The sequence below is a fragment of the Populus nigra genome, chromosome 17, assembly GCF_951802175.1.
Source record: "Populus nigra chromosome 17, ddPopNigr1.1, whole genome shotgun sequence".
NCBI lineage: Eukaryota > Viridiplantae > Streptophyta > Magnoliopsida > Malpighiales > Salicaceae > Populus > Populus nigra.
The window spans coordinates 9,429,938-9,497,728 of record NC_084868.1 but is presented as its reverse complement, the minus strand read 5'-3'; the positions used below and the strand labels follow the sequence as shown (position 1 = coordinate 9,497,728).

The following is a 67,791-nucleotide window of genomic DNA, read 5'->3' as shown; positions in this document are numbered from 1 at the left end:
TGAGACGCTGTTTTGGAATGACAAATATGCCACTTTCCTTCCTTCCCTGGCAGTTTTTTTTTTTTTCCTTTACTGTCTTCTGCCTTGTAACTACCATGGCTTTTGAATTCTGAATCTTGATGGAGGGAGGAGGGAATTCTTTACTCTTTTTTTATCCTGTTAAAAAATTACAAGTGCACGTTATTTACTAAGGATTGATTATATTATAGTTTAAACTAAAAGAAATTAAAAGAGTTGTTATTTTACTGTTCACAAAACTATTTATTTCTACAGTATTTTTATTTTTTTAAAATATTTATTTATTTTTATATTTTAACATTTACTTTATTGGATATTAAATTTTATAATTTATTGTGATTTGTTTTATACGTGGTTAGCTATGTCTCAAAACCCGTGTCATAGTTTTGACGGGTTGACTTGAGTTTTTTTTTAATTGATTTTTTTTTTAATTTTATCATTTAATATTGGGTTGATTGAGAATTAGACTATATGATTACTTTGATTTGCTTTTTATGAAGTTATTTCGGTCTCATAACTCAAGTCACGGGTTTAGCGAGTTAACATAGTTGACTCGAGTTTTTTTTATTTTTTTAATTGGTATTTTTTTCCATCATTCAACATCGGGTTGATTATGAACTATACTTCATAATTTATTTTTGTTTGCTTTCTATGAGGTTATTTCGGTTTTATGACTCGGGTAACGTGTTTTGTAGGTTAAATTGAGTAGACTAAGGTCGTTTTATTGTGTCTTGTTTTTAAATTATTATTTTTTTCATTTTTAACTTTCAATAATAGGTTTATTGAAAATTAGGTTTCATCATTTGTTTTAATTTATTTTATATGAGGTTATCACAGTCTCATGATTTTAGTTGCGAGTTTAAACATGTTAAATCGAGTTAACTCATATCATTTTTTTTTATTTACTTTCTATGAGATTATTATGATGAAGATCATCAATTTGACAGGTTAACTCAAGTCAATTTTTTTTTTAATTTCATCTTTTAACATTTGATTGATTTGAAATTAGATTTCATTTTTTTTCTTTTTTTAAAATTATCTCAGTTTCATTACTCATGTCACGAGTTTAACAAGTTAACTTGGGTTGAATTATGTTTTTTTGATCTTTTTTTTAATTTCATCATTCAATATTGGGACTGCTTATCCTGAGTCGCAAATTAACTCATGTTTTTTTTTAATCCTTTTTTAATTTATTTTTTTTTCTCAATTTATCCTTCAATATTTGGTTAATTTGGAATTAGATTTTACTTTTTTTTTGCTTTTAATGAGGTTATCTCGGTCTCATTACCTCGGTCACGAGTTTGACTTAATCTCGGTTGATTCAATTTTTTTATATCTTTTTTTTATCAATTTTTTTCAATTTTGTCCTTCAATATTAGATTGATTGAGAATTGAGTTCATAATTTGTTTTGATTTTTTTTTCTATGGGATTATCTCAGTCACATGACTCAGGTTGCAACTTAGACATGTTAACTTAAGTTGTTTGTTTTTTATCTCATCTTTTAATTGATTTTTTTTTAATTTTATTCTTCAATGTTGGTTTAACTGGGGTTATCCCAGTCTTATAATTCGGGTCATGGATTTGATATGTTAACCGGGTTGATCCAGATCGATCCAATATATTTTCATCTTAATGTTAAAAAAAAACATGTCGTCTTAAATTTTTTTTTTAGTTAAATTACATTTTTAACAATTTTCTAGGTTGTCTTTGGACCCGTTAAGTTAACCGAGTCAACCCCCACATAGTTTAAATTTTTTTTCTACTAGAAAACATATTAGTAACACCTAGATAATTTTTATGTTAAGAAAATTAATCAGACCTTTAATATAACATGGATAATAATATAATAAAAAGGCTAAACATATAATGAATTTTCATTGTTGTAATAGATGATGAGACATCTAAAATTTTGTATAATCAAAGTGCATTTTTTATCCACATGCAATTTTTTATATATATTTCATTGTACATTTGTGTCATGGATGATAGATTTATATAACTAATACACAAGAATTATAATTAGTAGTTAAACTCTTATTGGCACATTTATAGGTGTTTGAAAGTGCTTATGTTTTTATTTTTGGATGTTTTTTAAAAATATTTTAAATTTAAAAAATATTAAATTAATATTTTTTAGTGTTTTCTGATAGTTTTGAGTACTAGTGTTACAAATAAATAAAAAATATAAAAAAATTTATTTTAATATATTCTCAAGCAAAAAATTACTTTGAAAAGTATCGTACACCATAATTTCAAATTCACAGGTATTCTATGCAAATAACACACATGTTAAACTTTGTAACACAATATCCTTAATTAGGTAACTTGCATGTAACACACAGTTATACACATCTGAATAATTGTAGCTTGCTGTATATAGCAACAAAGTAGGGAACTTGGGTTCAAAAACAAGATAAAAAAGAGAAAAGAAAGTTGGTGAGTTTATGTTGAAAAAAAAAAAGGAAAACGAAAAGGTAATTTGGTGGCTAAAACCATAATTACAATGGCAATCCTAATTAAAGTTGCATGCCAAACTAGATCATTAGTGTGTTTTTAGTAAATTTAATATAGTGTTTTTTAAAAAAATATTTTTTTATTTAAAAATACATTAAAAAATAATTTTTTTAGTTTTTTTTATTTTTATATCGGCACATCAAAATTATTGAAAAATACTAAAAAACATTAATTTTTTATTTTTTAGTGTTTTTTTATATTTAATATTTTTTCAAGTAAAATATACTAAAAAGTAAAAAAGCTATCTCACCCTAAAACACTCACTAAAGAGTGTGTTTATTTTTTTTTTAGTTCAGCCCATTTTAAAAAATTATCTCTTAAACTATTTTTTGTATCGATAAATATCAAATTAATGCTTTAATTATTTTGATGTGCTGAAGTTAAAAATATTTGGACGCAAACATCGAGTTACTAAACATACACTAAACATAATGCTACTCGTATAAGAAATTCTATTTTGGAACCAACCTATTTCGCTTCTAATTCGTGATCTGGGACATTTGTGCTAGCTAGTGTCCTTTCTTTCGATTCTTGATGTTGGAATATTTGGAGTTTTTCCAGGTCTCTTGCTCCTAAAATCATCCCTTGGAAACTTGGAAATTTTCCCAAGTTACTGTACCTGCCTCCATCCCCTTTCTCTTAAATTAATTTTGAGGGATAGCTCAATTAGTTAGGTTTTAAATTTGCTCTTCAATAATCACGAGTTTGAATCCTCTTAGAGCTACTGAAAGCTTATATAATCGTTAATTTCAGGGTCTATGTGATTAGTCGAGGTACATGCAAACTGGCCTGGACACCCAGTTTAATACAAAAAACATATATCACCAAATTATTTCATCAATTAAATTAATTGTCACTAGTCAAAATGGCTTCTTTTCTTTGAAAAAAAAAGAGACTATAGAGAAAAAAAAGAAAAAAGAAAAGGCTTCTTCTCGAATCGAATTAGCTGGGTGCCACCATGAAGATTTCAATAGCTTACGTCCCCCCTTATAAAACAACCAATCACCATTAAACTCTCATCTAAACATGATTAGCACGTCTCTGAATAATTATACTACTTCTTAAGCCCGTAATCAAGGCGAATTATGTTATGACGTTACTTTCTTTTTCGTTGTTTTGAAATTTTTAATGAAAATTGCAAGGAATGGTCATAACTAATTTTTCAATAATTCAGGTTCCTTTGGTTTTGTAAAAAAATATTTTTTATGGTGACGAGATATTTTCCTAGAAACATTTGTGAAAATATTTTTTATTAAAAATATTTTTTTTTAAAAATGAATTATTTTTTATTGTTTAGATGTATTAAGAGAAAAACATATATTATTTTTCATTCATGATTTTTGAATGATGGTAATAGACCAGATACATTGCAGTATTTATAATAAAAATAGTGGTAGTTATTATGATAATAATGTCAATAATAATTATGGTTGTAGTACTAATAACAATGATATAATAATTATTTTAATAATAAGTTTGTTATGGTGACCGCGATAATAATAATTGTTGTTATAGTGATAATAATATTTTAAAAATATATAAAATAATGATAAAATTATGGTTAACTTGATAATAAGATGGAGATAATGGTGAAAAGTGATAGTGAAATAATGATAAAATAATTATTATATTAGTAACAAGATGGTAGTTATAGTAGTGGTGGATGACTATAATGTAGTGGTGGTGATGGTGTTTGACGAATATTATGAGTTTAATTAAAACTATTTTCATAAAATATAATTTTCACAAATAAAAAGGAATCTTAATATTAAAAAAATCTATGTATCCAATATTTATTTTACATTAATTAATAAAATGTAAATGAGTTGGACCTCAACTAGCATTAGTGTGCAGTCTCTCTTTAGAATGTAGATAAGTTTTATATTTTGTATTTTTTTTTATTATGTGACATGAGAAAAGGGCATTATGGTAATATAGAATCATTAGATAGCAAGGTGCTTCGAGTGAGCAGAAGCCGAAGACAATGATTGAAGACAACAGAGGAAACTGTTTAACAACGTGAGGTGTGAGAGAACTCTCATTGAATGTAGGTCCCACTCTCTTACAGAGTCACAGCCCACAGGTGGGTGTGTCCCCTCGATGACGTGGCACGACCAAGCAACATGATTGGTGTCACGTTGGAGCCCAACAAACATTAAAATGCACCCCACTTACACCACGTACACCAACCGCTAGCGAGCTGTCACAACGTGCGTTGAGGATTACTGGTTTCCTGCTGATGATGAGAAGATATGGGCCGTTGGATTAACAATTCAATCATTTACCACATTTTGGGACCCACTGATTTTCTTGGAGATTTGTAGTCTAGTTTATTACATGATTTTGTGGGTGGTACGTTGCATTCTTGGAGCAAGGCTGGCCTGCTGCCTTCGGCGCTTTTGTTCTTTTCTGTTTTTATTTTTTAATGTGGTTAAGGTTAATTTTTAAAATACTTTTTAATTAAAAATGTATTAAAATAATATTTTTTATTTTTAAAATATATTTTTAATATTAAAATATCAAAATAATTTAAAAATATAAAAAAAATTAATTTAAAATTCAAAAGTATAGTTACGTTGCAATGCCAAAACAACCTTCATAAAAATTAAATAATGCCATGAAAGTAATGAAATAAGGCGTGATATTCTATTAATAATTTTTTGTGATTTATTTTTTAAAAAAATAAATAAATATAAATAGAAAAGATAAATTTCATTTAAAAATATTATCATAATTTTTAATGTGTCATTGATTTTATTTTTTTTCTCTTCTTTTTGTTTGTCTATCAATGTAAAATGAACTCCATAAAGTAACTAAAAAAGCACTAATTACACTCTAAATACTATAAAATCTTTCAGTTTACCCTTTGCAGTAGTGAATTTATGCCACCAGTAGTGAATTTATCGATTATAATTCAATTGTTATTAAATATTAGGAGTTTAACTTAGATTACACCATACGTAAAGATGATCAAAGTTATTCTACTCTCTGTTTTTTTTTTTATTATTATTATCGAAAAGTAATTTGTTGAAATGTTGATTTAGAGCCTGACTAATAAAAAACATAATTTTTTAATATTATTTCAAAATTTATTTTTAAAAAATACTCAAAACTTGGATTCATCCCCTAATTATGAACTCGTCTAAACCATGACAAAATTCCTGGCCTGGTTAATTTCCGGTCTGAGTCTTGTATATATGATTAATCCTTGCTATAGCTAGCTCTGAGTACTATTATTGGCATTTATGGACTTTGTAGTAAAAAAAACTATTTTTTATGGTCTGATTTATTTTCTATGTGGAGGCGTGAGTAATTTGTTTAAAAACAAATAGAAGAAAATCTTTAAAAAAAAATAAAAATGTATCCATGTCTTTGTACAACATGTAATGGATTCATGTGCGAATGTTGAGGATTGTGATTAACTGAGATTGAGAGGATTCATGCATGTTGGTGTGTGAACATATAGTATGATCCTCCAATAATGCTCATGTATCGTATTAATTGCGACTGTCCTTATGTTATGATCATATTTGGGTCATTGGTGAGCTTCTGTAGCATGAAAAAATCTCAACTATCATTTTCGAGGAATTTGTTTATTTTTATATTTAAAAAGTATTTTTAAGTTTTTTTTGTTTGTTTTAAGTTAATTTTTTTATATAATTTTGGATCGTTTCGATATACTGATACAGAAAATATATTTTTTAAAAATAAAAAATATTATTTCAATGTATTTCAAAGTGAAAAACACTTAAAAAACAACTGATACCACAATTTTAAACACTATCTAATTAATGTAACATATATATATATATGGAATACCAAATGGCTACCAATAATAATAGTAAACAATATATAAATGAACCATCTAAGCGGTGATCCAGTGGTAAGGGCTTGGGACCAAAAAGTTTGCTCCCTCTGTGATCTTAGGTTCGAACCCTTTGGTTACTCATATGATGGCCACTGAAGACTTATATGGTCGTTAACTTCAGGACCCGTGGAATTAGTCGAGGTACGCGCAAACTGACCCGGACACTTACATTAAACTAAAAAAAAAACAATATACAAATGCAAAATCAAATTGGAATTTAAGGTAGTAATTCCTTAAATGCAATACCAAATTGGAATATAATCAAGGGAGGATAAATTCTAAAGTGTTTATCTTAAACTCGAAGAATTAGCAACTTTAAGGAGAGAAATTATCACATGAAATGGATTTCCATAGGTTAAGCAGCACACTAATCATTATAAATGAAATTCATCATTATTTATTATCACAAAAGAGAATCATTATACAATCGTTAATTGCAACGTTGAGCGCCAGCACACAGCATGGGGTCGCCCTAGAATTCTTCTCTTATCTCCGAAAAGCAAGATATATAATTTGAATGATATTCTTTTATTTCTAGAGATTTGCACCAAATAATTCATTTGACACATTCAAACTTCTATACCTTCTTCCCCCCAGCTGGCAAATTGACACTGTACTGGAAGTTCAAACTAGGTCTAAACATTTTTCTTTGCTTTAGCCCCCCCTTAATTGAGGAGGTAGAGGCTAAAGACTTGGATTAGGGAGCTTCCCCGATCGATTAACTCAGCATTTCAATGAACTTTTTGCTCCAAAAGTACTAAAATAGTGTTGGGAAACGTGAATGGAATCACGTCTCTTAAAAATTTAAATTTATTTTAAATTGTTTTTTATATTGTTTTGGTATGTTAATATTAAAAATAATTTTTTAAAAATAAAAAAAATATTATTTTAATATATTTTTAAACGAGAAACATTTTAAATTATAATCCTTAATATATTTTCAGTCACGATACTCCTAAACATCTCTTGACGCAACCGGCGCCCTAGTTTTCCTCAGCTGAAAAGGAAAGGAAAAAGAAAAAGGGAGAAGAAAGACCGGTGATTTCTCCTTCCAGAAGCAATATCCCAGCTCATCGAACCTTCTATGAACATCGACAGCATTGGATCCGCAACCAGATAAATCCTCCAGCTCTTGGAAAAGACTAATCATTCCATGCATATTTCCACAACTTTATTCTCGAGAGGTTCTTGAATTATTTGATTTGATTTTATTTAGTGATGTGACATGTATTGTACTTTATTTATTTTTTTCGAAATAATTGAGCTCATAATCCATCCTAATCCTGATTTTATTTATTAAATACATATTACTATGACAAATGAAATTAAATGTGGTAATTACTCTTTGGAAGTTTTTTAATGCTTGCCTTGCATTTCAAAACACGCGTATGGACGTGCATGTATTATACCTTAAAGCTCAAGGTATTTTCGTGTCCATTTTCATAATGTAGAACCAAATCTATTTCCAGTCAAATCTTATGAAATTCACAGCTCAGTTGTATTATTAGGAATAATTACAAAAAAAACCTTTTAAGATTTGATCCTTTTTACACTTCTCAATATTTAATGATGTGTAAAAAATAAAACTTCAAAAATTAAGAAACAGTTATAGATCATAATATTTAATTTTGAAAGATAAAATATTTACTCAATTGTGTTTGTTATATTTGTTTATTAAAATAATTTTTTTATTCAAGCAAATGATAATAGAAATAGAGACACAAATTAAATTGATTGAATAAAATAAAAAAAAACAAAAAAACATAACACAAGGCTGCACATATTAAAAATATTTTTTCAAAATATTTTTTTTATTTTCAAAAATAAAGTCCATCCATAAAAAAATATATAGATGAATAAAAAATTCTTCAAATTTAAATGTATAACTAAAAAATAATTATCATTTAAAAGAGACTCTTTAAACAAAATGAAAAAGAGAAATGATATTAATTTAAATATAAATTAAATAAAAAACCATAAAAATTCATTAATGTTTAAAAAAATAGAAAAAAAAGGAGCAATGGTCAGCCTGCCTAGCCTATATTTTCAGAGCCCACACACGGGCCTGCCCTGGCAGGCTCGCACGACTGGGCCCTTAATTTTTTTTGTTTGTAATTTCGGCGGACGACATATCATCCGCCCTAATTTTTTTTTGAGAAAAAGAGATTAGACGACTCATCATCAAATGGAACCATTTGACACAAATATCGTCTGTTTTGATGGTTTAAATAGGTGTCAACAAAACGTTTTTCTCTCTACCACCGAAATCCGGTCACATCTCTCTCTCTCTCCTCTCTCAATCAGAGACTAAAAAATAACAAAAGTAAACTTTTATACCAAAATTAAATTGAAAAAACATTGAGGTATTGAAATTGTATAATTTGCATGATTTTTAAAGCTGAAGGACTAAAGTGTATCTTTTGCAAAACTTATAGCAAGCCACCCATGTTTGACATCTTTTTCATTTCGGTCCCTCTTCTTTCAATCATACCCTTTTATAAGAAATTAAAATCAATTGGTTTTCAATTAAGACTAAATCACTAGAAAAATAATAATTTAAAGATCAAATTAAAAAATAAAAAATTTTGCACAACCCATTTATAATAATATATAAGAGGATAAATAATGAAGTAAACTCACACCTTTTAAAGTTATATTTAATCGAAAAATAATTTATTTTCTGATTACGTTTTATGCCATACATTCTTAATCATCCCCATGACTTGATATTGATACCAACCTCTCAACTTTGTGGAGGAAAAAACACATTACTATGAAAATCATTGGTTTCTAACAGTACCATTATCCTTTCGTTCTCTGAATATTATCCTAACTAAATGGCCTCTTTGTTGGCCCAAATTCATCCCTTCTTGCAGTATTGGCAGTAATTATGTTCCGTACAATGTCAAGGAATAAAAAATTAGAAAATATGTTTCTTTAACGAGGTTTTTTTAAGTGTGTCAGTGATTATTTGTTAAAATATTTTTTATTTAAAAACAAATTAAAATAATATTTTTTATTTTTTTAAATTATTTTTAATATTAATTTGTTGCTCAGTGAAAATTATACTTCAAGGTTGCCTGTGCAGCTCTTTTACTGTGAGGACTTGGCCAACAACACTTACTTTTGGGGTCAAGAGGCTCCTATTGCATGTTAGCAATCGGATGATAGATGCACATATAGTAAAATGATAAAAAAAATATATTTCTCTTTAAATTTTTTAGAAATATTGGTCGAAACATAATTCGTAATCCCAGTTTGCATCTATATTGAATTGAAATGTACACTGCATACATCTGGTCATACACCTTTGAGTTTTAAAAATTTCCTTTCACATATCATACAGCTACAAGACGTGTGGTCTATTTTTCAATACAAATCTATCAAGTTAAATAAATTATTTATTTCCAGAAGAAAAACCTCACCACCATGTTAATAAACTGATAGTGCCTCCCTAAATCCAATGCCAAAATTATTACCCTGTAAACCATTCTTTCCCAGTTCAGTGTTGCCTTTTTGCATCATGGCCACAAATTCATTGAAATCTATGCGACCATCCTGTAAACACAAAGCAAACGCAAAATCAGTTGAACCTGCCATGTTTCCAAGCATTGAACCAGCAATATAGCACCCAGAAAGAAAAAATACAGTAACATCAAAATGTTTTTGGAGATTGGAATGGTTTCTACCATCAATGGAAACAGCTTCATAATAAAGAAGTGCTCACCTTATCTTGATCAACTTCTCGAATCATTTCTTCTAAGTGAACATCATCCATACCAAATTCGTTACAGGCTTGTTGGAGTTCATCTATAGTGATATAGCCACTGTTATCTTTGTCAAAATATGAGAAGGCTGCAAATAGATGATCTTCCTTTTCTACTTTGTTTAAATGTAATGTGGCAGCTATGAACTCCTTGTAATCTATTGTGCCACTGTTATCAACATCTGCCTGCAATTTTGAAACAAACATAGATGTCAAGATTTACAGAAGCAGCTGCATAAAACCAGAACTTCAACATTCCTTCTAATTCTTGCAAGACCGTATTGAATTTCCAAATGTGGAGGATTGAGTTCGATAGTGATTGATCCTTGAGGTATGCAAGGTCTAAGGTTAGACAAAAACATGCTCGCTGCTGATACATTTAGGGGGCATTTTGACAATGATATTCTGTCAGCAATTTGAACTAGCAAATGACACTTGTTGAGGTTGCAAGGCATAAACAAGCTATCAAAACCAATGACATAGAGACGTTATGACTAAGTGCCGCAGCAGTACTTCAATCATGTGAATAGAAGTTAAGAAATTGTAGGAGGGAGTCCCATAATTCAATTTTATGTCAAGGATTGACCGAGATTTTCATGCGTGTACTTCAGAATTCTTAGATAGTTTTGGATGATCTTACTGCTCGCAGTAGAGAATAAATCTCAGCCTCGGAGAGATTAGCACCGAATCTTCTCAGTCCCACTTTGAGTTCTTCGAAAGTAATCTGACCACTATTGTCTGTGTCTATCATCTTAAATATCTCTTTCAATCCAGCAATTTCTTCTTCAGACACGTTCTCAGCAATGATCTACAGAAAATAGACGTTAAGTCAAGAAGAGGAACATGCACTCTTCGTTTACAATAATATTACTCAATTTGTGAGTGAAGAAAACTTCGATTCCTTGAGGACAACTAAGTGTGGAATTCAACAAGTGAGGATATAATTGCCAGACTTACTCTAAGAGCCATTTTCTTAATCTTGTTCATTGCAGAAAACTGCTTCAAGGAACTTAAGACTGCAGGATCTAGAGGCTTGTCTGGAGCCACCCCGTCATCATGAACCCAAGGATGACCTGCAGGGAACCAAAATATGCGTTCAGCAGTGGCATATATAACAGAGCTTTAACATTATAGCAAATGAAAGCCCAAGAAAATATTTCTGCTGAGATGATAGTAGACAATAAATTGAATGAACATAAATGACAAGTTTAAACAGCTGATCACATGAATCAAAAGCCATCTTATCTAGAGGTGCCAAATTAGGCCTGGAACTGAAATGCGGTAACGAACCAGGTGAAAGTTCAGCTCAACCAGGTTATTCAATCTAAATAAATCACAAATGTTCAAGCTCATCGATATATTTCTATCTGAAAGCTAATTGCATGCAATTTGGCATCCTAACTAATAACTTTCAGCAATCTAGACTCATCATTGCTATGATATATGAAGTAAATATATGGTATACCTCATGCCATCTAATGCCAAGGGTCTTGACCAACTATGAATCCTATGAGTTCACAAGTCTCATATTTCAGTGATAAAATCTGGATGGAGGGAAGGAGACTAGTTGAACAAATGTATCACAACTTACAAAGAACTTCATGGGCAGTCAGTCTCTTCTTAGGGTCCCTGACAAGCATTCTCCTGACTAAATCTTTTGCGCTTGCAGAGATATTAGGCCAGGGATCTGATGTGAAATCCAGATCACCATGCAAAACCTCCTCAAATATATCATGCTCCTTTTCTATGTCATCATCAAAGAAAGCATAAGAACTGGAAGTCAAATTGCTGAAAATATGATGCATATATCCTAGAAGTAACAGACATTAGAAAACTCTTACCAGCCCAAAATGGAGGTACCCCACATAAGAGAATGTAAACTATCACTCCAGCACTCCAAACATCTGCTTCTGGACCATAGCGCTTGCGCAATACTTCAGGTGCAACATAGTATGGGCTTCCAACCACATCGTTAAAAATCTCCCCTGCAATATAGGACTGGCAATATTCAACTTGATATAGCAGATCATTTTAGATGAGATCCTCATGATTAATGCTATATATCATCACCAAAAAAAAAAATCTCTGTGCAGGAAAAAACATAGGGATTATCTGTTAAAAGGATCAGGATCTGGAGTCCTTTATAGTATTTATTATTCTAAGAATCTAGGTGGCAATAGATGGTATTCCAGTGTGCTTATTATGGACTTCATTTATTGTTCGTAGAACATGGGAAATATATTAATGCTCAACTTTTCCTCTAGTGTTTGAATGCATGACTTGTGGGAAACTCATGGAAATTAATGCAGTATGCATAATTGGAAGGTGATGATGCGAATAGTTAAGCAAGTGATATGATCTCAAAAGAAGGAAAGCTACTGAAAGTCAGAAACATACCAGGTTTGAAGAATACTGATAATCCAAAATCTATTGCCTTAAGAGGTGAATCCTCACTCTCGTTGACAAAGAGAAAGTTCTCAGGCTTGAGATCCCGATGCATGACCCCTAAGGAATGGCAGGCTTCTATAACCCCAACTATAGTCCTAGTGAGCTGAGCTGCTTTTCTTTCTGTATAATGTCCTCGCTTGATAATCCTATCAAAGAGCTCACCACCAGCGCATAATTCCATCACAACATGAACTGCCACTTCATCCTCGTAAGCTCCTTTGATAGAGACAACATTAGGGTGCCCTGCCAAGTGATGCATTATCTGAATTTCCCTCCTTACATCAACCACATCATCTGATGTTAATAACTTCCTTTTTGAGATCGACTTGCAGGCATACTCTTTTCCAGTTGCTTTCTCCGCACATAGAAAAATTGTCCCAAATTGGCCATGTCCAAGCTTCCTCCCCAAGTTGTAGTACTCCCTCAAATGACCGGTTCTTGTCTTCAACACTGAATCTACCTGAAGCCCTGCACTTGGTGTCCTCTTAACAAGAGGCTTGTTTGGTCTTGTGGGCACTGCTGGTTTTTTCTCTTCCTTGTCACTTGCTGGCTGGGCTGGCTTACTCTCCTCCTTAACCTTCATCACAATCTCTGATGGTTTAGTGGCCCCTTCCTTGGGCTTTGCCTGTAATGTTATATGTTCAGTCTCTCCCTTGACTATCTTCATTTGTTCTGGAGGTTTCCTTTGAGCATGGACAGGAAGTTCTTGCACTTTAGTAAAGGACAATCCTTCCCCATTTTCACTCTTACTATGATTGATCGAGCAATCCGTCGATCGAGACCAACGAATCGAAGAGGAAATTGTTTGAAAAAGACCATCCTTCGAAAACCTTGATCCAATACAATTACTATTCCCCATATTAAGTTCTCTATCATATAACAAAACCCCACTTCTTTACTCCCTGAAGTGTGTGTGATTTTGAAGTGAACAAGATCAAAATGACGCCTCAACTGATCACCAATAAACTCTTTCAATTACTAACTAATGATATCAACCCAAGAGAGTATTTCTTCTTCAAGCATAACCAAACGAGAAACACTTGACACGAAACCTTGATTCCACCAACTCCCTCTAACTCAAATGTATGCAAAACACAAGAGTAAACCCCAGAAAAAAAAAAAAAGCACCAGAGCCTACCTTGCAAAAACCCTGAACACTGCAATCTATATATACTATAACCTTGTCCCTCACAAATACAGTGGACAGTTTCTAGAATTTCACGTCCAATGAATGAATAGTATTTCATGAAAAACGATTCAATAAATAGGGTCATGAAAGCCCGCCATTAAGAAAAAGAGAGACGCCAGAGAAGCAGAAATTCAACAAGAAGACAGAGTCTATGTGCGTGTTGTGTGTTGGAAGATTGGTTTTACCAGGTCTTCACTAGCTTTGAGAAAGATGTTCGAGTTGACACACACATAAATATATATATTTATAGTAGTACATTGTTGAGGGTTCTTTCCCTCCATTATTTTTTTTGACAGAAATGGAGAGGAAGGTGTAAGGAAAGAAGGAAATACCGGTTTTCCTGTTTCAAAACCAGCATATAAAATAACGCGTTTGATGGGCTGGACTATGGTGTATGTAGCGTAGTGTATAGTTTGAGTTTGAGATGGTGGGTCCTTTGTGAAATTGACGGTTGAGATTGATATTTTTCTCTTTTTTTTTTTTTTTTTTTTTACTTCTTGGAAACTTTGGCGAAAGTGCTTCTTGTATTTGTACAGGGGCCTGTCCAGCTGGACATTCTGGATTTCTGGAAGGCCGGGTCGTCAAAGGACGCCACCCTCTTGCTCCGGTAAAGTCTACCTTGAATTTTTGTAAAAATTATCTAATTGAAGATTCTATTCAATTAAGATAATTTATTTTTTAATTTATATTTAATTATTGTAATTGATATTTTCAATTGTAAAAATCATTCAATTGATATTTTGTAAAATAATTTGTAATTAAAATTTTGCAATTAATTATTTTTTTATTGCTATTATTCTGGTCAAAGTAATAACAATTATTATTTGTGTTGAATTGTAAGATAATTTGTTTTTAATTAAATAAGTATTTTTATTTTACAAAATATATATTCAAACTTCCTTATATTGTGTCATTATGGTAACACTATTGTTACTTATACAAATAATATTATTATTTATATTAACGGAAGTACTATGTTTTTTTAATGATACTAGAAGCATGCCACTTGAAGATACCAAAAAAATTATATGTGAAAAACTTGATTTGAATTATAATGATGTTAAAATAGATATCACTATGAGATGTCTTGCTGGGAAACATCAGTATTTTTCAATATTGATTGCCTGTGATATGAATTTTAGAAATATGATGGAAATGTTCATTCAAAGTGGACCGAACATGATAGAGTTATATGCAAGTAGTCGACCTAAATTTAGTAGCTCATATAATGTGGAGCATGGAAATACTAATATATCTATAGTCATGTCTACTCATCCATTTAGGCAATTATTACATTCAGCTGGGGTTGATACATTTAAGGCATTGTAAGATAGGGTTACGAGAATTTGTGATAAAAATAGAATTAAAACTGTATATTGTGATCAACGTAGGTATGACTCCTCCGATCCTAGTGATAATAAATATGAAGGTGTCATGAGTTTGGTTGAAACATTAGATAATGATAATGATGAGGCCTCTTGTTTCAGAATTTGATCATGATATTAGAGTTGATGATGGTTTGTAATTATTGGTCTATTTATTATAAAAAAAATCACCTGGTAGTGGTGATTTGGTTGTTGGATAAAATCTCAGAATTAAAGATGATTTGGTGAATGTAATTAAACAATGACGCATTGCACATTCACTTGAATATCGTATTCAATTTCAAACCAAATATTTATTCAATTACAATGTGCTCATGCACCTCAATATCAAAAATACTTACGATGAGATACCATAAAATATTAGATTCCTTTAAATAGCAAAGTTAAAAGGTAAAAACATGTGTAATAACACACACACACACACACATATATAAACCATTATCAGCTTAATACTAAATTTATTGCATCAGCGATTGCAACTCTTATTCAAGATAACCTTGTTTATACAATTTCCAGCATACAAGAAGAAATTAAATTGCACGTCAAATTCAAAATGTTGTACTTGTTATAGGCTTTGAAAAAACCATTACATTTTATTTATGAATTAATAATTTTTATTTGCTTCATATTAGGTTGGACAAATTATTACATGATGGTAAACATGTTGTAGTTGATCTTCGTGATCTCGATAATGATGGATTTGCTCATTATTATACATATTCTTTGTTCGAAACATGTTGTGCTACACTTGACTTGTTATGAGAGTTATTAAACATAAATTATGTTGTCTTAGAGGATGAAACCATATATACGTGGAAGTTGTGTTATTGATGAAATTAGTCAATCTACTCGTCATCGCAGAAAACATAAATAGACTCAAATGTATTATTATATTGTGTATAATTATGTTGTGTTATTTTTTTAGTTAAGAGTTATTTTTATTTTTATTAGTTTTGTAATATTATTTTAGTTAATTATCATGTTATCATGTTGATTTTAAATTGTTAATTAACATGTAAACAAGTTGTTTAAAATTTCAAATCATCCATTAACAACTTAAAAAATACACATAAATAAAAATAATATTTAAAAAACACACATTTTATGTTAAAATATCGCACTTTCAATTATAAGTTTGAGATTTAATAATTTAAAATTTTGTTTGGGCTTTGATTATGATAATTTAAACTTTATTTTATTTAAAATTTAGAGTTATGGTACACACAATCTCTATTATCATTAGCGATTAATTAATATAAATACTAATGACAATAAGAATTGTTTACAAATATTATTACTTTTAACAGTTACTAAATAAAACAACGTTTCTCAATTGCAATTTTTTTTTTATCAAATTTCATAAAAGACCCTACTTCGACAAAATCAAACATTACAAACGTCATCTCTGGCTTGGTCTAGACCTGTTACGATAGCCCTCCCCCCTCCTCTCAACGTTTACAAGCAAGCAGCCATGATTATTACTTGATAATGGTTTAGAAAATAAGAAGAAAGGACAAACAATTGGTCACATCATAGGTTTGTTGCTTGACTTATCGGGAGGTCTTTCCACCATTAAAGCCCAGAAGAAGAAGTCAGTGCTCATCCAAATCGACGAGTTTTCGGTATCCACATTAGTTTTTTCCCATTGGCCAAAGCATGGATGCTGGTGTAATAATAAGCATTATGCAGTCATTAAAAATCTGTATAGGAGAAGACTGCACACGTTATTTCAGCAGCACAACCTCCACCATATTGATTTCAAACAAAACGTGCGAATGTCTCCAGTCAAAGACCCCATGATCAAAATTTTCTCCTAGCTTGATTTGATATCCCTCCAATACTCAACAAGGAGCAAGGTCGGAGGTGGAAGACTCCATGATCTCAAGAAAGATCAAGCACAGAGATCCAAACTCAGTAAATCAATAAGGAAACAAGTAGTAACCAGATGATGTCCAGATTTTCTACAAGGAAACAAATGCAAAAACAAAGCACATCTACAGATTGATTGATCATGATTGACTCTGGAAATCAGGATTATGCTGTATCATTAATAAAGCCTAATGGCAGATATGGATACACATATCATCCAGGGAAAAAAAGGGATTGCGTACACTCTCATAGACCCCAGGTGTGAAAGAGGAAACATATTCATGATGTGGGATGAAGAAGATGCAAGAACTAAGAAGAGTTCAGCACCATGCATTAATCACCTCAAAAGAGCATCAAGATTACATGGATATCAAACTTTTTATCCGCATTAATGAATTGCCTTTCCATTTTAAAAGCGAATAGTACTTGGCTACTACATATTCATATAAAAAGCAGATTAAGGACATATGTTAACTTTGGCAGTTACTGAACATTCTACTTTAAACATCTCTTGCCAAACCCGAAAGGTCAACATCTCCGGAGTTTGGATCCTTTGGTTTAGGAGAGGCTTCTGTCAGCGGATGGCCTTCGACAGGTATCCCTCGCCTTTTAGATGGCGAGGATGATGAATTCCCATTATGGAAGTCGCCAAAAACATCAAAGAAGTTGTTCTTCATCTCTTCAGCTGCTTCAAAGAAACGGTTGATGCCACCAAGGAAGTGACGTTCTATGTCTTGAATATCACCTCGAAGCCCGTGGAAGTCAAATGGTACATCCTCAAACTTTCCTGGATGGAGCAACCCTCTAACCACTTGCTCTGTGACATCATCTTCAGTATACTCTTTGTTAGATTTCAGCACTTCAACAGGCCTAATTGCAACAAGCAAAAAAGTGTCAAACCAGTACCTCGATGTGCTGGGTGAACTGAAATGTTTAGGCAGGTCAAGACACAGCAAGATATCGAACCATCAATTAAGACATATTATGTGTTACAAAACCTTTCAATCAGCAATTATACCCAGAAGAAAATGAAAACGTGACCATGAATCAAATAGTACCTATGCTAAGGTTATCAAACATTCTTAAGAGAAATGAATGTAATAGAAATCTAGACAAATTTCTATAACCTTTAACAGATGAGGTTATACCATCACCAAGAGCATTTTCAATGTATCTTGCCAAGTTAATGCACAATATGAGCAGCAAATTAAGAGAAGAGAAAAGAAAACAAACAAATAAATAAAGCAGATGCAGCTAGACTCGCGGTACTACAAATCTCTCAAACTTGGATCTCATTCATTAAAACAAAGGGTAATAATTCTAATTCCTAACCCACAACGTTTTCTGTTCTCAAAGACTATATAGTTCTGTTAAAAGAAAACCAAGTCACTTTTGTTCCATAACCCAATTTGTTTTAAGAGCCAAGCTTGAACCAAATTTTCAGATCCATTACTGGTTAAATCAGCTCAACCAAACCATCTAATATCATTGCCCAAGTCATTTTGTCTCTATTCACTTCCATATTGAGTTACAAACGAGGAAATCACATGTTTTTTTCAAAGCTTGCCCATTGTGTTTCTTATCTGTGACCTTCAACTTCTAGATTTTTCCAAACAGATTTTCAGTGAAAGCTACCTCTACAATCGCACAAATGCATTTGTTCCAAAATTTATCTCCTCTCTTGCGGCTCTTGTGTATCAGTTATCAAAAGCCTCACTGACTGCCCCATTTGCTTCACCAGCCATGTTTCATACCATAAAGCATCCCTGAACTAAAGCTACTTCTTAACATGAATCCTTAGATGGATAACTGTCTGTATAAGCATTTCATAAAATTCAGGTGTCTCTAACAGTTTCTTTGATTTTATTTTTCTGATGCCAGAATAACTAGGACACAAACAAATAAACATGTGCATTGGCCCTGGGATCATCTATATGGATCCTGAATTCAGTATATGCATATATGAACTATTATATTTCCCTACACAAATGTAAACCTTTTTTTAACAAGTCCTAAAGTTGTTCAAATACACACACAACGTGTTTCAAGGCAAGGCACTTCCTCCCATTGAATTTCCAAAATCAGCATCTAACGCTCTACCATTAAGCTAATTCTGCTAGCTACAGTAATGGGCCTTTACCACCAATTTCCCAAAACTTACACAATTCAAAGAAGTTGATTTAATCAGAATATGGGGCAAGAGGCATCAGTATTTCATATACATGATGTCGCGGATGCTCATTCCTCAAATACCACATCACATCTTCTCCAAGAAAAGACGCTAGTGGTTGAAATTGAAACCATACATTTAAAGCTAATAACATCCAAGACGTTGGGTATCTATTTTCAACTTTCAGTCAAATTCATGCATCTTTGGAGCTCATGAGTTTCTTTGAACTCTAAATTCAACTGCTCTCCCCATCAAAATCTTAACTTCCTAATAACTCGAGTGAAATAAATAAATTCAACAGCACCTTCTCATTTCTTGCAATCATGTTTATCATTCCCAAATTCTTCCAAAACACTCCAGACACCTTCCATGAACTAACACAACCCCCCTCATCTACCGCTTACCATCCACGTTAATGTGCAAATTGAAAACTCAGTAGAACCAAAATTCTTCAATTTCTGTATATTTAGGAAATTAAAAATTCATAACTCTTTAAGATAAAAAGAAAAAGAAAATTAAAACCTCTCCATCAATTATAGCAGACGAAATCAATCATAAAAATTAATCAATCGCCACAAATTTCCTTCGTTTTAATTTTATTTTTCTCAGGAAACAAACAGAGACCACAAAATAAATTAAAAAAAAATCTAAAACAACTTACTTTCCAAGGCAATCACGAAGGACCTCCTCGGTTTTCTCGCACTTTCTAACGAACTTTCCAGGCTCAACCTCCTCCGTCTTGCACTGCGACCTCACCACCGTCCTCGTGGAACATACCTCACCAGAAGATGAAGAGGAATAATTAGGCTTTTTTTGAAAGGAATCGTCCGACTCGTCGTCGTCTCTCCACACCCACCCCATTGTCTCTCACCTGCTGCTGCTTTTGACCTTCTTCGTGCACAATACAATCTTAGAAGATGAAGATTAGGTTTGTCAGGAGATTATTAGTATTAATCTGCTACGTTTCGTGTTTTGAGGAGGAGATTCTAGACTCTCTTGGCGACCACGGTGCTGCTTTGTCACTTCACATGCCTTCATTTTCTGACACGTATCACTCTGTCGTTTTTTTAGCTTATACGAGGGACATGTCATTTAAAATCCTCGGGACGAAACGACAAGTCGCTTCACTGAGCAATTCTTTCTTCTTTTTTCTCAGCAAGACATCTACCATCAGAACCCACATTTAATTTTCTTTTATCTTCAAATTAACTCGAATATCAATTAAAATTAAATTCTTCTTAAATCTTCATAAATATAATACATTTAGAAGAGTGATTTCTTTTAAGCACTAATTTCAAAATTTAAATTGAAAAATTAGAAAAACAAAAGACAAATCTTGGGTTAAAAAGCAAAAAGCATATTTTTGTGCTTGCTTATTAAAGCCCTTTTTTTTAGCAGCTAAACTTTGCTTACCTTTGCTGTTTAGCCCAAAGAAAACAGTTCTAAAATTAAGATTAATGGGAGCAATCCCATTGTTCATCAGATCTGATACAAGCTTGGAGGGCTTCTTCAGAGCTTCCTGCCCTACACAGGCAGCATAATCTTGAAATCAGGCGCTGGCCCTTTCTTTTCTACAGAATGGAAGACATTCCATGGAAGTTCTTGTTGCCTTTTTTTAGCTTCTAACTCAGCTTGTAGCTGCTCAACCTTCTTCCTCAACTCTTCTTCATTTTTTAGCCCTTCTACTTTTGTTCCCTGCAATATCAACCTTGTCCTACGACGCCCTAGCTTCTTGGTTTCTCATCGATGGGCCACTAACTGTCTTGTAACTTTACCACTCCAGGTATTTGTCATTGATTGCAGGGCCTTTTCCAGCTAGTTCTTGTTTCACCAAGACTCTTTTTAGCACATTTAGAGAGAACAGTCGTCTTTGGCCAATATAATGTTTGACGTTACAAAGTGATAGTAAATCCATGTCAACTAACATGTGATTATCACTTTCTTCACATACATGATATCCAATGATGAATCTATCTTCTAGATTAAAGAGAGTTTTGAATTTAACTATAAAATTATAATTTTAAAGGATTCCAGGGATCAACACCTACTATCATGGTTATTAAAAATTATATGATCTACAAGACTCTAAATAAAAAGACTAGTTATACAAGGGAAAGATGCAATGTATCCTATCTAAGATAAATCATATTGTTGATTTATTGTTAATCTAAATATTTGTTGGTCTCATATAAGGTTCGAGACAGATTTCTTTTTATGAGGAAATCTCTACCTTATCAGGTTAAATCATAATTATTCTAAGATCCTAATTTTATCATCATATTTACCCAGAGGGGAAAGTAGAGGGGCAAGCAGGAGCCCGAACCCCCCTCAAGACATTTTTTTTTATTAGGTTATTAAAGAATTACTTTGTGACATCAAATAATTAAGGTATTACTTTGGGTTATTATTGACTTTACTTTTGATTTTCTTTTAATTTACTCTTAACCTAGATGCAGGGGCTAAGTAGAGGGGCAAGCAGGGACCCGAGCCCTTCCTCAAGATATTTTTTTTATTGGGTTATTAAAGCATTACTTTGTGATATCAAATAATTAAAGCATTACTGTGGGTTATTATTGACTTTACTTTTGATTTCCTTTTAATTTATTCTTGACCTAGATGGAAAGAAAAAAAAATATTAAGGCATTACTTTGTGAAATAAAAAACAAAAGTATCAATTTACCCTAATATAAATCATGCATCCGATTAAACAAATAAATAAAAATACAAATTACGAGCAAAACTTTTCTATAAAAAGATTAAAGCAGAGCCACCAATTAATTTATCTTTCATCAAACAAAACAAGGTAACTTAAATTTAAAATCTATATTTGTTTTGTTTTGAGAAGTTTGTTTATAATTTGATAAGATTTTTTATATTTCTATCATTTTTGCTCCTTTTTTTTCTCAGATCTTCTAGTTGTACCAATTGTTTTTTGAATTCTTGTTATAGTGATTTTTTTTCTAATTAATTAGATATATTTTATTGGTTTTGTTTTGATTATGCTTGGATTTTTTTTATGTTTTGTTTTTAGCAGAGCCACCAAAATTATCAATTTTTTCTTACGATATATGTTTTGATTTTAGGTTGAACCATGAACAAAATAAGAAGAATTGATTTTTTTTTAAAAAAAAGAAAAAATATTGATAACTCACAGCCTAGTGAACCAACTCCAATGTGTAATGTTGAAGTTATGGTTGAGCAGCCCCAATATGCTTCACAAATGTTATTATATGTTTGTAGTAAGTTATTGGAATAAAACTAAATTATGCAGGTTTTGTTTTACAACTCATGTACAATAAATTAAAATAAATATTATATCTTATTATATTAATTTTGTCCTCCCCAAACAAATAATCCTAGCTCCGTCCCTGTATTTACTTCCTATTTAATAACTTTAATACATGAGGGTATATTTTATAGTGTACTTTTATACCCCAAGTATTAAAATCTATAACTAAATCATAACACTCCGAATATTAATTAAACAAAGTAATTGTTGTGGGATTTTTGATATTTTTGTTAAACTTTAATGGATGATTATAAATCGGTTACGATATTCATTTTATATTTTTAAAACATGATAAAAATGTTATTTTTTTTAGAAAAAAAATGCATGAGAAACATTTATAATTTTTTGCATATGCACGAAAACAAAACATATTTTTTGTAATTTTGAAATGAGGAAACTTTTGGATTTTTTAAAATTTCAGAGAAAACCGAGTATTTTTAATATTGGGTCCATATCTTACAGTGTAAGTTTACAATTCAATATTAAATCAAATTCTTGAAGAAAAACATATTTTTGTGTTTTTTGAAATAAGGGAATTTTTTTGAATTTCTTTTGAAATCTTAAAGAAAAATCAGGTATTTTTCATATCAGGTTCTTATCTTATAATATAACAATCCGATATTAGGCAAAATTGTTGGAAAAATATTTGAGGGACCCACAAATAATTTCAAAATGATCCTAGCCCTTTAATTTGTGCAATTTTAACCAATTTTGCCTTAAATTTCAGTTTTTATCCTTAATTAGGCCCTCAAATAAATGAATTGAATTTCGAAAGTTTTCCACATCGGTCCTTCAATAACTTCAATGGTGACCAATTTCAACTTATTTTTCAATATTTCTTCAATTAAACCCTAATTACATGTATTATTTTTTGACCAGTTGTAAATTAAATTCTTGCCTCATTGTAACTCAAAACCTTTTTCTTCAAAAAATTTTCTTTGAAATTGATTTTTTTTTTAAAAAAAAGAAACATACTTTCTTCTTCTTCTTGTTCTTCTTTTGGAAAATCTTGAGAGGGGATACAAATTTGGTTATGATTGCTATCTTTGCAAAACAATTATTGTTGGGATTTGAGAGCTGCAAATGCAATCATCTTCCTAGGAAGCAGCGGCGCAGCCTCCATAGATTAGCAATCATAAATGGGTCTTCTGCTTTAGGTTTGTTGTTGATATCATCAGTTTACGGGTGAGATATGGAATTGGATATCCTCTACAACTTGCTTTCCTTGTAAATTACCAAATAATCACAACAATATCTTCTGTTTTTCCCCCCCATCAACTTGCTTTCCTTATAAATTACATAGTCTTAATTGCTTTCTATATATATATATATATATCAATTACGTAATTTTATAATTTTGGCATTGTAAGTGATACTTAGGCATTAGTTAATAAAAATATAATAATTATTATATAAATAATTTGATTTTTTTTAGAGCGTATGATCAAGAATATATATAAAGTGTTATTGATTTATAAAGTTCGGGATGTAAATTATTATTTTTAAAATAATGGAGATAAAAAAAAAACAAACAACTAAATTATAATAATTTTTCTTTTTTCTTTTTTCTTTTCATCAACTTGCTTTTCTTAATTACATGGTCTTAGTTGTGTTCTGTAAAGCAATAGATTGCAACAGAAAAAAATAAAACTAGTATGGAAGGGAACACAACAGGCATAATTAATGCCATAATTAACATTATATTAGTGTAAAAAGTTTCCAGTTCAGTACAAAATTGAGATATCGAAACCCTTATAAAACGCGGAGACATGGAAATAGCCCGGCCACCTTATTTCTCTGGAACAAAAATAAAGAGTAGCCCTTCCGATATGAAAGCCGCCACCGTATTGGCAGTTGCCGTGATTCTCTTCATTTCAACCGGCTCAGGCCAAGTCGTGCCCATCGCTCCCTGGTATCATTTGCACATTCTCAACGGATTGAGCCCCGACAAAATCTTGCTCGTTCACTGCCAGTCTAAAAACAATGATCTTGGCGTCCATAATATTCCGGTGAACTCGGAATTTCATTGGAGTTTTAGAACGAATGCTTGGGGCACTACGCTTTTCTGGTGTTACTTAGCCCCGGATGACCACTCTCATGCAGACTTCAACGCGTTCCAGGATAAAGAAAAAATCACTGACAGTTGCGACGGTAATGGCAATTGTTGCTGGATTGCTAAAGATGATGGAGTTTATCTGAGGGATTTTCCGAAGAACAGTACTGATAATCTCAAATATCATTGGGTAGCGGGAACCTGATCATGGATTATTCTCCTGTTACTCTCTTTTTTTTTTATTGCTTCTGATAAATAATAAATAACAACGATGTTTTTAAAGCATTCTAAGTTATTTTTAGATGATGATAATCATCATGATTTATTCAGATTTATTCAAGATGAAGTTTATTTATCAAGCATAATCACAAGGATTCTATATCTCCCAGATTTATTGAACACGATGATTCTTATACAATAGATATATATGATCTTTTCGGCGGCTTTATTTGTTTAGATCAAATGATTTAGGGTTGTTTTGTTGCAAGTGTTGTCGAAAAATTAGATGATTAGACAAAAGTAAGCATAATTATTCGGTCTATATGTACACAAAATTTTAATAATGTAATTTTATATCTCAATTAAACTTGTAATTAATATTAAAATAACTTTTAGAATACATACTAAATATACGCAATCTTGCAAAGGAGACTTAAACAACAAAAAAAAGTAGCACGCAAATTGATAAATAATATATTAAATTTAAACTAAAACAAATTAATTATTGTGTTTACTTATTGAATCGATGAACAATTATTTGTTTTTAAAGATTTAATATTCCTTATTTGATGTAAATAAAAATTCAATAAGTTCAAAAGATTCTAACATCGTCATCTTATTTAAATGTATTTCTAAATAGGATCCAACAAAATCAAAGAAATATTCACTCAAGTATCTATCTACAATGACTGATCTTAATCTCTAGAATAAGAGGAAAAGAACAAAGATGAAATGAAACTTTAAAATAGAAAGCTAAGCTAAAAATTTAAGTGAAGAAGAAAGTTAAAATTTTATAGAATCTGTTCAAAAACTATACAAAAACTTAATCAGAAATACTCTTTTTTACCTTTTTTATAGATGTTTTTAGAATTAAAATTGATGTAAGATTAATTATGATAATTACAATAATTAATTTTATATCATCTTTGAGTATCCAACATAAAACTAGAATTAAACTTTATTTTTTAGCTTTAAATCTGATATTTTTTTAGCTAAGAAAACTGTCAAGGTTTTGAAAAACTCTTTGGGAAGCAACATATCAAGTTTTTATATTCATGTTCTGAAAAAAAATAATGGACTAGCTAAAAAAGCGAAGCCCAAAGAGGTTGGTAATAAAAAAATAATTCTTCTGTAGAAAAATTATTTATACAACAAACCTAAACTCACACTTAAATTGTGCGTGTATAAATGTGGTTTTTAGCATGTATAGATTAATTAGAATTTCGTATCATTAAAATTAAAATTAAAATTTAACTTCCTTTTAATTTGCTAATTCTATTTAATTTTGATTTTTTATTCTTTAATCTTTAACCTTTTGATTTGTTATAAGTTTTTTTCTTTTTTTATTTAATTTTAAAAGGTTTCTATATATTTTTGTTTTAAAGTTATAGTTTATGTTCTAAAATTGTTTTTCATACTTTAACAATTATTTGGTTAGTTATTGTTCTCATATATATTATTGTTTATATATATATATAAAAAGTTAGTGTAGTGAATAGATACATTATATAAAATTTTGTCTAAAAAAATTAAGTTTGAAACGGGATAATTTATAACCCCTCCAATCTTTTTTAAAAACTTACTTAGTAAAAAAATTATTCACACAGTACTATTTTTATATACAATACAGTTCACATATAAAATAATAATAATTAAACAAATCATAATAAATAAAATAGAATTCAACTTAGTAACCCAATAAAAAGAATTACAGTAGTCTAAATATTTTTATTGATAAAGTTAAACAAACATGTCATTAATATAGCAGTTTTGGCTTAGATTTGTATGAATCGCACATGGGCAATCGATCGTATGATACTAGGATTTGATTTCTTAAATGTATACCTTTGTTACAGTAGACTGCAAAAATCTTACTATTTGTTCGCTGGTTGTATTCCGATTCATCGGTGAAGAGCAAATACATATCTTGTTCTTGAAGTTGCCAGCAAGTCTAAATTAATATATATTTTTATTGATAAAGTTAAACATTATTAGAGATTTGCGGTGTTAAATTATTACTGTAAAACATTTATTGTGTGTTTGTTTTTATATTTTAAAAATATTTTAAAAAAGAATTAAAATTTTTTTATTTTAAATTAAAATTGTTTTGGTATTTTCAGATTATTTTATATGTATTGATTTTAAAAATAATTTTTAAAAAATAAAAAAAATATTATTTTAATATATATTTAAATGAAAAACACTTTAAAAAATAACCGCAACCACCCGAGCTAAATACATATTAATTAATTAATTAATGCGTAAAATTATTTGCCAATTACCACTTTCGGCTTATTTAGAAATATTCTTATATCAATTTTTGTATATGCAGATTAAATATAATTTTTAAGTAAGTTATTTATATCCAAACTGACAATGGATCATTCAGATTTTCAACCTTGGCAACATGATATCGGCCAAGATTCCCTGATACATTTAAGGAAAAGATAGCTTATAGTCTCGAGAAAGTGAGGAAAACCCACCTTCGCCGATCTACTCCCTTGACAGCCGTCAAAACATGTCGGAAAATGTTTTTTGGTTTAATTTCTGGTTCAGAAGAACATTGTTGACATGATTCCTATTGAAATTATGAGTGCCAGCGGCCCGATCATTACATCTTCCATGTAGTTTGGAATTCAACCCCAGCATTCTAACATGTAACTAGATCATGCAACAGCCGAATGACAACAACTTACTCCCTCTACTGCTAGTTTTTACATCAAACTCAAAATTCCCATCAATTACTACAAATTATTGGAACAACTCATTCATTAATATTTGGTGAAAAGAAAGGTGGAAATAAAAATCTCTATTGGTACATCTTTGCCAAAAATAAAAGATATATTGGTAAATGATTGGTATAAGATGTGATACAAATCAGCTGTGAACACAACAATATATTCTGTGATTACTAAATCTTCGTCCTCTTTGGTCATCTCAATTTTTTATTTCAGTGTATCATCTACTCATATCTGGAACCAAAACAGCAGTACCTATAACTTTTTTGCCGAGTAGACTTCTTCCCTTCATGAAAAAAATTTTCATGGATGCCATTTGCCTCAAGGCTCACTTGCTTGTTGCCTTGCGCGGTTATGTCCATTGTTTGTACCTCTGCTGTTCCATCATTCTTACTTTGAGAAGAATATAAAGGAACATGGTTAGTCTCATTAGGAACTGAAATATATTGGTCTGGTGATTCCGGTGTTATCTTGTTATGGTTTGTTTCCCTTGAGCATGCATGCCTGCAAAACAAGATCAGACCAGTAATGACATTAAACCAACAGTGGCATTATCTTAGAAGAGTAGAAGTAATAATTTGTCGTTTCCCTTAGATTCATTACTATGATGAGGACAGAAATATGGAGGCAGAAGTACCTGATGTCAAGACTGCTGGAGCTATTCCTGGACTCATGTGAATTCCTCTCTACAGGTCTTCCTTTATCAGATACTTCAGCAGAGACCCCAGCTTTCAGACAGACTCCACTGTCTTCTAAATGAGTTGGATCGATTTCAACATCCTTGTCAAGAGTTGGAGTTTCTTCATTTGTTTTGCTAGAGGAAGACCTGGTTAGAGAACTACTATATTCCCGGACCACAGAAATGGCCTTCTCTAGAGTTTCTAAGGCTCTCCCTACATCAGAACTGATACGCATATTCCTTGTACAGTTTTCAGGGCTCTTTAGAGCAATTTTATTGCTTGAAGGTTGACCTATAACTCTGCAATCCCTCGTTAAATGTCTGCTATTTTCATTTTTTTCTTCTTCAATCCCAATAAAAGTTTTCCTATCTGTAGCCAGGGCAATGTTTTGCAAACTTGCACTTCCATGGTCCTTGCAATGAACTCTCTGTTCCTCCCCCCTCATTCTATCCTTCAAGTGCCTACTTTCTGGATCATTTTCTTCCTTGATGTCACCAAAGGATTTGCTGTCCATAAGTGGTGCACTACAAGGAAAAGCTTTGCTTGCAGCATTCAGTTCCAAACCTCCCAAGTTTTCATCCTTAAAGCCCCTACTTTCTTCATTATTTTCTTCCTCAATCTCACTAAAGGATTTGTTTACTACAACTTCTGCATTCTCTGAAAAACCTTCAATTGCATCATTATCCCCATGAATATTCGGTTCAACATCTCCCAAGTTTTCTTCCACATCTTCAGTAGAATGCTCTTTCTGTAGAAGGGAAGCATCACTGTTATACACTTTCCCTTCCACAACCGAGTGCCTACTTTCTGGATCATTATCTTCCTTGATCTCACCGAAGGATTTGTTGTCCATAAGTGGTGCACCACAAGGAAAAGCTTTGCTTGCATTATTCAGTTCCAAACCTCCCAAGTTTTCATCCTTCAAGCCCCTACTTTCTTCATTATTTTCTTCCTCAATCTCACTTAAGGATTTGTTTACCACAACTTCTGCATTCTCTGAAAAATCTTTGATTGCATCATTATCCCCATGAATATTCAGTTCAACATCTCCCAAGTTTCCTTCCACATCTTCAGTAGAATGCTCTTTCCGTGGAATGGAAGCATCACTGTTATACACTTTCCCTTCCACAACCACATCAGCATTTTCAGTAGAATAAAGAGCCTCACGTATTCGAGCATACATTGGATCTTTCAAAGCCTTGCTGTAATCTTCATCATAGTTAGACACTGAAGCCACTGCCTGTAGTAGTTTGCAGATTGGATGTCAGAGAAATAGGTTGCACAGAAACCACAAAAGTTAGAATGCAAGGAGTTCTTCATTCTTCATGCATAACTCTCCCTATATAGAAACTATGGAGTCTGAAACTTCTCTAGATCCTACCATGACACTTAATTTTCATATTCCCTCCCATCTTCACCCCGGCTAAAAGATAGAAAACCCTGAGCCCAACTATTCCTATCACCTATTGAACCCAGAACTTCTCCCTGTAAAAGCGGTGATGATTATGAACGCAGAGTGCCAGTTTGTTACTGCAGAGAGCTTTTAAATAGCCAAATGAATTGGCCTCATTGTTGCATGCTGCGGAGTATACAGAAGAGAAACAGAGAAAAATATATAACCTTCTGATAAAGTCTGAAACCATTGCCGACGAGCTGCCTTGAGATAAAGTTAATGAGGGATGGAGGGGCAAAATCCAGCTTCAAATCCATATTTGCAATAGTCCTGCAAAATGTGACAGTTTTCATAAAATCCACAACAAAGGAACACATGCAAAGTAAAAGATAAAGCCTCAACCTGTCTACTTATGTAGCAGATGATACAGACTTGGATGACTTAATTTTAGTAGAGCCATGCAAAGGAATGCCAATGTTTATATGAAATTCAATTAGAAGTTTTTGTCTTTGAAATCATAAGACTTGTGCATATGTTTTGTGTATCAAAGAGGACTCACATGAAACATCCAACTAACTATAACTCACCGAAAATAACTTCTTTCTGAAGTAACTTTTTGTATGGCAAAGCCACCCATCACATCAATCCTTACCACGTCCTTTGCTTCAGGGATTCCATCTTTTGAAAACCCATGGGTAGTTTTATCAATGCCCTCCAAATCTGAGATCTGAAAGCAATATAATCCAAAACAATTATCTTCTAATTTAGAATTACATATCCAAAAACAAAGGTAAATAAGAAACTGCCTTTGATAAAATGATGAATTCAACCACTTCAAGTGACTACCGTGCTAGCGACAACAACAACCAGACCATCTTGGAGGTATTCAAACAACACATAGTGCACAACAGTCTCCCTGGCTGTCAGCGGCCATGTAACCTTCACCCTTTCTTCCAAAATTTGAGGGAAAATCAGAATTTTATGTTGCAGAGTTCACGCAAAAGGAATCAAACATGTTACTTTAAGTTCAAACAACTGGTGCAGTTTGTGAAGGACAAACCTCACTAAAGATATCTGTTCACCGATCCGGATCCTTTGCAAGCATTCACAAATGGTGATTCTAAATGGTGGGAAACTATACTGAGGCCACCTGAGAACACGAGATCACCAAATCATCAGTCCAAAGCAAAGCTTGAAATATAAATCTTGATTTCAACCATTTAATTCTTAATCCTTTGCGTTAGTGGTGCACCCTCCCTAATTACCCAACCAAAAGAATAGGAAGCAAAAAATCGAGAAACAAGCAAAAATCACAAGAACATGCAAGGATGTACAGACCCATATATCCTAGACATTTCTAGGGCGTGGCTGCCCGCAAAGATCTTTGTTCTTCTATCCCTAAAACTCCTCATCAATGCACTCATTGCTATACATCACATGTGACCATGCATTTCAGTCAACAATATTTAATAGGAGAAACAAGTTGACAAGGACAAGACAAACATGACAAGCAACAACCTCTTATTTTATACTCATGAAGCAAAGGTGTCAAACTTCGTAAGAAAAAAAATTCCTATTCTGTACGCATATGTACATATTGTCTTTAATGAAGTTGGAACCAGGGCCAAAATGTCAAATAAATTAAGAGCAATGACATTTACACAGATCCACCAACCTACACATTCCTGAAGACATTTCCAGAACTATCTCAATAGGATAAAATGCAACTTGTGGAAATTTAGATGAAGCTATTATAGAATTTCACAATCAAAATTAGAAGTCTCGACTCTCAAGCGATCTGATTTCCTTGGCATTTACTGGTAATCAGGCCACTTAAGGAAAACTATAATTAGCAGAGTGTTAAAATATAAGTTTTTCTGCAATTGCGATTTTTTTTCTTAAAAGAAAAGAAAAATGCAGTTTTTTTTTTTATCGAGTTAAGAAGCTGCAACAATAGTGCCATCAAAGCTAACAGAGGAATGAACAGAAGAAAGGTGTGTGTATGTTGTTTCACAGATCCATTAAGAGTGTCTCTGTATATATTATATGTTACACAATGAAGAAAGATACCAAGATAGAAGCAATTATTACCATTTTCTGTAGAGTGTTGCCTCCCAAGAGATGCATAAACCTGCAAGATGTTATTGTACTTGTTAAAGGAGTTTTCAATTTGTGCAGAATAATCGCCTTCATTTTGCTCATCCTTGAGGATAAAGCTCACAATTTATGAATAATTCACATAAACTTACAAGTATCGACGGTGCCATCAACATAGCCTTCGACAAGTAATGAATGAAAGGGAGTACCCTGAGGTCCTGGGCGATACATAACACGGAACTCTTCATGATCCTCTTTTATCTGTCAAGAGAAGTAAGTTCCAGTATATCAGTATCACTTTTCATGTATATATGAAATCCGCATCTTTTCTTGCTTTTTCTTTTTAAAAAAGAAGAAGTTCCTAGATAGAAAACAGAAATATTAGAAACCAGAACGTTTAGTTAGCTAAAAGGGCATACTTTCCATTCACCATGTGATGTCTCCCTATTTCTTGACACCTCACTTTCACTTACAGAAGCACTCCTCAACATGTCAAGAAAAGAGGACACATGGTTAGTCCTGTTTTCTATTAAATTGTCGCTGAATCCTGCAAATTCAGAATCCAAAATTTGAGTCTTTGACAAATTCAGCTAACCATCACAACTAGTAGCCCACAAAAGATAAGGATCTAATTAAATATCATCCCAGCTGTTGATTCTGAGAAATACTAGCCTTCAGTTTCAGCAGGTGAAGAGCGTGCAAGTTGATTCCTGATAAGGGTTTTAAGTGCATCAAGATTTGTCAACTCCGGGGATGCCAGGGTCTTGTCCAGCCTCTCTCTGAATTGAGAGATCTTTCCACTCTTCCCCATTTTGCATCTCCAAGAAAGAAAGAGGAGCCCTCTCTAAACTTTACAATTACTCATATACTTTTCAGTGATTTTGTTATCATCTCCTGGATTCAACAATACAAAAAATATGTTCAAACTTTGTTATAGACTTGTAGCAATAAAATATGCAGAAAAAAACAAGGTCCCTAAAAATCATTTGCATGGATAAGCAATACTATAAAGAGAATTTACATATTTTGGTTCCATAAATACTTAATCAAAAGAAATCATAATATCTTCATCTTATAACACAATAAATAATTAGAACCATTCACTCAGATAATGATTAGCACTAGGTTATGACTGGAAATGATTTCTCACAACTAATTAATCGAAGTTCGAAAAGAGTGCCTTTGACTCCTCTCAATATAATATCTAGCTGATACATTTATTACAAGAGTCTCAAAACAGTTGCATCAATTGCACAACCTTACTGAAAAGACACCAAATCTCACCAACCGATTCTAAAATTATCCAAACAAGTAAACAGCTATGTGAACCAAAATATTAACACATCTTAACAAGCAAAGCCAACAACCATGAGAGAAACCAATCAAAGAAATACGAACAAGCTCATAAAAACTTGTCCAAAACAGAAGGAAAGAATAAAATAACAAGAGCCCAGAAGAATAAATCGTGAAAACTAACCAAACTTCGAGTGATCACGTGAAAGCTCTCTGAGAACAACCCAGTTTCCCTTCAAGAACTCTGAACACGACCCTGAACTGAAAGAGCTGAAAATTCTTTTTCTTTTTGTTGGAAAAACAAAAGCACGGAATTCATAGATTGCAAAGTGCAAATCTCAAAAAAAAAAAAAAAAGATTGAGACAGAAGCTCCTGATGCCAAGACAGCAGAATCACGGAAACCACAGGGAAAGAAAAAGTTCTCTCTTTGTAATAAAACAAAAAAGTTTTGACTTAATGATTAAGTTGAGGAGTTATGTGTGGTGGGAACCACAAGTGATTTGTAGGCTGTAGCTAGCCTGGCTGCCCAAACTAGAAATTAATCCAATTCACAGAGCTCAATATTTTTCCCCGCCTTTTACAGGATTAGATGTGTCAAAAGGTTACGAAACAAGCTTTATTGTTCAATGAGATTTTTTTTCTTAATTTTTTAAATTTAAATACTGATATCAACACTCAAGAATTTGCATTAATCTATGTACAGGATATGTGCTTAAAATTTCATTAAAAAAAAATTAATTTTAATTAACACGTAAATTGATTTTAAAACACATCTAGTTATCGAAAAAACTAATCAAATATATCACTAGTAATAAAAAATGGGGATAAATTTTTTTTTTTTGTAAAAAAACATAGTGTTATCTATAAATTATGTGAGAAAAAATAACTTTGTTTTTGCAATCATATCTCATTAATTTTCATCTATTTGCTAGAGTGCGTGCATGAAATAATTATATAATCAATGAAGTTATTCTCTCTTATAAAAATAAAAAAAAATCAAAAAAATAAATAAAAAGCCTTATCAAAATTATTATCTAGGTTTTTTTTACAATTCGATCTCTCAATTTTTTTTTCAATTTGATACTTACATTTGGCTTTATAAAAAAACAAAAATAAAACTGTGAATGGCACAAAAGTCACCTCTTTATACTGGTAAATAGAAAAAATATGAAGGTCCACTATGAATACTCCTTTCCGTTTAGTATATTTGTTATACTATAAATATTATTTAGTTTGGATGACAATGTCACTTCAATTCAGTTGGAATAGAATATCAACTCATGCAAGATATCACAGAGAAGACAGTTCAGTGCGCACTATTATAAATTGTCATGATGCTTTGGAAGCTCTCATGTAATCCACAAGATATTTTATGGAGTATAAAGTTCAGCATCTTGAAAGACACCCCCACTCAGCAAAGAATCTTGATGCTCCTCCGCTGCAAGAACACTTGCCAGCCGGCAACTGCCTTGAAAGGAGGCCTGAATTGACAGGTAATAAAGACTGCCTTCTGAAGTTTTAAGGTGGGAAAGACACGCTCATCAGCCGTAAGTGGGTGGGAGCAGAAACGACAATAAGAGGAAGACAACAATTATTTTGGCTCGCAAAGTAGGTAGTAGAGTTTAGAGGAAGAAGACACTGAGTTTTAATGTGGGATGGGATGCCTGAATCGGAGAGCCCACCGTCGCTATTCAGCTTTTGTTAGAAGCCCCACTCAATGAATGAGTGGGATCAGCATGTCTACCTCTTGTTCGATATAATGTTAACACCAAGTAAATTGTTTTTACTGTTTACTGTTATAAGAAGGAAATTTCTCACAATGGGGAAGCAAACCGACAACAACCATCAAGCTAAGCCTTCTAAAAAAGTATGTAACAAGGTAGATGCATGCGTGCTGCTGCGGGCAATCTTTGGATAATATTATTAAACTTGGTCGAACATGACATATCAATGAAGGGACTTGCCGAACTAGCTTCGGAGTTGGGTCAGGTGTTAGGATAAACTAGATGGAAGTTGAATCAATATAACATAATCAACTTGATAAATGTTACTGTAACTTGATCGACCAAACTAAAAATAAATTTAATTTTAAAAAAAAAACTAAAAGCAAAATTCATTTATGTTTTTATATAAAAAATATTAAAATGATGATATTCTAAATTAATTTAAGTTAAATCAAGTTAACATGTTCATCTTATAATTTAGATTATAGCCCTAATGGTTTAATAATTGTCGCACCTTAAGAATATCAAAGATCAATCATAAAGAAGGTATCACCAGCACATGGTAGAGTGAATTGTCACCAAAAACCAGCCCACCTAAGAGCTTGTTTGGTAGTGTGGTTGCGGGTGCTTTTTAAATAACTTTTTTGTGCTAAAATGCATGTTAATGATTTTTTTTTATTTTTTAAAAATTATTTTTGACATCAGCACATCAAAACAATCCAAAACATACAAACCATATTACATTTTAGCAAAAAAATAAATATAATTTTTTTGGGAACGTGGGTTGAACCGCGTTCCCAAACGTTACCTAAATTACTCCTTTAAACTTAAATATGTTAAGAACCTCATTAAAAAAAAGACTATGTATACACTTCTTCAATTAAATATCAAGGAAAATTTTGTGTATACATGTCATCAAATTATCTTAATCTGAATCTAAATATTATCAATAATTGATTAAGCATCAATTAGTTGCCTTCCTCCATTCCTGAAATAAAAATCATTGTGGAAAGAATGAGTTTCCATGACAAGTAAGTAATCAAAATAAATAAACCCCAAACTAATATTATCAAACACAAGATTGGATTAGTAAATTTCATACTATTAAATAAATCATCAAGCCATGTCCATAACCCATCACAACATGAACATAACCCATCACACCACACCACCACATGCACAACCCATCACACCATGCAGGGGCGAAGATAGAGGAAGGTTGGCAGGGGCCCCGGCCCTTGCAAGGAAATTTATTTTTCAACTCCTTTTTAGTTTATTTTTATTATTTTTATCAAATACTGTATAAATTACAGTATTTTGACTCCTCTTAATTTTATGTTTTGGTTCCACCCCTGACACTATGTGTATGACCCATCATACCACATGCATATCCCATCGCACCATTTTCATAATAATATATGATGCAAACAAACATATTTCATAATAATTGCTCACAATCACATACTTTTTCCTCAGCTATGGCACATTATTGCATTCCTTTCATGTTTGTTCTAATCGATCTCTCTCTCTCTTTCTTGGGACATTGTTCCTTATTTCACGTGCACATATTTTTACTGAAATTCTCCTGCCTATTTTGTGCAAATTAGAAAAGCCACATTCATTTCTCTCCTTTTTTTCCCAATTTTTTCTTAATTAGCATGGTTTGGTTTTTTATTCTGCATTTTTTTGCACAGGTGCTTTGCTATATGCATGAACATTTAGACAATAATTGGCTCTTTAGTTTATATCGAGATGAAAACCTGAAGTGATCTTTTTTTCCTTTCGATCCATTATAAACAAGGCACTTTTTTTCTTCTCCTTTTCTCAATCAGAGAATTAAAAAAGGGAATTTCTTGGTAAATTGTTGCCCTTGCTTCAACCATGAATCTTAATTAATCAGACCATGCTTTTCTCCAAGGAAACAATGAGTTTTTCCTTTCCAGTGGAAAATGGGCGGTATCTGAAAGTGTTTCAGTAACAAATTTCTATTATAATATTCACAACCAAATCCTGAAAAAAAAAAAAACAATTATCTCAATTCAAATGTTTTAAAGGGAAGATAAGGTTTTAAAATACTTTCAATGATCCAAACATATAAAATCAAACTAGAAAAAAAATCTCTCTTAACTTGGATCTAGTTTTTTCAGGTAAGATAAAGGTTTTAAAAGACTTCAATGAGACTCCTCTCATCGAATGTAACTCGATGATATCAAGATCAAGTTATTTTGTTGGTGGAATATGGTCAACCAACAACTTTCTCTTTCATTTGCTATAATTCAATTACTTTTTTTCTCTTCTCTCAAATCTAGAAATTTTAATGTAAATAAAATAAAGTTTAGAATCAAATCGCATAATTTTCAATTAAAGAGACCAAAAGTGAATTTCGACAAAATTTTAAACCTAAAGAGCACTAACACCTTCTTTTTTTTTTAATAAAAGGCTTCTATTTGACTAAGAGCTTAATTTTGATCCCCTCATTTTTAACTTTTTACAAACAACTAAATTGAATTAATTTTTGTGAAATCAAGAACCAATTTAATATTGAGATATTTTTTTGAAACTATAATAACCCAAGAGAAAGCAACATGAATCAAACTATCAAGTCAAATCACTCATCAACGCAATGTAGAAGGACAAAATTAAAGGAAAAAAAACTCATGGTTGAATTAGAAAAAAGAAGAAGAAATAAAAGGTCAAAGACTTAAAAAAAAAAGTTTTTATTTTTAGATACAGGGCTGCTATTTCACCTCAATTTTAATTTCTATCCCCTCATTTTTAGTTTTTTACCAACAATCAAATTGAATATTTTTTTGCAAAATAAAAAACCACATCAATACCAAGACCTTTTGACACCGTGAAAAAAAAAATCATTAAACTTAGTGGACAATCAACATAATATAAAATTTAAGGCTTTGTGTTTTCATTCAGAGGCCATGGTGAAACACTAAGGCCTCTTTCTTTTTTTTTTATTTTTTTTTAATATTACGTGACCAGCAATGAAAATATTATTATCTCTCGACAAAATGCATTTGGAATGAATGGAACTTGCAATTGGCCATCTTATATTGCTGCTTCAAGCATGAATTACTTGTACGTTTAACAGCTTTAACTATTGGCAAACTCTTCTGTCTCTTAGGTTTTACCCTATTGGTGTAGAGTTTAACAGCTTTAACTCCATTCGATGTTATTAGGGGTAGGAGTAAGAAAAAAAAATTAAAAAACTAAGAAAACTGAAAAAGCTGAACCGTAAAAAAATCCGATTAAATCAATTAAAATTTTTAAAACCGGCTGGTTCGATTCGGTTTCGGTTTTATAAACCTAAAACTAAAAAAACCAAATCGAACCCAAACCGAAAAAAATGAAAAAAACCAAGCCAAAGTGAAAAAACCGAGCCAAACCGAAAAAAATGAGCCAAACCAGTTTGAACCGGTTTTTGTCTTAAAAAACCGAACCGAACCGAAACCAGTCGATTTGAACCGATTTCGGTTTTTTTTAAAAAAAATTCAATTTGGTTATTTTTTTTTGATAAAAATCAAACCAAACAAAAAATAATTACCTCTAAATCCTATGGATTTAAAGAAGAAGAAGCATTAATTCATCTTGTTATTAGCCCTTTACCTGGAGATCCTGAACTTGATATTTTTCTTAGGTCCTCGAACCATGATCTAACAACTACCATAAAATATTAGTATATTTGTATTTGCATTTTAAGTGTGAATTAAAAAAAATATTTTTTTTTATAAAATAATTTATTTTAATATTTTCAGACCATTGTAATATACTAATGTTAAAAATAAATTTTAAAATATAAAAAAAATATTATTTTAATATATTTTCAAATAAAAACATTTTAAAAACAAATTTTATCATAATACCAAACGTGATGGGTAAATCTTCTTCATAAAATTGAGTTTTCCACTAAATAAAATGACTTTGATTGGCCTTGAAACAACAATGAAGGGCTATTACTTGAACAAAGAATTGCACTAACTCATCTAGTTTTGAATAATTAATTAAATTAACCGAGTTTATCTTAATCAATTCCTAGATTATACATCCAAATCAAATTCCAGGTTGGATGAGTGACGACATAATAAACCAACTAAGCCAAGTTCTAACATCATCTTTGAAAAAGAAAATGGGTTTATTTGGGCTGGGCTTTTCTTAACTTGTCCTTTTCCCGGCCCAACCCGAACCCTTGAAGCTGTACTTACACTGCGTCTGAAGTCTGAAGAGGAGCTGCTGTTTGTCTTTCCTCCTCGCTTAGAAGAAGCCGTTTGGTGTCATTTGTCTGCTCTTTCTAACAACACTATCTACCAGCTTGTAGCGACTGTTTCTTTGAATCAGGTAATAATGATAATCTCCCATGGATTTTTTTTTTCTTCGTAAATATCAGAGATGGAATCTGGGCTTATTCGACAAGGGTTTAGGGTTTTACATTATTCTCTATAAAATTCCACTATTTCATGTATAGGGTTTTGAAGTCATGGTGGGTTGGCAAAGACATCTACAGTCTTTGATTCGTCAAGTTGGGAGAAGAAGTGCAGAGCACAATCACATTGCCCATTTTTCTACTACTACCACCACTACATCTCGCTTGGATTCTTCTCTTTTACATGGTCACTTTCTTTTTTTTATCTGTTTTTGAATTTTTTAGCTATACGGGTTTTTCTATTTTGATCTAGATTTTTTTATTTTTTTGAGGGGTTGGATGATATAATGTGGAGTTTCACTTCCTTTTTTTCTTGGCAGGTGAGTTGTCTTATCTACCGAGGTTGTGGAAATTGCCTTCTCCTAATGTTTCGACAAGGCCTTTTTATCATTTCTTGCAACAGGCGGTAATGCTAATTCACCACCCCCCTTTTGGTTTTCTGTTTTTGCTATATTGTTATGAATTTTCTGAATTTCATTCTTTTTTTTATGGTAAAATGGGTTATATCTGTAGTTATGGCACGCCATTACTTACTGCCAGTTGTGTCAGATTTGTTTAAATCAAATCTAATGAAGTATTAAGTTGAAAGTGAAAAAATTGCATTTGTAAAGCGTCAACCATTAGAGGATGGGAGGATGTGATGATTATGTCTTTGGCTATGCTGATATTTGCCAATTAAGGATCTCTTTGTGCATATTCTTTTGATTACCCGTTTGCTTACATAAACTACTAATTAATATGAATTTTCTGATTTAGAATGGATGCTAGATACCTGGGCCTTTGTTTTGTCTGTGACCTGGAATTAAACAGCCATTGGCAGCATGATTTGATGGTTTAGACTTAATATATCCTTATATTTTTTATTTGATTTATGTAGACAACACAGATTATTGATTTAATGTACTTATTTTACTGATACAGTATATTTAGGTTGGTTGCTAATAAAGGTTGGATTATTTTATCCTGCATAAGTTCTTTTTTCCCCCATTTGTTTTGCAATCATAATTTGCTGCTCCTGTCATCTTTCCAGGGCATTTCCAATTCAAGGAAACTACTAGCAGATTCTTCAGAGGAGCAACCTGTTTCATCTCCATTCACTCCTATGCTAGCATTAGAGAGTGGAAAAACTGAACAAAAGGCAGTCTCTAAACCTGAAAAGGTTCAAGCAGTGTTAAAGGGCATAAAAATGGTATGAGATGCAACATTTATCTTGTGCATCGAATTTAATTTGCAACTCCTCAAAATTCCCCCATTTCACAAAAGATCCTTGGTGATCACTTTACTGATAACCAAGAAAATACTCATATAATACCTAAGGTCAAGTTGATCAATCTGACAAAGTGGTTTTGGTGTGTTAATTTTGAAAGCAGACTGTCCTTGAAATAAGAGAAAACTTCATTACTTTGTGCTTCTACTTATATCAAGCTTCTTTCTTTGCCAAAGTTAATAAGGATGGTTTTGGACAATGAATTTAAAACTCCTCAAAATTTCCCCTTTTCACGAAAGATTCTTGGTGATTATATAAAGCATCTTTCTTTGATAAAGTTGTTAAAAGGATGGTTTTGGACAATGAATTTATAACTCCTCAAAATTTCTCCTTTCATGGAAGATCATAGGTCATTATTTTACTGATAGTCAATAAAATACTCGTATAATACCTAAGATCAACTTGAGCGAGCAGAAAAAGTGACTTTGGTGTGTTATTTCCGAGATCAAATTGTCCTTGAAATGATATAAAACTTCATTACTTTGTGTTTCTACTTATATAAAGCTTCTTTTGTTGTATAGTTGATAAAAAGATGGTTTTGGACAGTGAAATGTAGAAAGTCTAGTCATCATCTGTTTTTGGTCGGAATTATTTCAATCCAGTAATTTAAGTTTCAGAATTAGAATGAGTTGCAAAACTAGTACATATATTGCATCTGTTTTGAATTGGCTAGGATTTGGCTCCATTTAGATGATGAGACTCCTAAGATTCAAATGTTGTGAAGATGAATATAATTGTTGTGGTGTGAATCATTTCCTACTTTTATGCCCTCACGGTGGCTCTTTGTAATCCTATGGATTGAAAATTCATTGAGTTGTATTTAATATTCAATAGTTTCTGTAAATGTAGGATAAGTTTTCAGATGTAATAGATTCATTTATATGGTACTTGGAAGCCCTGTTATGATGTACCTTGATCAATAGGGCCAAGATGGATGGAGTAGGGCTGGTCTAAAAGACTAAGACTAGGCAAGCCAGTCTCTAGTCTTCTGCAGATGAATTGAATAAGGATGTGCCTTAACTGTTTGAATAATTTTGGCTTGCTGGCTTCAGAGTCCTAAGAAGCTCAACTTGGTTGCTGCATTAGTTCGTGGCATGCGCGTTGAAGATGCACTATTGCAATTGCAATTGACAGTAAAGCGAGCTGCAAAAACCGTCTTCCAGGTAACTATTTTATAGCCTGTTAGAGTTTCCAAGTTGTGACTGAGTCTGATAGATTCACTCATAAATTGGAGTGTCTTTCCTTGTTCCCTGCAATGCGATGGGGATTGCTGGGGATGAGAAAACAGAAACCAGCTTATAAGTTGGGTCACAGACTACTTGTCAAAAATCTAGACACCACCTTTTCATTTCTTTTTTTCCTTAATTGCTATGCCTTAATTAAACAAGCAAAATACCATGTCACTTGAGGAAGCAGGAATGAAAGAAAAAGACTCACTTTCTGAAATAAAATTAGAGTTCTTCCCTTGGGTATTTTTTATGAACTATCGTTGTGTTGATGATTTAAAATATGAGCATTGATATAACTTTAAGTCTTAAATGTTTATGATGCATGCTCGTTTCTCAGTTGCGAAAGGTCTCTGAAATCATGTCAAGTCTCTGATCTCTGTCGGCTTATACCTCATTTCTTGGAATAGACCAGCAGTTTTTGCGCTTTCTAGTAGCAGCCAGTATTTCAACTTCAACAGACTAAAGTTTTTGACAATATAAATAAAGAAGAAAATAAAAGAAACTAAAGTCTGTGTTTTGCAGGTTATTCATTCAGCTCGAGCAAATGCAACTCATAATCATGGGTTAGATCCTGATCGTCTCCTTGTTGGTAAGTAATGCAAGCAAACTTGCACCTCTTACTTCTATCTAAACTTTACTTAACCTGCTTTTCTTCTTTTCATGCAGCTGAAGCATTTGTTGGAAAGGGATTTTTTAAGAAAAGAATTTCCTACCATGCTAAAGGAAAATGTGGAATTAGAGAGAGGCCCGAGAGTCGACTGACAGTAGTAGTAAGGGAGACAACCCCTGAGGAGGAGGCTAAGATCGCCAAGCTAAGAGTCCACAGTTTCCGCAAGCTCACAAAGAAGGAAAGGCAGCTGGTACCACATAAGCTTATTGAGACCACGTCAATATGGAACCGCAAAGGCAAAGCTGCTGATCGACAACCAAGTGGTGTAGCTGCATGAACCAGCTTTTCTCTTCCATATTTCAAATCCTAGTAGAAAGTTCTGTAGAAGTGTTAAAAAATCCCCTTCCATGTCCTGGCATCTTTGTTGAGACAAGTTTTGTAGAATCGTGTATGCCAAAGCATTGGAATGTGAGCAATCTTGTTTTCATCTAAAATGATGGCTGAACATGTATGCGAAATTGCAGTGATATGAGTGATCTTGTTTTCGTCTCAGGGAATGGCTACATGTGATTGCAAAAGCTTGATATATATATTATCGATGATATATATGGACTTTAATTGTACTTCCTTGATAATAATAAAACCACTCACATTTTTTCCTTGGTATTTGTATATGATGATGTAAAAGGGTGCAGAAGGATACACGTAACTGACTCTGGCTAGCTTGGGATCAAGGCTTTTGTTGGTGTATTTGCTTAGTGAAACTGTTAGCAAATGTCTATACAGAAGCAGCAGTTTCCAAGGCCGCCTCCCCAGAGAAAGCTTGAGTATATAGTTTCCTGATCATTGTTTAGAGAGAGAGAGAGGCTGTCACGGCACATGACAGTCTTGTATAGCATTAAACTTGCACTTTCACCAATAATTATATGTTGATTTTTGTGTTTAATCATGAAATCTGCCATTCCATGATTTCTATTCCATTGCAATTTGAAGATTATAAAACTACGGTAAACATGTAATGGTCCATTAAGAAGTATTATAGTTCAAACACAACTTGAGAAACTGTAACTCCAAACAAACACGAAACAACTTGGGGTGCCAAATGGATTATATACTAGAAATTTAGTTTGGCATGTCACTGCTTCTGTGTCTAAGAATCTCAACACCCAAATAATCCAGAGGACCATGAACAGCAACATGAGGCTTCCCAACTTTCACACGAACAGCAGATATTTGGGGATACTTGGACAACGTAGTAGAAGCAATCAGTTGAGCCACTGACTCTAGGAGATTCTGAGGCGGTCCCTCAACAATTTCCTTAACAATGCTGTTAGATGACCCAAGTCAATAATCGAAACAAACAAAGCACTTCATTAGCAGGCATAAATTATGCATGTTTGATTTAAGGAGCCGTGAGACACTACTAACAAATGCTGGATGACCGATCGTAAGCACGAAAAGGTCTCACCGGTAAATTTCAGTATAGCTAATAGTGTCTGACAAGCAGTCAGATTTGCCAGCTGCCTGAAGATCCATCCAAGCATCCACATCTATCAAGAACTTCTGACCCAATGCCCTTTCTTCTGGTTTCACCCCATGGAAACCATGAAACTTCAGCCCTCTTAATATAAGTTTGTCTCCCCCTCTTATTTCCTCATCTTCCATCGCTGCTTAACATAGTATTATACGTAAGTATGGACTCAAGGATTAAAAGATCAAATCCCCAAGCACAAATGGGAACATATTCACTGTGGCCATAAAATGCTCAACAAGAAATGTTTCGTCTTCCTTCCCCATTTGGACAGTTAAAGATTACTCACTTTTCAGTGAGTCAAAATAATGAACACCTGATGTGCATTGCACAGTCATGCTTCTCACATGCTAAAACGCAATAATCCAATCCAATCAAACAAAGGGGAAAATAGCATAAAGTCAATTCACCGAGTCGCATTCTGAGGGCAACAAACACTTCCCCAACTCATCAACCTTACTTACGGAGTCAATCCACCGATTCAATTCTGGGTTGTGAAATGGGAATGGGTGCGGTGCTTCTTCAAGGATCTAATAGCGAAGATGATGCACTTAAAGAGTGATGAAATTGGATATTTTGGGGCTAAATTTTGCAACAAAAGGAGCTAAAATTTTTAAACATGGCCGAAAACGGTAGAGAAACAAATCATTTAGCATAGCATCAACAAATTATGTAAGCAAAGAAAAGATTCTGAATTGTACACTTTACCTTCACTGAGTAAATGGGAAAACTTGTGCTGTGCCTCTGTGACTCGTGAGTTGGCACCCACCCAAATGGAATGGAAGTTTTTGAAGCGATTGAATGGTGGTGGGCCTGGTGGCCTACTAAAAGATCATCATTACTTTCTTTTAGAGTGTCAGCTAGCTTTTTTTTTTTTTTTAATGACTGTATAGTTTTTTTTATAAAATTTACTTTTTATTTTTTTTAATTGTTTTAATGAGTTAATATTAAAAAATAAAAAATATTTTTAATATATTTTTAAATAAAAAATAATTATTATCACAAGAAAGGATATAAATATGCAGTGACATGATTGAATTATTTTGAAAATTAATTTCTAAATTGTTTTTTTATATTATTGATTTTTTAAAATAATTTTAAGTATTTAAATATATTAATATTAAAAAATAAAAAAATAAAAATTCAAAACACTTTTAAAAAATATTATGTACTGTAATACAAAATATATTTAATTATATACTTGATCTGAGTTTACTTATGAACAATTTTATTTTACACACCAAAATTTAAAACTCTAAGTTATTAATTATTTAGAGTGTGTTTGGTATTACGGTAGCTGTTGTGGTTGTGGTTTGAAAAAAGTTGTTTTATAAAAAGTACTTTTAGTTGAGGTTGGTTTGAAAAAATAGATGTTTGATTAAAACTGTGTTTGAAATTGAGGTTGAAGAAAAAATAGTTTAATGTGTTTGGTTAAGAATGCTTTTGAAATTGAGGTTATAAAATAATTTAAAAATATATATTAATATTAATGGTTTTAAATTTAAATATTGTAGAATTAATTAATCCTATTACATCATAAAATAAAAAAATACTTTTTATTATTCCATTAAACTATTTATAATTTCATTACATACAAAATTCATCCGATAACAACTACAGTTTTTATAATTTTTTGAGCGTAGATAAAATATTATCAGGTATAAAATTGATATTACAGTGTAATTGAATTTAATTTATTTTATACTAGTGTTTAAAAAAAATATTAAAAAAATTAACAAACTGAAAAAAAAAAGAATTTCACGTGAATAGTGCAATTCTTGCACTGTTCACATACTCCACTGTTCAGTGAACAATGGAGGTGGCATGATACACTGTTTAGTGAACAGTGTATCATGGTTGAATTTTCCGAAAGTAGCATTTTTATGCTTTTTATTTTCCTGCGTTTCGCACGTGATTTGGTTGTGGGACCATACATAGTAAGCAACTTTTTTTTTTTGTTAACCAAACGTTTGCTTTCTTGTTTTTGAAAAAACACAACTTCTAACGCGTTTTTATGCTTTTCATTTTCCTGCGTTTCGCACGTGATTTGGTTGTGGGACCATACATAGTAAGCAACTTTTTTTTTTTTGTTAACCAAACGTTTGCTTTCTTGTTTTTGAAAAAACACAACTTCTAACGCGTAGCCAAACATGCTCTTAGTTAATCAAAGCACATCCAATTCCCTAGAAATTTTCAATTTAATAATCCATTATTGTTTTATATTTCTTCCTGTAATTGTAAAGTCTTATGAGATGAGAGTGAAAAACAATGGTGATTTAATTAAGGGTTTAATAATAGTATAGTTTTAAATAAGGAAATTGATTTTGAAAAGCTTAAAAAAACAAAGAACACACATGAAAATCAAATAAATATTTATTTTTTAACAAACTTTAAAAATTGCCTCTAATCTCAATTTCCTCTCTACACAATTTTCTAGATTAATTTTATCTTTAAAATTTCAGAAAGTTATTATATCTTTATTTGATCATGGATTGCATTGAAATTGCACTCTTTCTATATAAGAAATGACATGAACATGTGTTGAAAGAAACTTAATGCTTTTTATCAAGAAATTCTAACAAAAGGATTCAGAATTAAAATCCAAATTTTTTGAGGATTAAATTCATACAAAGATTAATTATTTGGGGAGAAGAATTTATAGAACCCCAATATTTGTGGGGCTATATTTAAGGTTTTTCTTTTTTTAATAGAAAAAATGTATTTTTTTTTAAGAAAACAATTGTCTATTGTAAGAAACAAAAACAAAAGTTAGACATTAAATACCTAAGTAATCTTTTTTAAGGAGGTATTTGTGTTGTTTTATTTGTAGGTATCAAAATCCAAAGATAGCATTTAGAAAAATTTATTAATTTTTTTATCCACAAGATTAATATAGAAGTATAGAAGTTGTGCTCTTAAAAAGGAAACTTATTCTTGATTAATGCAAAAACTAATCTAAAGATAAAAAAATCCAAACAATCTTTAAATTTTATAATAAGTTGGAGTATTTATTTTTACTTTTTAAGAAATACTAAAAGCCTAAACCCACCCAAAAATATGTTTCAAAAAGTCAACTATAGATTCAAGTTTTATATTTGATGTGCATATATATCCAATCTTATCCAGAGTTGGAATGCATGCGTTAAAGGTTGTGAATAATTTTGGATGATGAATTTGATTATCTCAAAAATTCAAGAAAAAAATTAATAAGTTGAGTTGTCAAATTTGGTTTAATTTTGGTGGTCCAGCATGATGAGCATCTTGCACACCACTTTTTTTTCATTGATAATTAATGATTTTATGCCTACACTTTTTCACATGACACAATAAACATTACAACTAATGGTAGCATCAACTTCTTCACCAAAAATTCAACTCTCTACCCCACGCTTCACGTGATACTAGTAACTCATATCGAGGTACTTAAGCACCACTCTCCATGCTGTATAAGGTATGTTGACGTGATCAATATCCATAAATATCTTGGTGACATGTAAAAAAGGCCAAATAATTTGATACATGAATAACAATCTTCAACAATTCCAGAAACCATAATCAATTATTCAACAATACAACAACTTTACACATAGAAACACATAACATTCATAGATACACACCCTTTATAACTTCATTTCATTTTCTCTTCATGTACACTATTTTCTCCTTCTATATTTACTAGTTTAAACATCAGAGTATTCATTTTTCAAATAGAGAACTTGTTTTTCATGAACAACCTTGGCTTGAGACAAAAGCATGCATTTAAATCCAATCAATAACTCATGATGAATTAATCCATTGAAAGCCCAATTATTGTCTGAAGTTTACATGACTTCATTAGTGGTGTTGTTTGTAGGAACTTGAACATCAACTAATTCATTTTCTTTTTACAACTCCTTACTCAAAAATTGCTTTCCAAAGTAAATAAATTAGACACTCTAAGACATAAAAAAGTAATTAATCTCCGCACCACAAGAACTTCAACTCCTCTATATCTCCATAAATATCTTATTAAGTGAAAGTATTTAACAATGTTATTCTAGCTATACAAGAATATCCTCGCACTCTTCCATTCCCTTAATAGGAACTCCTAGCTCTATTACATGCATCAAGTACATAGAAACAACTCTAGTTTCTTAAAGGAACTTGAAAGAAGTAGAAACGATATAAAGGAGTTGTCTCGTTATAAATGACACCTTTTAATAAGTCTTAGCCACATGATTGTCTACCATCAAATCTTCTTCTAAGTCTTGTTTGTATGCTCCATTTTGAAAAAAGATATATGAGACATGCATAAGCTATTAAGAATAAACAACATTCGCACTAGGTGAGAGACTATGCACTGTATCATCAAGTGTTACACATTCATCTCAATCAAAACAATATTTCGATGAAGGCCAACTTAGATAATTACGATGGTTTTACAGATCCTATAGAGCATATATAAAACATCAGAAGCATTCAAGAGCTTATAATGCAAAAAAAACGATGTTATATGTAAAATTCTCCTGACAACATTCTACAAATCTACTTAGGTATAATATCATAGCCTTGAGCTTGGCTCTATCCTTGGCCTTTATGATCTTTATATTAAGCTCATCTCTCATTTCAGTACTAGCATACTAGCAAAAAAAAAAAAAAAGCAAGCATGAATGAACTCTTTATCATCACCCAAAAAAAAAATGAAAGCATTATAGTATCTCTAAATATTTGACAATGAAATGCTAAACATGAAAAATATACTCAAACCCATTGCCACTAAAGTTCTAATCGGTGAAGTATATAACTACTTTCCCTGATAAAATCCTCCTTAACATGAATCATGCAATGGAGAACCATATTAGAGTAGAAGAAGCAAGGGTGACCAGACGAAAACACCTTTATTTCTAGAAAATAGATTTCTATAATGTCATCAGTCGCTTACTAGGGCATCGAAAAGGAGCACTAATGATCTATTTGTGATCCCCTGACATTCTATAAGCTTTTGATAAGATCTTTTACCACTACACGTTCTGAGGCATTGGTTGTCATTTAAGGAAATGATTTTGCGCAATACCTATCTTATATGAAGAGTGACACAAACACAATAAACCCTAAAAAGTTCTGTCACTTTAACCACGATCATGTCATGACACTAAGTAATGCCATGCCATGAAAAAGAATATAGAAATATTAATCTCTAGAAGAAACCTCTAATAATTTATGAATAATGAGATGCAACTAAAATAAAAGGAGAAAAATCATATGATTAATTACCTGAGATCAAATAATTTTCATATTTTATATCTTCATTATCTTATGGACTTTAAATAAAAGTAGTAATGTTTCTCCATGTCTCCAATATCTCTAATGAAAAATCTCTATGATGAAATCTTCATATTTCCATTAAATTCTCTATATTTTCCAAATGTATCTCCAAGTCTCTAACAAAAAATCTTCACAATAAAATCTTCATATCTCTATTAAAATATCCTAATAAAACATATAAAACTAATGAAAATTGCCTTATTATTGAAAAAATATATATTAAAGATATGTAAGAAAAACTTTTATACATGCACATTAACGAAAGCCATGAAAAGGTAACATACTTGCATAACCATTAAGTATTTTTTTCCTCCATTTTTGTTGGTCAAAATCTTCCAAATATGACTGTTTAAAAAACTTAGAGGGAAAAATGATGTTATAGAAAATTCATCATCCTAGTCACTTTGACCATGTCCAAGCAACTAGAATTTTTAGCCATTCAAGACAGACCTGAATGGCTAGATACACCAACTCGACACTCGACACTCACCTTGGTCTGTCTAAAAACTATCACAGGTACATACCTCTATGTATTTTTAAATACCCAAGACTGTGTAGACACACATTTCAGGCAGCACATGAAATTTTTCTATGTAAAGTAAACACCATTTTTTCCACCAATGGTTATCTTGTACCCACACTTCTCCACTAATAGAACAATAAGCACAACTAATGACAACACCAACTTCTTTTCTAATGGTGCAACTCCCCTCCCCACACTTCACAAGATACATGTAATTCACACTAAGGTACCTGAGCACCATTCTCTATGCTCCGAGAGGTAAGCAGACATGACCAACGTCTATAAATACTTTGGTCATCATATAAGAAAGGTCAGACAATTTGATACATGAGTAGAAACCATTCAACAATTTTAGGAACCACAATTAACCATTCAACAATTTAACATGCTTCACACACAAAAACACAATACATTCACATATACACACTCCCTATAACTTCATTCTATTTTCTTTTCATGCATATTAGTTTCTTCTCCTACATTTACTAACTTAAAAATTGAAGCATTTTCTATTTCAAGATCAGTCAACAACTTAGGATGCAACCAAGAAAAACTCAATTCATATATGAAGTTTTCATGACTTCATCAATCATCTCTACAAACATACACTAGTTGTTCGATGACAAAGCATCCGACAAATACCATTATGGCTAAAATGTATATAAAGGTTCAAACTTGAGATTTTTAAAAAATGGAGAGTCAATGATACCAATTGAACTAAAATAATGATAGATTTAAATTGCTTATATCTAATAACAAAGTGAAATTTTTGTTGCAATTATTTAATAGTTAAATCAGTATTTTAAGTAAAATGTTATTGCAAGTGCATGTTATGACACTTAAAGTGATATATTGTCTTTATTATATATGTTCAACGGAATTTATTTTACTTTAAAAATTAATAAATATATAAATTAATTTACTAAAAAATATGATATATATAAGCTTAACTGACATTGAATTTACAATAATTTGTTTCAAATGTCATTAAAATTTAATGACATTTGAAACAAATGCCTTTATATATAATATTCTTAATAATATACCACAATTACCACTAATTAAGAAAATCGTGACTAAAGCATATATTAATAATAACAATTATGAATGTTATTATAATATATATAACATTTATTTTAGCAAATCTTTAAGATAATATCATTAAAAAATAAGTTTTTTAGATAATGCTAAACCTATTTGCTCAACAAATAGAAAAACTCTGAGATCGTGGTACCATATATCATTCACAAATACTTTTGCTGTTCTTCTTTTAATTATGGCATGGGAATCTCAGGTAAATACTTCGCCAAAAAAACCTGCCGGATAACGGGGGGGTGTTGGAATGTCTCCTTCCCATTTGTGTTTTGGTTCTTGCCCTCGACTAAAGGGTTGTCAGTTCTCAGTAATAATGGTGATGTTGGCTTGTCAGGAGCCCGTATGGTTCCCATCAAACTACAAAACCATCGCTCATTACCACTCGATTGCTCTATAACAGCTCAGGTAGGAGTCATGAGGCCCTGAAATCTGAGGTTGACCCACCAGCAAACGTATGATGCTGGCAATAATAGTCAATCGACACGTTCCTATCATTGGTCGAGCTCCAAGTTGTCAAATGCTCCAGAGAAGGCCTTCAACAAGGCAAGACATACAAGCACGACTATGTATATTAATTATTCGTTATTGCTAGCATTCTTCTGCGTATAACATCCACTTAAATATTATACGTCTTTTTCTTTCCCCTAACACAGTCTTGCAACTACAGCTAGTTTTATTCAAAATGGTCCCTGTAAAGGTCACTGATTATTACAATAAGCAATGAAGGTAAAGCTTTGGAGTCTTGCGCCAGACCGAAGCTGAGAATTCATTGAAATCAACAAGCTATTATCAAAATAATCACACCATGATTACTTTAGTTTATAAGCAAACTTCTTGGCAATGATATGGCCAATATGTTTTTATTAGGCTCCTTGCTGACCGGACGTACGTGCACCTTATGCATCCATGCCGGTGTCGTTGAGTGTTAGACCAGACTGGGTGTGAGGGAGATGAGCCCACTGAAATGAAACAAACAGAATTGATAGAAGAGATAAATTAAATGTTATTCAATGGTTAATTTCTTATTAATTCCATAGATAATTCGGAAATCTTTGCATGATGAACCCTAAACATGGAAGATCTTCTTAAATTCCAGCAACATAGCTAGCACTATATCTCAGACAGTTATTGAAACACACACACACACACATAAGTATATTCCTCTACATATATATCCACTGGTTAGCTAGATTTTCATTAGGTTAATTAGTCCAGCGTTCAAGAATTCATGGGTGAAGACTGAAAGATCAGCCCTAGCAATTTAAAGAAAAAAAGAAAATCAATATTGTTGCAACTTACGTTCTTGGCTGCATTGCTGAAAGCTTCTCTGTGGCTAATCTCAGGATTTTTTTCTTTTATCCTTCTAATCTCTTCTCTAAACAGGCAAAGATTCAAGGATTAGTAAAAACGCATAAAAGTGGTAATCAAAATGGGAAGCTAAACTACGAATACTCACTTAATAAATCGGTTGTATGCTGAAGGAGTCCGTTGTTTCTTCCCCGTTGCAGCTTTAATTCATTTCAATTAAACACTACAATATTAAGCATTTATACAAACTAAAATTTTAAGATTCTATAATATTCTCTCAACATGTAAACTAATTAATGATAATCACATGTGATTTTCATTTGCCATTTTTTCATATTCATATTGTTTCGTAGCATTTAATTTATTATTATTCAAGCACAGGAAAAACGAAGATAATAGAGATATATATTTTTATACCTTTTATTTTAAAATTGAAAGAAATTCATTTCAAAACTGATACAGATTTATTTTTTTTATATTAAAAACAGATAATAGAGACATATTTTTTCATGCCTTTTATTTTAAAAATAAAGGAATTCATTTCAAAACCATGATTTATTTTGTTTTTTGGTTTTTTCTATACCAGTAGCACTAACACAATATAAACGACTAGACTCCATGTATGTATACCACCCTCTGGTTAACAGGGACAGCTAGGGCTAGGGATTCCACACACCCACAAACAAAGGGAGAGATATAGTACCATGCACTGCTACTGTTCTGCCGGTATGTTCATTCTGCGAAGGTTCCAATGCAGAAACCTTATTGCCCGTGGAAGAAGACTGGGAACCCTCGCTTAAATCTTGATAAAGCATGTTTTGTTTCTGCAAAATTCGTAAATCAATAAATGTCAAGAGATATATATTATGTTCAATACAATTATAATATACCCCTGTTCTTCCTTTCCTTTTTTTACTGTACAATTATAATATTGTATATAAATAGCTGGCCAAAATTAAGCAGCTTTTTCCCTTCAAATTCAGCAATAATCTTCTCAATTATATAATCTCACATGAGAATTTTGAGGATGAGAAGTCTGTAGCAAAGATCCAGTATTCAAAGACAGCAAATTAGCACAACGTCCACACCTAACAGTCACAGTATTCAGCAATATAGAATTGGCACTGCATGGAATATTAACCTGCAAAAGGATTATCCCAAAAAAAAAAAACCCTCAAATTTTAAAATTATATAGACATCTTGTAAATGGAACTGAATAGATTATTAAAAGCAGAAATTACTATATGAGCTTTCAAATTTATAAGCATATATATAGTAAAATCTCTCTTTTTCTATATGGGAACACTGAGAATAAATCTATAAAACTAGAAGTGCATAAAATTGATCTCACAGGAAGAAGAAGATAAGAATTTGATGAAGATGAACAAATTTTCTAATTTCATATCCTTTTGTCTTGGACAACAGGGAGAAGGAGGTTTACTTGATAATGTAAACTAAAATTAGTACTACTGATGTTTCACAATGAGTATCACAATTCCAATATTTCAGTGCGTCTGACACTGTACGCATCCATTGAAACTTTAAAATTGAAGAGAGAGAGAGAGAGGAAAATGACATGACATGAACAGAAAACACCAAGCAGCAATCAGGGCTCTGAAACATGGTTATGAATAAAGAGAGAAAAAGATCTATGAGCAGATCAGTTGCTTTTGTTGCAGTCAGTCATGAAATCTACACCGCTGATTAATTTCCTTAAAGTGAAACATAATATGTGCAGTGAATTCAAGTTTTTTCTTGATAAAACTTATCTGTTTATATGAAGCTTATTTGTATATTTATGAAGAAACGAACTTGTGCATTTAAGGATTATTTTATGTTGAGAAAATAAGGTTTTCAACAATGGATGACAAAAAAAAAAAAACAAAATATAAACATTAAAAAAACAAAATCTCCGCCACCAAATTAAAGTCTAAATTTCGAGGCACACTTCACAGCATACGCTGTTGGTCTCTGTGCCTCCTGGGCCTTCCAGGAGTAGAGACAAGTTTTTTGTTTACTTCTCTAAAGCAGTCTTGCTTGTTTTAGGGATAAATCAGCAGATCATTTAATGGGGAAAAAAAGTTGAATTACACAAGGGATATAACTTTGATCTTCTTAAATACACACACACACACACACGCACACGCACACTTTCAAATCTTACCCTTGTTATCAAATACTAATAAAAACAAACAGTAATGATGACATAATGAGTTGCTGGAGAGCAGCAGTGTTCCTTGGCAAGAAGGGCTCTTGAAAGAAACCCTAGGTTCCTGACACATCTGGCCATAGACATGGCTTTTACCTTCCAGTATACTGAGGGTGTATGTTTCGGTAAAAGTATCTAGATGCTATAAACAAATATAAACTAGATCATAAGAAATAAATATGATGATAATATTTGTATATAACAGAAAAGAAATATGCTCAATGACCGTGGATCTTTCCATCAAAAAGAACAAAAGGAAAGACCATGGATCGAGCAAATTAGCTTAAGATAAATAAAAAAAAGTTCCTTCTGTTTCTGATGGATCGAGAAAACAAGACAAGATCCTTAAAACAAAACAAGTTAAGAAGATGGGTTTTCTTTGTGGATGTGATATATTTCTTTTTCTGCGCAGAATCAAAGAAATAGACCCAGTATGTTTGAACCAAAACCCTAGCATACAAAATGTATAAACAAAATTAAAGCACTCCTTGAAAAAGCATTTTGAGCGATTCTCTTCAAGAAATTAACTTGAAAGATGACTCAAATACATGAAGTTGAGCTTTTAAAGAGTAACAACAAGCTGAGAATTGATGAAAAGATCCGTGAACCAAGCTAGCTAGCTAGCTAGATAGATTCTTGATCAGTGAAGCACGCAAAGGGAGAGTACTGAGAGATTAGAGAGGCACATATACCACTAAAATGGTGTTGCAGAAGTTGCAGTGAACATAGCAAACACGTTCAGAAGCAATGTCTAGAGACATTCTAGGACAGAACTGCAAATGATGATCACCAGATAGGAGAGAATCTTGTTATGAAAAAGTAAAATGACAGCTTGAGGAGTTAATATAGAGAGATATTGGAAAATGAAGCAGGACTAGTTTATAAAGAAAACAAGCCACTCTTTTAGATACATGGAGATATTTACTTTCTTTTCTTTTGTTTTTTGCTGTACTGTGATTGGTAGCGAGGTGATGCCTGCTATTAGACGTCATTCTTAGCATTAAAGTTCTGTAACAAAGTCACTCCAATTATTTGCGATCGGTGGCAGAAGTACTGCCAAGATTTGGAGTTCTTAAAAAAAAAAAAAAATACAGGTACAAAAATATTTAGCAAAATAGTAAAATTAATGGGCTAGAATAACTCAACTCAATTTAAAAGTATTAATTTTAAAGAAAAGACTGCTATACTTTTTTTTTTATAATTAATGTAGGTGTCTGGACCAGCTTGCATACATTTTGATTAATTTCACGGGCTCTAAAATTAACGACCATGTAAGTCTCCAGTAATTATTATATAAGCATCTACAAGGCTCAAGCATGAAATCACAGAAAAAATAAATATTTTAGTCTTAAATTTTTATCATTAAACCAACTCTTAGATGGTTTAACAAAGACAACCCAATGTAAATATTAAATTCAAATCTTAAACACTAACTGGAAATCAAATCAAATCAATGTGTTACATGTATATTCATGACCAGATAGATAAGAAAAAGCTTATACACACGAGGCTTGCAGCTCAGTGGCCTTGGCAGGCTTTGCCCTGCCTGTGCGTCCTGGGTTCGAGTCCTCATGTGTACCCGCACTTGAGGGTTTAGCTGCTGTGGTCAATTCGTGTGACTTGTTCCGCTCCCGTCCCGGGTTCGACCTTTTATGTGCACGCCTGTCACCCCCGCGGTGCCTTACATGCTCCTGGGCTTGCAGGATGTCCAGCGAGCCGTGGGGAATAGTCGTGGTGCGCGTAAGCTGGCCCGGACACCTCACGCAAATCAAAAAAAAAAAAAGCTTACGAAAAAATTCATACACGTCAACACATGTGTGTAGTCTAATAAATATAGTCATAAGTACTATATATCCAACCTTTAGATTAAATTTAAATTTAAATTTAATTAATTAAGAGATTCTACGAGTTCAGTTCTATAAGGAGGTCATTGTTGTAACCATATGAGACTTGTAAAACCTTTCAATTAAACCAAGAAGATATAAATTTTTATATAAAAAAAAATTCCTAGTTAATTTTGAATTTCATTTCCATAAATTTGAAAAATGCTAACATAATATAATTGAGACCTAGCTATTTATCTATCATTTATTCAACTCAAACTTATTAAATCTAAATTAATATCTTTTAATTATTATCAATTCCACAAAAAATCATTTTTCTCTAAATTTCCAACTTAAATATAAAATTGACAAAAAATAATTGATACCCATTAAATTACCTATTATTTATTATTTATTCAATTCAGACTTATTCAACCTAAATTAATAAATTTTAATTATTATGAATTCCATAAAAAATCAATTTTCCTTAATTTTCCAACTTAATTATAAAATTGACAAAAACTAATTGATACTCATTAAATTAACCATCATTTATTCAATTCAAACTTACTAAACCTTAATTAATACCTTTTAATCATTACCAATTAAAAAAAATCAATTTTCCCTAAACTTTCAACTTAACTATAAAATTGACAAAAATAATTGACACCCATTAAATTACTCATCATTTCTTCAATTCAAACACATTTAAGTTTTAAAATCACACTTAATTTCATCAAGTAAAAAATTAAATTCATTCCCCCCAAATCTCAAACAAACTCTAAAACACAAATCATACATTAATATAATAAAATTATCATTATAAAACAAGTAAAATACTTAAATGTACAAGCAAACCACAATTACTACAAACAAACTTCAATAAATTAACTTAAAACTTAAGTAGATTACAACAAAAATGGATGTGTTTGCTTATTTGGTGGAGTGAAGTTTGATAAAAAATGAAACAAAGGAAGGGAAGCTAACACTACTAGATAGAGGTTGGTCGATGTCGATAGGCTGGGTGGCTGAATTCGGGGGGGGGGGGGGGGGGTCTGTTGGAATTGATAAAATAGAAGAGAGAGGGTTGTTGTGATTTTAATTAAATAAAAAAAAAAGATGGGGAGAGTAGAGGGACTTTTAGGTTTTAATTTATTTTAAAATCATCGATGAAATTTTCATCGGTAATCATGTTGGAAATTTAACATGTCAACACTGCCAATGAAATTGCTAATAAATTTTTTTTCCCATCATTGTTTCCATAAAAATTTACTTACGGAAATTTTCCATCACAATTTTTATTAGTAAACAGCAACAAAATATTATTCGTCAATGTTTCTATTGCTTTTTTCCAATTTTCTAGTAGTATTTCATTACCTTTTCTACTTAGCTTTGGATTCTTTTAGTTATGTTAGTTTTTACCTTTATATAAATATTTGGTGTGTTGTATTTTTCATCAAATTATTGAATTGCATACTTTTAAAAAAAATATCAGAGTTTTCTTGATATGGTTAGGCTAACAGAAATAAAAGATTATGAGTAGTCAGATAGAAATATACTATAAAAAGATTATGAGTAGTCAGATAGAAATATACTATAAAAAGATTATGTAGATAGCCTAACAGATGATTTGTATGAACCAATGGGATATGGCTAGGTCTAAAAAGAGTTTTGGTCGTGCCAGACCAACAAAATAGCATTAAAAGGTCATAACCTTCGATCCGACCATTGAATTGAACTCAATTTTTTCAAGGATATTTTTAGGCCTAATTTTAAAGGAGGTCCAACTTGTTGAAACTAGTCGAGCTTCATAAGACTCCAAAATTAGACCCCAAAGATGTTATTTGATCTAATTTTGTTATTTTTCTCGGATTTTTTTGAATTTTATATATTGTTTGGATTTTTTTCCTTTCCTTTTGACTTTAAGATTCTAATTTTATTACTATGTTAAGATTGTTTTTTTGACTTAAAGGATGGTATAATCTTATAGAAAGGCAAAACTTATTAGATTTTATTTCAAAAATGAAACTATAACTTAGGATTCTTTGTGCGATAACTTTATTTTGGCAAATTCTTTGTCCTTCTATAGTTGTTGTTATCCTTATTATGCTTCCATCTGCATCATTTCTCTACCTATTTATCTACAATTTAGAGTTGTAACCGTATGGCTTGAATCACCCATGATATACTTTATGTCAAAAACCCCGAATCCAAACTTCAAACCCTAAATAAACCCCAAAGTCCAAACCAAAATCACAAGTTCAAACCTTATGATTGTTGTTATCTTTATTATGCTTTCTTCTATGATTTTTAGGCATTTTAAATACAAAGTTTTAGTTATTCAGAACATTGCAATCAATAAGTTGTGTTTTTTAAAGAACTCAACCTTTATATTTTAAAAAAAGGTTTTTTTTTCTGAATAACCTATAGACGACACTATTTTCAACAACGTAACTCTGTAACTCTTTAACTATATTATTTCTTCAAATATGTTTTTTTATTTTTTTCTAGTTTGTTAAAAACAATTGCATGTCCTAATTTTAGAAAAACTCCCAAAGTTATAGTTTTATGATTTGATGTGGAAGAAAAAAAAAGAGCTTTGGGATTTGAAGATTGTTATGTTAAAAATAAATTGATTGTAGTTATCAAAGTTAACATAGTCTAGGATCAATCTAGTTAACAAATGGGTATATCCATCATCACGTTAACAAGGTAGAAAACTCCAACTCTAAGAGCTTATGGCAAAAAAATGACTTGAAAAATATTTTACATGTATAATATTTTTAATGGTGATGGTGGTGGAGAAGGAGATGATGATGACGTGGTAATAGTGGTGGTAGTGGAGAAATTGGTGATGCGATGACAGTGGTAGTGATGAGATTATCACAATGATGGCGAAAAAAGAGATGGTTATGAAGAAAATAGTGGTGAAATGATGGTAGTTATAATGATAATGATATTAAACTGATAGTAATGGTGAGATCGATAATCGTGATGATGTAAGAGAAGATGGTAATGATAGTGGTGAGATAGAAATAACAGTTGAAATAGTTTAATGATATTGTAAATGGATTATTGCTAGTAAAATATTTTATGAAATTTTAAGAGTTTAAAATATTTTATGACAAATAAACCAAATTCATCTAAATTTAAAAATTGATTGTAAAATATTTTTTATCAATTAATTTTCCTATAAAATATTTTACAAGAAACAAAAACATTTTCCAATAAAATATTTCACTCAAAACAAACCACATTTCAAGTTGAGTAAATGAATACTTGCTTGACTTGGAATCGTTTGTCCCGCACTAACGTAAAGTCATCAAATTCTGCTCACACTACCAATGGACGAGAATGATGAAGAAAGAAAAACCCATCTTGTTGCATCGCCAAGAACTCAGTTCGATCGCCTTCCAAAATTACAAGTCGATCTGCAAGGAGTGCGATCGGGCAGACATGACAGGCTATTATTGTCAAACAAATTTGCGATATCTGAAAAATCATAGCTCAAAACAGATGGTGAAAGAATCTGTAACTCTAACCAAGCAACATCAATTTCCCATGTATTACCCTGAGTAATCACTGTATCTTTTATATACACATTCAAGGAAAGGGCAACTTAACTTTGACAAAAAATGGTTGGACATTTCTCAAAAATCCTGTATGAAGCATCTATACACGTTAAATAAAAAGTGTATGATCAATTTGTAACAAATTTTCTTTCACTGACGCCCCCTAAAAAATGTACAGCAAATCCTCCCCTGTACTTCCTGTGTGTTCCCTCCAATTCATAATTGTTTCCTGCTGCTACAGAGGAAGCTGTCTCTAAATGATAATGCAGGTCTTGACCCTGTCAAGAGATTGTGCCAAATATTTATATGAAGATGTTTAGGTAACTCTCCTGTAGAAAAGTACGTAAGCAGCATATGTTTTGATATTATCGAACTCGTCCCATTTGTGATACCCAAGCTGCACAAGAACAATAATAATTTTAGACTACACGCACTTGAAGACAAGAAAATATAAAAAATCTTCCTGGAGTATATGATGGTGACCACAGAAATACAGAGATTTGTGTTTCAGATTTGGGAACATCCCACAAAATTGTGTTGCTGTCTTTTGTTTTAACTTCCGCATGAGCAAAACATAGCTAGATACATCTCCCCCTCTTTTCCTTCCTTACAATTCAATTCTACAAGCACTAGCTTCCGTTCTTCTCTAAACAAACAAAGAGAAGCTGTTTGACTCGCATTCCCCTGCTGAAAAATTCATAACAGTGGGGAGGTAAATCTTCCCTTCTCATCAGTCCCTTTCCCTTCCCAGCCATACTAGAGTCCAAAACAACTGAAAGGAAATAGGATAAGGAGTGTGTAACATCAGATTTCACATCACTATAACATCTCTATCTTGGGTGGGTTGAAGAGGAGAAAATTATCATTTGGTGTCTAGGAAGCCCAATATGAATTCATGTTCCCCATTCTATTTCACAGCTCTTGACTCACTTGTTATTATAATATATCGAATGCATGCATAAACTGCTCGACACCCTGAAGGGGACATGCAGTGGTCAATTTTTATAATCAACGATTGCCCCACAAATGCATATGCTGATTTCTAAACAGTGCATGCCCCCTAAAGATGATTACTCTGCAAATCCATCCAGCAAGTTCTATAACACCTAGGAGAACTTCCAAATTCATTCTAAGTTGATGAGAAACACTATTATCAAAAAATCCTAGATTGATGAAGCCAGCCCAGATGAATAACATGCATCAATAAAAACGAATATTTCCTAGCTCTGTCTAAATGTGCGCGCGTGCAGGTGTCCTCTGTGGAATGGTTCTATCTGCAGTCTCTTGACCAAAGGCAATAAAAGAAAATGCATAGATAGAATGAACACCACTTGCATCAATAAATGCTTCGTAGTGACCACATCCCATGCCTTCATGATGATTACTTGTTGCATACAATACATAATGATTGGAAAAATGGCTGTCCTTCTGGGAAATGTAGGTTGACAGTTCAAAATCATCGATTGGGAAGTCCTCCAAGTTGAGAAGGCATGTATCATACTTCTCAATCGTGTTTTCTGACCAAGTTGCATAGACCTCCAAGTCATCGTTAAATGTTGGGACTGGTAATGGATCATTCATCTTCATCTCTGTTGATCTCAATCCATCTTTCAAATAGAATCAAAAATCAGAACAGGAACACTGGTCATCCTTTGTTCCAGTGTCCAAGCCTATATAGATTGTGGGGCTAAGGACATTCTCCATTGTAGAATCTTCACTAGTTGTGATCCCCACATCATCATAGTCATCGCATGCATCTTCAGCAGGCATAAGAAGTGGACTATGTAATTTCAGATACAGTTTATGGAGATCAAATCCAGTAGAAAGATCATCTAACCTTGCTACAAACGGAATGCCAAACAGTTTCAAATTTGGCATTGCTCTCTCAAATTTACAAGGCCTGAACACCAGTTAATAGAATAAATCAGTATATAGCAAAAACTGAGATTATTGCACCAAACTAAAGGAAAATTAAATATCATCATAAGTAGAAAGAGCAGAAGAAAGCCACCCAAGTGACCAGACCATGAGTATAAATAAGCTACCTTTCCACTCTTTCGTGCATAAAGACAACTAAGAGTGAATTCTGGTTATCTTTTGGTAACCGATAAGCAACAAGTTTGTCTTCGTCTCTGATCAAGGCTACCGAGTCAGATGACTCAGTCATGGGACGAAAAATTTTATTCTTGTATATCTACATCATCAGAAATTCAGAGTTCAAGAAATTTTCATAAACATAAATGCATGTTAAAATTTTGACTAATGCACGAATCTTATCTGATCCTGAACTCACCTATATATTTTTATTAAAACAAACAAATACCACAAATTAGATGTTCAAAATAAATTTGTTCTGATGAAATTAAGCACCAATGCCTTTGACAGGAGCAACTAACAACCCGTGTAATGAAAACCAGATAAAACGCAGCATACCTCAACCACCATCAGCATTTCATCAATATCTCTCAAAGAACACGCAATGCTCAAGGCCCCATTGAGATCCTTTAGCCTCCCACATTTGGGCACAGTTACAGTAATAGGGGATGGTAAATTCCTCCCATCAGTGCTCAAAACAGTCAAAGTCATAGTCCGCATTGTTGTTGAAGGTAACGGCAGTGATAAGTACATAAATGGATCAAATGTGACAGACTTCTTGTTGCAAGCAGGGCAAACCAGTGTTGACTGATACTGACCCTATAATGACAGCAGAAATAACAAATACATTAATTGCTATTTATGGCTTAGATTTTAAACAATTCAAATCTTCATGAAGTCCATCCAACAAAAATGAAAGAAACTCCTGCAGTATAAACGTGTATTAAAAGTCATTACCGAATGTGCCAAGGAGGATAAAAGGCTATTTCTGTTTCGTAGCAAGCAACAAGACAGAAACTTATCACATGCAGGAGATAGAATTGGAGGGACTAAAAAAGCATTAGAATCAAAAGTTATACTAACTTGAGAATCATGCTGGTTGTAGCCGCTAAATTGAGGAGAAAAATCTGCTAATTTTCGCTTGAATATTGCAGGAGCCACCGGCGTCCTTCCTGGTGTCCATAGCTTACTTAACAAATCCCCAAATGCTAAAGCAAGCTCTCCCTAGACAAACAAAAATTTATTTACAAAGGCTTGCCTGCGCAAAGGAAGCAAAAGTTACTACAAGAAGATCAATTAATATAAAAGACCATTCACAAACCTTCGTTCCTATTGGATTTTCCTGATTTATCTCTTTTCTATAGTCCCCAAGGAAACAGTCAACTAGCTTTGGGGAGTGTGCCAAGCACTGAATTGCACTGTTCATGAAACATGTATTCCCAAGATTCTGCAATCCCCTCAAACCCAAGTAACCAAGTCCCCTAAGACCACCCCCAGATCGTGAGGAGTTCCTTGGTGTCGAACATGATTAGTGCACCCATTCATTTTAACAGAACCAACACCAAAAGAAGTCCCCATCCCCACCATCTCATCAAACCTTTCATCTCTAGCAGTCATAGAATCTTAAAATTCATAGGCTTGCAATTCAAGTGCAATCTGCATGCAACATAAGATAAAATAACTACACTATACACTGCAATAAGCAAAATTGTACATCAATACTTAAAAAGCAGTCATGGATAACATTGCCTAAGAGCCTCAACAACAGTAACAAAATGTAAGATAAACAAATAAACAAATCAGTCACCTCTTTGTCATGTTCTCCCAGGATATCATTTGGCAGGTTGATCCTATTATCCATGAGAAATTGGATTGTCTGCCCTGAGAAGTCCCATATATGACTGTACAAGAGGTGAACTGAATCATGAAAGACTTCTTCCCAAAATAAAATCTGTATTTCTTACTGAGATAACAAAAGTTCATAAAAAACTAACCAGTTTAGACTTGGGAACAAAAATATTGCAAGCTCTCCCTGTAAGAGGAAATCAGATTGTCCTGGAAATTTCAGTCTATTGTCAAATATGGAATCATAGAGAAGTTTTATTAAAAGAAGGCTCTTGTATTTAGCTTCAGTTCTGTGCTGTGAGAAATATTTGCACATTGTAATATAATTAAGTTAACTGGATTATCATGGTGGGTAGGACTCATGAGTTTTAATTATATTTAACAAACTTCAAGTATGTGATTGTGTATGTTGTAAGAAAAAAAATATTGTATGACATGCAGGCACATAAAGTCTAACCAAACTGATCAATCTCAAGACTTGACTTCATCTCAATACGGACGTTACCTGGTCCAGTAACCTGGCCCAAACCAGGTTCGACCACCAGGGCACTCAGCTCTTGAAAGCAATGCATTCAAGAAGGGATTTGACTAAAACTGTTGAACATTCAGTATTGAAGCAAATACACTTGGTTCATGAGCCTTTTTATGCACAACTATAAAGAAAGAAGAGAAGAAGAAGAAAAGGAAAAAGGAAATTGACCTTTGAGCTGATCTCCACTACCAAAGAATTTGTTTCCCTGGAAGCTGAAAGCCTTATTTGTATAGAAAACACATCTTGGGAGCATAAAAGAGACACTATCATCCTTCATTACTCCTTTAGAATCATTATGTCTGTGGATGTACAACAAGTAGTAGAAATCCCGACCCTTTCCTCTTCTTCTCATGTTCTTCCTTCCAGCTAGCAATGAAAGAAACAGATCGATTCACTTGGGAAAATCATCAATAATCTCAGTAACAGAGTCATAGAGAGGGAGTCACATACTTTAATCTTCTCCCTCTATTCTTCATAACAGGTAATTTTTCCTTTCATTTCAGTTGTATCAGTTACAGAAATTTTTCTGTGGAGTTTTTCTGGCAGTGATAATGATCAACTTTATAGTGTACACATGAATCAAAAGAAAGATACCTTTTAGAAATATTGTCTGCATCAAAATCCTTATGAGATCAAAGGATCTGGTTTAAAATAATTTAGAATATTAGACTCAATGCTTGGTGGTCTACGAAAACACTACATTACACATGCATGATTGTGGGTACGTTGTGTTTTTTTATGGATGATGTGTTTTTTTGCCAACTAGTTAATTATTTAGATGAATTTTCTGGCTAAATTGGGAATGGCTTGTGTGCTCTAAAATAAATTAAAATATGTGACGCATTAAGGAAATAGTTATACAGAACAATATACACAAAAATTAAAATATGTAAACAATATTTATAAATGGAATAAATCCAGACCAAATAATTTAAAACACAACAATGAACAAAAAAAAAAGCTTAGTCCACGAGTATCCCTAGTAAAATCGCTATTCTACACATATATACGTCATGACAGCAATTATCCTTCATAACCAAGATCTTTATGGTGATAAATGGAAATAATAAAGAATTTTTATTCAATATCAGTAAAAAAAGATAAAGTCATCATCTAATATTTTAATTACTAAAACTCCTAATTGGTCTCATAGTTTGGATAATGGGAATGAGTTGTGTATAGAAAGAATAAATCACTTCTAGTACAACCTATTCAAAGTAAATTACATTGTTTATTTATCTGATGTAAACAAAAATATCAACAAAACTGTTTTTTTTTTAATTTTTGTATTTAAATATGTTAAATCATGCAATGTGTTTTTTTATTTTTATTATTTATGCTAAATCATGCCTTGTGTTTTTAAATCATGCTAAATGCATACTAGTTATGATGGAACCAGTGATGCTCATGGCGTGATTGAGGCTTACAGTGCAGAGCGGAGATGCCGGCTGTTGCACGGTTGCTGACGGTGGCCTTATTATTGGAGTTCACGGTGCCGTGTGAGGTCACTGGTGGCAACACTAACCAGTGTTCAGAGGGGAATTTATTTATTAAAAGATGGAAATCTGAAGTTTTTTTTTTTTTTTGTTAAAACAACAATTTAAGGTTGAAAAACTTACAAAGTTATTTGTTCCCATCTAGCACTCCTCAACTTGGGTGAAATTTCGGAGGGGAATGAAAGTCCCATAAAAAAAAATTAACAAGGTTAAGATGTCATCAACATCCTTTTACCTTCCCTCATTTTCCTTCCCCTCCTCCATTCACCTCCTTCATACATAAATTTTTAGTGTAATCATGTTGTTTAGAACATCCTTGCAAGTATGATTACAGATTTATTAGGGTCTTTCGGATCTACATGGGATGAACTCAGCACAAACGTTGTTGGAACTCTAAATATACAAGTCAAGTTCTGTTGTTGGCCCTTAGCATTACTTCTGCTGGAGTACTGGTGGTCAAGTTTAATGGGCAAATGATCCCTACTCAATAGGACGTTTGTATCCTTAAAGCTGTGGCCAGTTGTGCTGCGAGCAAACGTGAGAGCTGATCGATATCTGAAACTGTGAGAGAAGAAATTTGCTGTTAATTCTTGCAAATAAAAGACATAAATTTGGCATTTTATGATGTTGCTTCGATACCTTCTGCTCCATCTAGAATCGGTTGAGTTTCAAGTCCCCAGGGCTTAGCCTATGCAATAATAGACGTGAAGAATGTCATCGGCATTTCTATCCTGCTGTCTTGCTCTGCCATTTTATTTCCTTGGAAAATCTAAGACGGATGCCATCTTATGATGTCAGTTCACTTGAGTATTAACAGAAACTCATAGCCAAGAACACTGTTCACTCCGGCAGCTTTTTCATTTTTGTCCTCCAATTTTTTTTTTTTTGGATGATTGCATTTTTTTGGGGTCAAATTGAAACCCAATTACTTTAAATTTATTGACCAGGGACAAGATTTAAAAAAGGAGTGAAAATAAATGGATGTTTTGAAATTTGATCAAAAAGTACACTTTGATCCTCATACTTTTCAATTTATAAACTCCTGGTTCCTCCATTTTTTAAAAAATTTAGTTTTGATTCAAAACTTTATTTTTCTTATTTTTTTAGTCCCTAGTTTGAGAGAAGAGAGAAAAAGTGGCTGGATTCTAGTGGTATAAAGAGAAAGTATCAATTAACACTGATTTTATCCATGAAAAATATTGATTTTGATGTCAATGTGTTTCATTTAATAAGAAGAGTTTATCATATGTGCTTCTTGCTCTTAGCTTTTTATGAGACAAAGGATCCAAACTCGAAAACTTTTTTGGTTATGGTTTTTTATTCTTTAGATTTTTGGGTGATTTTTAGGTTGTTTGATATCATATACAAGTTTATCAAGATGTTTAGGGTATTTTATAGGTATTTATGATAAACAAAAAAAGGGTTGGAAATGTGTTTCTAGGTAAAAAAAAAAAACACAAGTCTCAATTTTCCAACCACCACAATAGCAAAAATCTGGTTTGTCTGCCTCATTAAAATAATAGATAGGCCTAGGGGCGTGGGTTGCCCTCACCCCCCAGGCCTTTTTTCATCCTTTTCGTTAATTTTATTTTCAATTTGATCTTTCACATTTGGGTTTTTATTGATTTTTTTTACTTATTGTTTTTCAATTTTATCCTTTAATATTTTGTTAATTTTTAATTAGACAACGTAATTTATTTTAATTTGATATTTATAGATTTATCACAATCTCAAATAGATACTTTGATATTTAGTTGGTTTTTAATTTCACGAGTTTTTAATTTTTTTATTTTATAGCAAAATAAAAAATATAAAAAAAATATTAAACCCGATTAAATCTATCATCCAATCAAGAATTTGACTATTTAACTTCGGTTGGTTAGAGACCGGGGACTTAATTCTTTATTTTATTAGTACAACTAATTTTCAATTCACTTAATTAAATAGATGCATAAATTTTTAAATTTTTTTAATGTCCAAAAACATGAATGAAATGCTGTTGTACTTGTTATTTTATGTTGAAAAACATTTTATTCGACCCATGAGGCGACAAAATCATCAAATAGCTAGTACAATCCTGTCATGTGAGACTATGGCTAGCTTGATTCAGCAGCTTGTTCCAAAATTTTGTTGTGACCTTAGAGTTAGCGTGCGTATCATAAACAAATCTTTGATTGCTCCAGTGAATTGTTCTGTCAATCTGCTATTTATATCTAATTTATGTCTGTATATCAAGATTTTAGAGCCCAGCCAGGTTGTACTGAATTGTCTCTAGCGTGGAGCACAGTTTGAGTTTCATACTCTATAATAATAATGCTCCTCGCTAGATTCCATTTCCCTTCGGAGGCAACGATAAACCGTGGATTCATCTCCCTGTTATTTGTTCTTTCCTTCCGAAGGCCTCGCATCACTTTTCATTCTGTGC

General features: G+C 32.2%; 9 protein-coding genes across 12 annotated transcripts in view; 2 read left to right on the top strand and 7 right to left on the bottom strand.

Moving 5' to 3' along the window:
• Window positions 1-38, bottom strand: part of LOC133677381 (protein WVD2-like 4) — a 4,801-nt gene extending 4,763 nt beyond the window's left edge. For both annotated transcript variants that reach the window (XM_062099409.1, XM_062099408.1), the window contains exon 1: window positions 1-38. This exon is cut by the window's left edge and continues 108 nt beyond it. The gene's annotated coding sequence lies outside the window, so the exon portion shown is untranslated.
• A 9,604-nt stretch (window positions 39-9,642) lies between these two features.
• LOC133676791 (calcium-dependent protein kinase 26-like) lies at window positions 9,643-14,050 on the bottom strand. Of its 2 annotated transcripts, none has more exons than XM_062098529.1 (7): window positions 12,565-14,050; window positions 12,009-12,179; window positions 11,759-11,911; window positions 11,125-11,240; window positions 10,808-10,975; window positions 10,129-10,353; window positions 9,643-9,959 (listed from the first exon to the last, which is right to left on the bottom strand). In XM_062098529.1, the coding sequence occupies exons 1-7, from the start codon at window positions 13,472-13,474 to the stop codon at window positions 9,834-9,836; spliced, it is 1,869 nt and encodes a 622-aa protein (XP_061954513.1). In that variant the 5' UTR covers window positions 13,475-14,050; the 3' UTR covers window positions 9,643-9,833. The 2 variants fall into 2 exon arrangements, with proteins under 2 accessions (XP_061954513.1, XP_061954514.1); XM_062098530.1 differs by having other exon boundaries at window positions 12,009-12,152; window positions 12,565-14,042.
• Window positions 14,051-17,345: 3,295 nt separating this feature from the next.
• On the bottom strand, window positions 17,346-20,262 carry LOC133676570 (fra a 1-associated protein). Its single transcript, XM_062098257.1, has 2 exons — window positions 19,890-20,262; window positions 17,346-17,928 (listed from the first exon to the last, which is right to left on the bottom strand). Exons 1-2 carry the CDS (start codon window positions 20,087-20,089, stop codon window positions 17,559-17,561), a joined length of 570 nt encoding a protein of 189 aa, XP_061954241.1. The 5' UTR covers window positions 20,090-20,262; the 3' UTR covers window positions 17,346-17,558.
• Window positions 20,263-24,286: 4,024 nt separating this feature from the next.
• Window positions 24,287-24,775, top strand: LOC133677563 (S-protein homolog 74-like). The gene has a single exon (XM_062099641.1). It carries the CDS (start codon window positions 24,287-24,289, stop codon window positions 24,773-24,775), a length of 489 nt encoding a protein of 162 aa, XP_061955625.1.
• A 2,765-nt stretch (window positions 24,776-27,540) lies between these two features.
• Window positions 27,541-33,448, bottom strand: LOC133677252 (uncharacterized). Its single transcript, XM_062099166.1, has 11 exons — window positions 33,175-33,448; window positions 32,370-32,591; window positions 32,117-32,244; window positions 31,850-31,958; window positions 31,692-31,731; window positions 30,661-30,750; window positions 30,447-30,546; window positions 30,188-30,327; window positions 29,828-29,930; window positions 28,165-29,447; window positions 27,541-28,031 (listed from the first exon to the last, which is right to left on the bottom strand). The coding sequence occupies exons 2-11, from the start codon at window positions 32,506-32,508 to the stop codon at window positions 27,752-27,754; spliced, it is 2,412 nt and encodes an 803-aa protein (XP_061955150.1). The 5' UTR covers window positions 32,509-32,591; window positions 33,175-33,448; the 3' UTR covers window positions 27,541-27,751.
• Window positions 33,449-38,924: 5,476 nt separating this feature from the next.
• Window positions 38,925-42,805, top strand: LOC133677384 (uncharacterized). Its single transcript, XM_062099414.1, has 7 exons — window positions 38,925-39,062; window positions 39,190-39,334; window positions 39,468-39,553; window positions 40,178-40,336; window positions 41,467-41,577; window positions 42,166-42,232; window positions 42,310-42,805. The coding sequence occupies exons 2-7, from the start codon at window positions 39,202-39,204 to the stop codon at window positions 42,588-42,590; spliced, it is 837 nt and encodes a 278-aa protein (XP_061955398.1). The 5' UTR covers window positions 38,925-39,062; window positions 39,190-39,201; the 3' UTR covers window positions 42,591-42,805.
• Window positions 42,806-43,256: 451 nt separating this feature from the next.
• LOC133677385 (dihydroneopterin aldolase 1-like) lies at window positions 43,257-44,616 on the bottom strand. The gene is made up of 3 exons (XM_062099415.1): window positions 44,493-44,616; window positions 43,722-43,920; window positions 43,257-43,580 (listed from the first exon to the last, which is right to left on the bottom strand). Exons 2-3 carry the CDS (start codon window positions 43,916-43,918, stop codon window positions 43,376-43,378), a joined length of 402 nt encoding a protein of 133 aa, XP_061955399.1. The 5' UTR covers window positions 43,919-43,920; window positions 44,493-44,616; the 3' UTR covers window positions 43,257-43,375.
• A 6,745-nt stretch (window positions 44,617-51,361) lies between these two features.
• On the bottom strand, window positions 51,362-55,103 carry LOC133676760 (putative axial regulator YABBY 2). Of its 2 annotated transcripts, XM_062098493.1 has the most exons (6): window positions 54,916-55,095; window positions 53,027-53,155; window positions 52,718-52,838; window positions 52,163-52,214; window positions 52,006-52,081; window positions 51,362-51,665 (listed from the first exon to the last, which is right to left on the bottom strand). In XM_062098493.1, the coding sequence occupies exons 1-6, from the start codon at window positions 54,982-54,984 to the stop codon at window positions 51,603-51,605; spliced, it is 510 nt and encodes a 169-aa protein (XP_061954477.1). In that variant the 5' UTR covers window positions 54,985-55,095; the 3' UTR covers window positions 51,362-51,602. The 2 variants fall into 2 exon arrangements, with proteins under 2 accessions (XP_061954477.1, XP_061954478.1); XM_062098494.1 differs by lacking the exon at window positions 53,027-53,155 and having other exon boundaries at window positions 54,916-55,103.
• A 4,567-nt stretch (window positions 55,104-59,670) lies between these two features.
• On the bottom strand, window positions 59,671-63,654 carry LOC133677178 (ubiquitin carboxyl-terminal hydrolase 8-like). Its single transcript, XM_062099043.1, has 7 exons — window positions 63,488-63,654; window positions 63,301-63,394; window positions 62,815-63,149; window positions 62,577-62,717; window positions 62,052-62,312; window positions 61,664-61,812; window positions 59,671-61,518 (listed from the first exon to the last, which is right to left on the bottom strand). The coding sequence occupies exons 3-7, from the start codon at window positions 62,917-62,919 to the stop codon at window positions 61,239-61,241; spliced, it is 936 nt and encodes a 311-aa protein (XP_061955027.1). The 5' UTR covers window positions 62,920-63,149; window positions 63,301-63,394; window positions 63,488-63,654; the 3' UTR covers window positions 59,671-61,238.
• Window positions 63,655-67,791: the final 4,137 nt, after the last annotated feature.

What these genes read in the sequence shown, in the direction of transcription:
- LOC133677563 (XM_062099641.1), top strand. Translation starts at nt 24,287, where the DNA reads ATGGAAATAGCCCGGCCACCTTATTTCTCTGGAACAAAAATAAAGAGT.
- LOC133677178 (XM_062099043.1), bottom strand. Translation starts at nt 62,919, where the DNA reads ATGAACAGTGCAATTCAGTGCTTGGCACACTCCCCAAAGCTAGTTGAC. An exon ending in AAAATCCAATAGGAACGAAG is followed by an intron (nt 62,718 to 62,814) that starts GTTTGTGAATGG and finishes TTGTTTGTCTAG; the next exon opens with GGAGAGCTTGCTTTAGCATT. An exon ending in AAATGCTGATGGTGGTTGAG is followed by an intron (nt 61,813 to 62,051) that starts GTATGCTGCGTT and finishes CTGATGATGTAG; the next exon opens with ATATACAAGAATAAAATTTT.
- LOC133676760 (XM_062098493.1), bottom strand. Translation starts at nt 54,984, where the DNA reads ATGTCTCTAGACATTGCTTCTGAACGTGTTTGCTATGTTCACTGCAAC. An exon ending in TCTGCAACACCATTTTAGTG is followed by an intron (nt 53,156 to 54,915) that starts GTATATGTGCCT and finishes ATCCTTTTGCAG; the next exon opens with GTTAATATTCCATGCAGTGC. An exon ending in GCATACAACCGATTTATTAA is followed by an intron (nt 52,082 to 52,162) that starts GTGAGTATTCGT and finishes TTGCCTGTTTAG; the next exon opens with AGAAGAGATTAGAAGGATAA.
- LOC133676570 (XM_062098257.1), bottom strand. Translation starts at nt 20,089, where the DNA reads ATGGGGTGGGTGTGGAGAGACGACGACGAGTCGGACGATTCCTTTCAA. An exon ending in CTTCGTGATTGCCTTGGAAA is followed by an intron (nt 17,929 to 19,889) that starts GTAAGTTGTTTT and finishes TGTTGCAATTAG; the next exon opens with GCCTGTTGAAGTGCTGAAAT.
- LOC133677385 (XM_062099415.1), bottom strand. Translation starts at nt 43,918, where the DNA reads ATGGAAGATGAGGAAATAAGAGGGGGAGACAAACTTATATTAAGAGGG. An exon ending in AGCTATACTGAAATTTACCG is followed by an intron (nt 43,581 to 43,721) that starts GTGAGACCTTTT and finishes GTCATCTAACAG; the next exon opens with CATTGTTAAGGAAATTGTTG.
- LOC133677384 (XM_062099414.1), top strand. Translation starts at nt 39,202, where the DNA reads ATGGTGGGTTGGCAAAGACATCTACAGTCTTTGATTCGTCAAGTTGGG. An exon ending in GGATTCTTCTCTTTTACATG is followed by an intron (nt 39,335 to 39,467) that starts GTCACTTTCTTT and finishes TTTTCTTGGCAG; the next exon opens with GTGAGTTGTCTTATCTACCG. An exon ending in ATCATTTCTTGCAACAGGCG is followed by an intron (nt 39,554 to 40,177) that starts GTAATGCTAATT and finishes TCATCTTTCCAG; the next exon opens with GGCATTTCCAATTCAAGGAA.
- LOC133676791 (XM_062098529.1), bottom strand. Translation starts at nt 13,474, where the DNA reads ATGGGGAATAGTAATTGTATTGGATCAAGGTTTTCGAAGGATGGTCTT. An exon ending in GACTGCCCATGAAGTTCTTT is followed by an intron (nt 11,241 to 11,758) that starts GTAAGTTGTGAT and finishes GGTTCCCTGCAG; the next exon opens with GTCATCCTTGGGTTCATGAT. An exon ending in TTAAGAAAATGGCTCTTAGA is followed by an intron (nt 10,976 to 11,124) that starts GTAAGTCTGGCA and finishes TATTTTCTGTAG; the next exon opens with ATCATTGCTGAGAACGTGTC.
- LOC133677252 (XM_062099166.1), bottom strand. Translation starts at nt 32,508, where the DNA reads ATGGGGAAGAGTGGAAAGATCTCTCAATTCAGAGAGAGGCTGGACAAG. An exon ending in TTCACCTGCTGAAACTGAAG is followed by an intron (nt 32,245 to 32,369) that starts GCTAGTATTTCT and finishes CTGAATTTGCAG; the next exon opens with GATTCAGCGACAATTTAATA. An exon ending in GAACAGATATCTTTAGTGAG is followed by an intron (nt 30,547 to 30,660) that starts GTTTGTCCTTCA and finishes TTTGGAAGAAAG; the next exon opens with GGTGAAGGTTACATGGCCGC.